The following is a 72,089-nucleotide window of genomic DNA, read 5'->3' as shown; positions in this document are numbered from 1 at the left end:
GTTCAGAAGTTACTACTTCCTAGATGGGGCCCGCTGCAGGTTACCATATTTTTCCTAAGCGTTCTCTGCCTGTACATTGCGTATTCACAGTCAAGTTTGTCTGTTTTGATTTCCCGTATGAAGCAGACATACCTTGAGTTAAAAATCTGATAAAGGCAATCCCGTCAGAGATGAGAGTGGATACCAAATCTTTCAGATGATTTTCTTTTGTATAAATAACGACTGAGGTACGGAAGCACCTAATGCAATTTTAGTTCATGAATCATGTTGGTAAGACAACTACAATGGTTTCCACAAATTAAAGAACAAACAGAAAAATCACGATGACTCAAAGGCTGTATCATGAATGATATATGATCTATGATAGTTCCTTCGAACGTAAATAAAGAACAACAACATCTGTACAATCAACTAGCTTAGCAACAATTGAAGCGATCAGCAGTGATGCATGGTATGAAGAGCACCTGTTTTGTTTCAAAAAAAAAAAAAATCCTAAAATCACCGTTCAGAAATCCTCAGGATTTGATTATGAAGATTGTGAAACCATGTATGGATATAAGCAACCACTATATAAAAAAAACAAAATTGTTCTACAAACAACTAATCAAATCATCAATATATACCCAATATATATACATATATATATTGGGTATATATTCAGGCTATTATTCATAACAAGAGCACCTTATGAGTAGAATATTTATCACCTATAGCATGCCACTCAAGATCCAAATAACGCTTACAATCTATTTTTGCTATCGGACATTAGTGGAATATCAGTGAGCTGAGTATGCTGTAATTTCTGATGCTACTGGGAGAAAGTTTATTTGCTCTTATGGGAAACTAGCATTCAAATATTAAACCTGAAACATAATTGAGAAAGTAAATTTAAAAAAGATAACAATCAATCCAGGACGAGTAAGCACTTATAAGACATGATTATACCTACATTCGAAGTCCAAAGGATAGACAGCAGAATATTACTTACATTTATTCAGAGTGCTGTATATTATAGTTATTAGTAAAATACCCAGAAGAGAATTTTTTTCGGTATTTCATAATAATTCTATATATAAAAGTTGAAGAACAAACCTATACCAACTTGTGCCATGTGTAGAAGAGATGAATGATCGAAGTGTACGTTTCTGGACAACATCACGAATTTGATGTGAAAGACTATAATGTACAATCGCAAACGTGAAAACAGTATTCCAAAGTTGAGTAGTTCTATGATTTGTGGCTGGATTCAGAAAAAAAAATTACATAAGATGTGTTTGTGTACCAGGAAGGCTAGAAGTGTCAGATCTTGTTCTCTGTCGAATTGGTTATTATCAAAAAGTTATTATCAAAAGTGGAGGATACCTAAATTGATATCTTTTTTTTAAAAAAATAGGAGAGGTCTTTGTCACGTGTTGTCATTTAAATTAAAGAAACTGTTGTCATCCTACTGCACGATGACAAAGAGACTGCTTAAATTATTGGCAAAGGAAACATGGAACGTCTGAGCACTATAAGGTTTGTCAAATGAAGAGAAAGAATCGCCTCTCCATCTACTACCTTCCATCGGATGTGCTAGCACCATCCAAGTCATGATGGGTGAGATTTGAGGTCAGTGAAAAATAAAATTACATTAGAAAGAGAAGAGATGGTATAACAAATACCTGAGTATTCAAGCTCCATCATTGCTGCAGAAATCTAATGAAATCTAGAGAAATGAAAGTAACAAAGAATACAGGTAACCTCGTATAACGCGGTACTTATACAACGCGGTTTCGATATAACGCCGTTTACAAATTGTAACCCTTTATCTTTTCAAATATTTATCACCCCGCGACTTAAAAATCAAATTTCACCTTCGTTAAATTTGCGTCTGCCCGTATCGCGTATGTAATTATAAGTAGCGAATTTATATTAGGGGAAATACCCCTTACCACGTATGCACGTCCATTATTTACCGCATAAAGTGTTTATTATTGAAAATTAACTTCGTTTTCTGCCAGGAAGGCGCATTAAAAATCATAAGTGTGTTAATCTCAAGCTGAGCACTTTATTTTCTGGTGAGTTACATACATAATTAATATGTAATGCTTGCTTTTTTGTGTAAAAAATTTATTTTTATAGTAATGGCCACTTAGAGGGCTTTTGCGATATAGTTGAAAAGGAAATTAGTGATTTAACTGATAACGAAACATATTTAAATGAGGAGGAACTGGTACGATTAATAGATGACGTAACCAAACAGCGGGGAAAGTTCTGCCGAAGATTCTGATTATGATGAATCCGCTAAAGAATTCAGTTTAAAGAAATTAGCAGAAGGATTGAACTTGGCATGAAAGTTATTTTGTGAATAATGGTCTCTCAATGGAGCGCTCCGGAAAATTCACGAGCAATTGGATATTTGTTTAGCTCCGTATTATGAACTTAGTAAAAATTTGCAGCATAGTCGTAAGCAAGGTCTTATTATTGACTTCTTGAAACTTAATCCAGCCAAAGTATGCAATGAGAATTATACAAATGATGTCCAAGAGATTTCAAGTGATGACGACGTCCGGCTACTCGTAAATAAAGAACATCTACGAAATGTTAGTTTTGAAGAGAGTGATCACGATTAAAATATGCAATTTATTTTATTTTGCCAAAAATTTATGTATCATTTGCAATGAAGTTTACGTACAATTTGTAATTTTTATAATTTTATACAATCATTTTGTTTCATAGTTTATTTGTTTTCTTAACTTACATGAATTACCTGAATTAAATAAAAATATTTTTTTGTTGGGAATATCATTGTTGTTTATATAATTAAAAAAAAAACGATTTCGGAACCTAACCCTACTTTTTCTATGTGATCTGAGTCTTGCATAACGCGATTTATATAACGCGGCATTTCTGTGGAACCAAACACCGCGTTATACGAGGGTCACCTGTATATAGAAAAGAAAAAAAAATCATTCATGGATCATATCGTATTCTAAGCCATTGAAGCCTTCAAGACGATTTATTACATTTATTAGGTTTACTCATCCGTGCGTCGTCCAGAGAACTGAAACCGGACTGGGAAGAACAAACGGGAATTGTGGCAAGCGTTGTAACTGTCAAGAGAAAACTCATTCGACAGTGACTGATAGCTAGGTGTCTTTAAAAAAAGCCTTGCTGACCAAAACATTAGTTTGGGTCGATTGAATTGGTGCAGAGAACATGCAAAATATGGACCCCTGATCAGTGGGAAAAGTGCGTTTTTCTGACGAGAAAAAGTTTCACTTGCAGAGCGCCTACAGCAGACAGACAGTTCGAAGACGACCAGGAGAAAAATTCAACCCTGACTGTCAGGTGTCAACAGTCAAATTCTCAGCCCAAATTTGGACTTCTTCATGTGTCATATCATGGTGTTGGTCGCTTGCATTTCGCAAAAGGTTCAGCTAATGCATAAGTATACCAGAAAATTTTAGAAATAGAATCGCTGTCTACTATCAGAGACCACTTTACCATAATGACGAACTGCATCTTTCACGATAACTCTACCCCTTGTCATAGAACAAAATGTATACGTAATGCTATTATAATCATAAAAAGTACTATACGAAGTGAGTTTAGCATTTTTTTAAAAAAGCGTTAATTTCTGTTGCAGATTAATAAATATAATTCAATGAACACTCGATTAAGCAACTACCGTGGCCAGGAAACAGCCCAGATCGTGAGAAATGCACTTTTTATTTTAAAAAAAATTGATTTGACTTTTTATTTTAAAAAGAATAAAACGATTTTCGTATTACAAGATAGTTTTATACCAGGAATTCCTAACAGGGTCTTTCGAGTCGATAGAGGGGCTGGCTAAGGGATCAATAGGCAGATTATATCATAATAAAATAATATATTTAAATATATAATATTTAAGAATACGAAGAATATGAATACAAGACATTAACATTAGCCTTGTAAATTTTCAATTTTAACAATTTTGTTTCGCTAGGTGGCAGAACCGCCAGCGAACGTCGATTTCTGTTATAACGTGTGTTGTACGGTGATAGTCTACTGCCACCTATCAAAGTGAGCCTCAATTCATTCAGTTACAATCTAAACTATTTAAATATTAAAAAATAATAATAAATGTGGCTTACTCGGACGATATGTATTCGGAAAAATGAAAAAAAAAATTAAATTTTGTTTGTGTTTATAAATAATGACAATGTTTACAACATTATATAAATATAATACATATTAAAAGCTACAGCTTATGTTTCTGCAGTGATTGAACAGTTAATAATTGGAATTGTTCGATTAACGCTTTAGATTACGAAACAAATGCACTGCGATCTAACGCAGTGTCGGAATTATTACGTTCTGTCAGTTCTAGCTAGACTCGCCGATATTCGTTTGCACTTGCCACTGCACGTAACAAGTTAATCTGACACTGCTCGTTGAGCAGTATCGCTACAGATAAATTGTATGCTTGCGCGCGTTTACTTATTAATAAATTAGTTACTGATTAGGAAAAAAGGAATTATTTTTCTTAGTTTGTATATGCAGCACCCCCACTTAAAATTTTCACCAGTTGCCATTGACTGTTAAGGTTGTGTACGTTATGCCAACTATTTACAATTTTGCAAGGGGAGGAATAGGGAAGATCTCCTCCAGTGGCACACCCAGAGGGGGAAGGAGTCCTGTTGCCCAAAGAAAAAGGAAAAAAATACTAGAAAAATTTCCAAAAATCTTTTCCTAATTAAAATTCATTTTTTATTTATGTTGCGTCGTGTCTTCTATTTCTATACTACTTATGAATTAGCGATCATTGCAGATGCTCCGTCATAGTCGTATGCGATGCGTAGTGTGTATTCTCAAATCGTTTACTCAATTCTCTCCCCCCCCCGCCTTCCAAGATTAAATCCTGAGTGCGCTACTGCTCGCCTCAATCTATTGTTAACGGAGGAAGTATTGGAACAAATGGGCTACTGAGTTATAGACATTTTCTAAGTGGGCCGACGACAGAAAAGTTTGGAAAACACTAATAATATGATTGTACTAGAATCAACTAGTGTTTGCTACCGTAAACCTGATAACCTGCAAATGGTGCAAAGTTATTTTATAAATTAGTTTGTAATTCAATTTTTGGTAATTTCGGTGTTACAATCATCACGAATGATTGCAACAGCTCTGTCCAACATAAACGATAAAACTGTTCAGACGTGTTGCATAATACATCCACAATTAAATTATACACAAAGCGTACAAGTAAATAATTTGATTACGAAGAGTAGTCAAAATATTCCGCAGATCATAACATAAGCGATGATACACTCCTAAAACATGTTCATATTATTGGATTCCAGATACTACCATATTTACTTGAATATAACTCGCCCTCGCGTATATCTCGCGCCCCTGATTTTACTTTATGAATAAAGAAATTAAAAAGTTTCCGCTTTGATGTAACCATCAACGATACACGACTCGATCGAGGCCAAAAAAAAAAAAAACTCAACGCCGTTATTTTGGACTTTTGGAAGCAAAATGGTAAATAGCTAAAAGAAGACGTCAGCAAATTAGCAGAAGAATGCAATTTCGATTCTAGAAATATGGTCAGGTGCTATCGTTTCGGACCCATAAATAAATGAAAGTACGGAACGAACTTTCCACGCCTAGTAAAAGTGACTTGTGACATGCCGACAAGCATATCTAAATTCATAACAGCGGTTAGCAAAAAAAATTCAAAGCCACTTGTCCCAAATCGTGCATGTGTGCTCGTCCATATCTAACATTTGCCCAGAGAGATCACAGTCGTCAACTTCGAAAATAACTAGAAGAAAAAGGCCAAAATGGAGAAAACAATTGGATCATAGACTACAAACAAATTAAATTAATGTAAAAGTCAAGTTACGCCACTAGTAGCCACCATGGAAACCAGTATGCAGGTACTGCATAGGAACTGTGCAAGACCGTCAAATATATGCCCCATAACGCCTTGCATATCGACTTCACTAACGTCTGTAGCCTCAATTCCAACCTTAACAGTGTTCACTGCCATCTTCGGTCTACCAAACCCCACCTACTATTTCTGGCAAAAACTCAAATCTCTCCTGCACCCACCACTATTCATCTCAGACTTCCAAACTACACATAATTTAACTCCTTTCGACCCAAGGGTAGCGTCTGCTCTTACATCTGCTCTGACATACCTTACCAGAGAGCACCCAACCTAGAAGCGCCCAACTTTGACCTTCTTTGGTTTAAAATATCCCTTCCCCACTCAGTCAAATTCATTTGCTGTCTCTGTCACCTCCCCAGAGCTCTTTAATTTCCTCTCCTTAAAAATTGATTTTCTACAGTTCCACTTTCCCAACAGCGAAGTCATCCTCCTAGGAGATTTTAATGTCCACAACATCAACTGACTTGTTTCCTGCAGTTGTACAGATCTTGAAGGCAGAGATACTAAAACATTTCCCATCACTAACCACTTTACACCACTCATTCATATGACAACCAAAATACCAGATAACCTGAACACCCTAGATCTCTTCCTAACCAATGACCCTTCGAAATACACAGTGAATGTAATGGGCCCTAGGTAATTCTGACCACAATCTGGTGCTCATCTCCTGTTTACTCAACCACTTCCATACAAGAATAGTTTGGCATTATAACAGTGCCAATTAGGAGCCTCTGCGACTTCTATTCCTCATTCCCATGGCTGGACTATTGATGTGCCAAGGATGCCTTGGCACATCTACTAAAGATGTGCCAAGGCTATAGAAATGAAAAACTCAAGCATACCCTGATTACGAAGTATCAAAAACTCTATCCTCCTATAATGCTTATACGCAAAACCGTCAATGCTTGCAAAACATAGTTCGAAAGAGTAAAAATCAGGAACCTAACTGACAATGGTAAATACCCTCCCCCAATCATTACAGATGCCCAATATATAATGCTTTTATATCCTCTTGCCAGAAAGAGACCAGAAAAATACTGTCAAAATTAGATACAAAAGGGTCTCCTGGCCCTGATGGCATTCCTCCAATTGTCCTGAAAGTTTGTCCCAGAACTCACTACTATCCTTGTTGCCTGTATATACTCTCTTACTCCACTGATATTTATCCCACAAACTGAAAATTGGGCTATATATTCAACCCATTCCCCAGAAGGGGAACAAGTCACTTCCGTCCAACTACCACCCTATCTCGCTCACCTCAATCCTATCTAAAGTAATGGGGAAAAATCATGAATTCCCAATTCCTGCACTAACTTGAAGACACCCACTTAATAAACGACCGTTAATATGGATTCTGTTGTAGCCGATCAGCCAGAAATCTGCTCACACATCTCTGGACAAATGCCATGGAGAAGTTTGGTTAATCTCTAGTGGTTGCACTTGATATGTCTAAAGCTTTTGACCAAGTCTAGCACAAAGGCTTACTAAGCAAACTTCCATCGTTTGGTCTGTCTCAAAACTCCTGTAGTTGGAATGGTAGCATTGTCTGAACGCACACTATGTGTGATGGCGAAGGTTCCTTATCCTCTCGCCATTCAACTAATGCTGGGTTCCACAAGGTGCTGTTCTCTCACCAACCGTAGTCCTGCTATATATCAATGACCTAATTCAGTTGGCATTCATCCTAATACACATCCCTTTCACTTTATAAACCTTACTCTACGCGATTCACCTCAACCTGCAGAACATCGACCACCACTGCCCTCAACTCTGATCTCCAAGCCATCCTCTAATGGATTTCAATGCTAGTAAAACCCAGACAAGATGGAATTACCGTGCCATCGATCCGCTCCTGGCATAAACACATCACAACCATTGTGTCATCAGCTTCTAATAAACTAGGATTTCTCTTTTGCTGAAGACGTTACTTCAACTCTGAACAGCTGCAAACCTTCATAGAAATCTCAAATCCTCCCAGCTATTAAATACTGCTCCCACATCTGGAGTAGGACCCCGTAAGAGTTCCCTCAAAATGCTTAACTCAATACAGAGGAGAGCAGTTAGACTTATTAATGACCCATCTCTTACCAACTCAGTCCTCCCACTTTCGTCCAGACATTTGGTTTCTGCGGTATGTATATTCTATAAATATTTCCATTGGAAATGTTTATCTGAAATAGCATCAATAATTCTCCAACCTAGTTCTACGCTCGTTGCTCAACTCTTCACAGCTCAATCCCCATCACAGTGCATCTTGAAACTCATGGAACAAATTTCTTTTCCTCTTCCTTCATCCCTGCTACTGCTGTGCTGTGGATCAGTCTTCTCCCTGATGTGTTTCCCACGGAATACAATATACAGTCAAATGTTAACAAGTTCCTCCTTCCCCAACCCACTATCCATATACGGTACTAATGTACTATAGATTTGTCAACCAACCAACCGTGTATGGGCTCACCTTAAAAAATAATAATTTAAAAAAAATGGCTTGTCAGGTATGTAAAAGTATTTCTAAAAATAGATACCAAATTACTTCTGCTATAATTCCATCAGACAGTTTATAACCTTACATTGGAAAGTTAAAATCCTGGGACACAATCTGCAAATGCAGTTTATATCCAAGCATAAAAATAATATCCAAGCATAAAAATAATATTTATATTGTTTTTGAGATCATAATTACCAATAGCATTTTTCAATGACAATATCATATTAAAAACAAAGATAGGAAAGAACTTGACATTGGTAGCATCCAGGAATGTATTAGCAGAGCCAGTCTCAGGTGGTATGGTCACTTAATCAGAATGGAAGAGGGAAGATTAGCAAAGCAAATGTTCGTTGCTAGGCTAGTAGGGAAAAAACCCAGAAGACGATCAAGACATAGGTGGATTGATACAGTAAAATTGCCTTAGAAGACAGAAATATAAAATCTGATAATGTTGGAGTCTTGACGGATAACAGATTGATTTGAAGTAAAATTGTTGAACAGGAAGTTAATAATGATGGAAGGTTTTCATGTAGTATTTTCATAATATCCTGTACCCCTTGAAGGTCAGGAATTTGATGACGATGATGAAAAATAGTAATAGGAACTTGCTATTAGTAGGCAGGATATTCAATGGGTGTGTGTCCTGCTTACGAAAGGTTGGTGAACCTAATATATCGTCTGCAAATTCTGCTCTCAAGACCAAACATAAAATTTATATGAGCAAATTTTTGCCATCTGGCTCTATCTCTGACCATTTCTGTCATCTCTGTCTGAAGCTTGATATCTGTGATCTTTGTTTCATCTTTGATCGTCTTCCTCCAATTTCATTTAAGGCTATAATCGGTAATCTTTGAAAGGACATTCACTGGAGGTGTCCAAACCATCTTAATTGTTGTTTAAGAATTAAAGCTGTGATATCTTCTCTATAATTTTGTTTGAATTCCTGTTTGACTTTCTCATTTGTTTTGTGTTCTGACCGGTGAGTCTTATTTGTTTTTCCTAAGTATTTCATTTCAAATGCTCTGGTTTTCAGTATTTCTTCCTCATTGAGTCTCTTTGTCTCGGCTGCATATGTTACTCTAGGTATAAAATGATTTTTATCGAGTTTTAGTTTAAGGCTTTTTGAAATGGTGTTATTTTCCCACATTTTGTTTAATTTATTCATATTAGACTATCCTTCGTTAAGTCTGTATTTTACTGTTTCTGTGTCGTTAGGTTGCGAATAATGAGACTGGCAAGATATTGCCTGTCTGTTCAAGCATTCGATTTTCTAAGTTTATAGAAATTTGTTTATTGAAACTAAAAGCTTATTGAAAAAAATGGAAGCATTTCTTTGTGTCAAGAAGAATTATTAAAAACAAAAACTATGAATTTATTAACCAGCGGTTCATTTTAGGAAGGTTTTTCTTATAATTATTTTACAAGAGCTCGATGAAGATTTATTTTTCATACGCAATGAGTTTGTGTTTCAGAACAGAAAGAACAGCTTCAAAATGTTTCATTATTTTTAGTGGACCATATTTGAAACGCAGTGCCAAACAAGAAATCATATTTAATATTGTTCAAATTAAAAAATTTGAACAATAACATACATAATTACCTAATGAAGGGGATATAAATCCTTCGATGTTTAATTGCCAGTAAGCAAAACTCTAAGAACTAGGACTAAGATCTATGAGTTTCATACCGAAAAACTATCGGCAAATCCAAGTGTAAGTAACCACTTGGTAGTACAACACAAAAAAAGGTTGAAACCGGGCTGGGTAGTGACCTCTCCTCATAATGTAATTACAGTGTTACATCCCCTAGGGGCTGTGTTTTTATATTATGAGAAAATATCAAGGATAGTGAGGGAGCTTGCTCCACCTTTGCTTCGAGTTGCCTTGGTGTTGTACTATCAAGTGGTTACTTACACTTTGATTTGCCGATAGTTTTTCGGTATGAAACTCATAGATCTTAGTCCTAGTTCTTAGCGTTTTGCTTACTGGCAATTAAACATCAAAGGATTTGTATCCCCTTCATTATTATTAAGGTTGCCAGAGAAATAGCCGTTATTGGCTTTCAATCTACCTGATCCTTCTTTGGTTAAAAAATTTGAACAATAACATACACAGATATTTAAAATGTATTGTTATTGATTTGATAAGATATTTTAATTCGTTCGATGTTTCTAAAATCCTTTAACTGTAAGTCCAATTTTGATTATACTTGGTCAGCTGAAGATGATGCAATTTCTAAGCTCGTGTAATCTATTATTATTTTAATTCTTACGCATACGTTCTTTTGTGATATTGATATCGTAAGGTAGATAGCTTAGTTCTTTTTTTCTTTACTTTTGGTTTGCACGATGTTTTTTAAATAAAAATAAATTAATAACGTACCTATATTCAAGATAACTGAAAATCTAAAATCCACTAACCACGCGTACTTTGTAGTTAGCCTCAATTAATTTTGGATGAATTCTCTATATACATAACGTCATTATGAACTTTCATAACCATATTGTACCCGTCGATGACTGCGGAACACACGGACAAAATATATTTTTGAAATCAGCACGAAAAAACACTTAAAGAGTTGTCAATGAATGTTGTAAGGAAAACAGATCATAGCCTTGCCTGGAAAGCTGGCTCTAGAGGTGATGCTCCGATTTCTTGTTTGGCACTGCGTTTCAAATATGGTCCACTAAAAATAATGAAACATTTTGAAGCTGTTCTTTTTGTGCGGAAACACAAACTCATTGCGTATGAAAAATAAATCTTCATCGAGCTCTTGTAAAATAATTATAAGAAAAACCTTCCTAAAATGAACCGCTGGTTAGTAAATTCATAGTTTTTGTTTTTAATAATTCTTCTTGACACAAAGCAATGCTTCCATTTTTTTCAATAAGCTTTTAGTTTCAATAAACAAATTTCTATAAACTTAGAAAATCGAATGCTTGAACAGACAGGCAATATCTTGCCAGTCTCATTATTCGTAACCTAACGACACAGAAACAGTAAAATACAGACTTAACGAAGGATGATCTAATATGAATAAATTAAACAAAATGTGGGAAAATATATGGTTAACCAGAGAAGGATCAGGTAATTATATATATATGTATATATATATATATATAATTAACCTTCTCTGGTTAAAAAATTTATATATATATATATATAATTATAAATTTTTTAACCAGAGGAGGATCAGGTAATTATATATAAGAGACGGATCGGGTAATTATAATTATATATATAATTACCTGATCCTTCTCTGGTTAAAAAATTTATATATATATATATATATATATATATATATATATATATATATATATATATATATATATATATATAAATTTTTTATATATTTCAGGTAATTATATATAATTATAAATTTTTTATATAATTTTTATATAATTATATATAATATAAAGTAAAAATTTATATATATATAATTACCTGATCCTTCTCTGGTTAAAAAATTTATAAATATATGTAAATTTTTTTATATATTTCAGGTAATTATATATAATTATAAATTTTTTAACCAGAGAAGGATCAGGTAATTATAATTATTTGACTTAAATACGCTTACTACAGATTACTGATAAATGTTTTAACCAGAGAAGGAAATTTTATATATAAATAAATAAATAAATATATATAAATAAATAAATAAATATATATATATATATATATATATATATATATATATATATATATATATATATATATATATATGAAACGTACTATTAACTCGGGGTTGGGATATGTTCATTTTTTTAATTAACTGACTTAAACCCGAGAATTATAACACAATGACATTTATTTGAATAAAACGCAACATGTTTCGTCAAAAATGACTTCTTCAGGCGATAAGAACATAGAAAGATAATAAAAGACACTTAAATTAACATTGACACACTCTAAAGCTATACAATTATAAAGCCATAATATTCGACTGTAAATTACAGTTATTATGAGCTTGAACTACAGTCCGAGTTAAAGTTCTGTTGTTGTACACCTGTGCGTGTGTGGAATCACGCGATCTCCAGTATCTAATAGTAGAGTTGAAAGAGTCTGCCAAATTATAGCTAAGATAATTATTCAAATGAAAAGGGTCTAAGGTGATTTCCCTTGACTCGACAATGCAGCGCTCTATTTCATCATGGCAGATGTGTAGGTTTGAAGTCAATGTCCAATTTATTTCATGTTGGTGGCCTTCGTTGTTCGTGTTTATTGAAAGCAGGACATGGCCCGACAGAGCAGTTGCTCTGGTTCTCTTATAAGCAATGTCTCTCTGATGCTCTTCGAGTCGTAGTAAGATAGATTTCTCTGTCTGCCCATAGTAAGGCTTTCCGCATTCACAAGTGACCTTGTATACACCTGGGAATTGTAGAAGGTTGTGAGGTTGTTTATAGTTGTTGAAGCGTGATATTATTTTTGGCAGAGTCGAGAAGCACGTTTTTATGTTAAACTTCTTTAGAATTCTGCTCAGCTTTTTGGATAGTGTGCTGATATATGGAAAGACGATATGACCTTTGGAATCGTCCTGTGTCTCTACGTTGTTACGTTGGCGGCGGGATAATTGGTTGTTAATACTTTTTAGAGAGTAGCCATTGTTTTTAAAGGTCCATTTAAGATGTTGTAGTTCTTTTTTCAGTTCTTCTTCATCTGACAGTACAGATCTTACACGATTCGCTAGAGTTGATATAATACCCAACTTTTGCGCTGGATGGTGATGGGAGGACGCATGCAAATATATGTCTGTGTGTGTTGGCTTTCTAAAAATAGAGACTTTAATTGATTCAGGCGTCTTGGTGAGTTTAACATCTAGGAAGCAGATGGAAATATTTTCTTCAATCTCCATAGTCAATTTTATATCTTGATGGCGGTTGTTTAAGTGGTCGAGGAACTTGTTAAGATTCTCAGTACCATGCTCCCATATGAGGAATATATCGTCCACATATCTAAGCCAAATTTTTGGTTTTAAAGTAAAAGAGGAGATCGCCTTTTCTTCAAAGTCCTCGAAAAAAATGTTGGCTGACACAGGAGAGAGAGGGCTTCCCATAGCTAATCCTTTGACCTGTTTGTATAGTTTACCTTCGAATTCAAAATAGCCAGAGTTTACACAGTGAGATAACAGAGAGAACATTTTATTTGAAATCTTGTTTTTTAAAATATGGAGAACGTCTTGTGTCGGAACGTTGGTAAAGAGTGCTACCACGTCAAAGCTCACCATGATATCAGAAGATTTTAGCTCTCCATCCGCTCTTTACACCCCCTCATTCCAAGGTTATATGGACTCCCGAAGGTACACAAAGAAAACTATCCACTGAGACCTATAGTAGACAGCATTGACTCACCCACATACAGGTTATCCAAATATTTGGCGTCATCGTTAAAAGCTTACGCGGGAAAATCTTCTTCTTATATTAAAAACTCAACAGATTTTGTCTCTAAAATAAAGGACCTAAAACTAAAATCTTCTGATATTTATATTTATATTTATATCTTATATTTATAATTGTTATTTTTTTTTCTTGTGTACGAAACGCTTTCATTTTATTTTTATATTTATTTAAAAGAAGTTCTATTATTTATTCAAAAATAGTTTCTATTTAATAAATACAAAATTAAAGTTAATATTTCATTTAAATTTGCCAAACTTTATTCCAAATAATATTCATTGATTGAACCAAAATGGTTACGTACATTTGGTAATTGAGATACCGCAAAACATTATCACATTCAGCAATTTCTAAGAACTGAATTTGATAATTAAAAAGCAGTCTGAAGGAAACTCTAAATCATTATATATATGAGAAGAGATTAAAAATAAAAGCTATCGAAATACTTAATCATGTTAATCCCCACCCCCACACCCCCACCCCTCCCCCGCCAATAAGAACTCGTTAACGACATTCTAAACGTGAAATCGAGCAATTTCTTTCTTAGTTTATGCTTTTTAATTCTTTGACCTTTTCACTAAATGTCCGTTAATAGGCCACAGCATGTCAAAGCTTTGTTTTGTTTTTCTTTATCAGCCTTGATTTTGAAAGCATATTAATCGTTTAAGTTGTCATTTGAGGTCGCGCAAAAGTCAATAATAACTTTCACTTTTATCCGATCAAGGAGAATTTATTCATTGCTTTATTTTAAGAAACGTAATGGCGAGATTTTGCAACTTGTTCTTGCGCCAAATTCGTTTCGAATTTTACTGAATATTGTGAAAATTATTTACAACCATAAATATATATATTTGTGAAATATCATTTACATGATATTAATGGTTTGAAAATGAAAAGGAATATAAATTATCATTTTAAATCGTAAACGTTCACGGGAAATGTGTTGCCAGTATAAGAGGCTCGGTACTAATATTTGAACATTCAGTCAACAAAACTTTGTTTATTCAAAACAAGTGAAAAAACATACGGTATCTACTATTTCCTTTTAAAATTTAGGAATGGAAATAAAAGTAATTAGAAAACACAGATAAGATTACTTTTATATTTGATATTTAAGTAATTAAATGGCTTATAAAGGAAATTACAAACCTAAGTTGAGTATATAAAATTTCTTCCAATGTTTATATAATTTTACTTCATCTTCATCATTATCGTCAAATTCCCGATATGTGCCCTCGGGAGGTGGGGGTGTATACAGTAAACGTATGATAGTACAACATGAAATAGTTAGACCATGACTAACTTCCTATCTACAATTTTCCTCCAAATCAGTCTGTTACCTGTCAAGACTCCAACATTAACACATCGTATATTTCTGTCTTTCAAGTGCTTTTTACTGTATCAATCCACCTATATCTTGGTCTTCCTCTGGATCCTTTTAAGGTCAGCCAGGCAAAGAACACTTGTTTTGATAATCTTTCCATTCTTGTTTCTATTTAAGTGACCACACCACCTGAGATTAGCTCTGCTAACACATTCCTGGATGCTAACAATGCCAAATTCTTTGCTAATATTCTCATTTTTAATATGATTTTGCCATTGGTGCCATCTGCTCATACCCTTAATCTTTCTCAGGACTCATATGTTTAGTCCATAGTCTTTTGTCAAGTGTTTTATTTCTAACCCAGCTCTGAGATCCATAAGTTAAAATTGGTTTGAACATCTTATATACATTTAACTTAGTGTTTTGATTAGTTTTGATTAATTTCTTTCTTTCTTATCGCATATAAATTTATTCCGTTGACTATACCATACCAGTTTTACTAATTTTGTTGTCCATTTCTATATTTAATTTATCATCTTCACTAACAAAATGTATCTAAATAGCTGACGTATTTCTTCTGTAGGTTCCCCATTTTGGATAGAGTTGATATTTTCAATGAATCTCCTTATTTTCATAGGTGTGGTCTTTTTATTCCTGATTTTAGATACCAAATTTATTACAATAGTTATTCATTTTATTCAGGATATCTTGCACTGGAGTTATTCAGAAGCATAACATCATCATAAAGTAAACAACTAAGCTTAACATCACCAATTTTGATATCAGACTTAATACCACTTTCGTTCATAATGTGATCCATATAGATAATGAAAAACAGAGAGGATAATGTGCATCCTTCTCGCACACCTGGTTTTAACTCAGACCATTTTCCTGTGGCTCCTTCAAGTCTAATTGCTGACTTACAGCTGAAATAGAGACTATGTATTGCTCGATACAATGTCCCATTTACAAAGTATAACTGTAGCGTTTTGAAGAACTTTCCGCTTCGCACACCTTTTCATATGACTTTTCCATGTTGACAAAACTTAATACAAATCCTTGTTATATTCCCAAGATTTCTCAACTCTTCAAGTAACGAGGCATTTCGAGTAACAACTGTCAGAAACGTAGTTTATTAGGAACAAAAAGAGTAATCTAGTGAAAGTCACAGTTTATATCAGTCTATTCTCTAATAAATTATGAAATATATTTATTAGAGTAATGGATCATACTGTCTCTGTCATTTTTAGCAGGACATCATAGGTATTTATGTTACCTTATGAAAAAGTTAAACTCGATATTCTAATGTTTCATAATAATTGTTAATAAACACAAATTAAAAAAAAAAATTCAGATAAGAAATTCATAAAATTTTATAGACTATCACGTTAAGTCTAGATATTGTGATCAATTTGTAGTTTTAAACTGGATACATAAAATGATTAGATTAACAAATTGTTCGGTTAACCTTGACTGATGTAGAGAAGTTTACGAAAATAGGTTGACCTCAATGAATTTACTTCGTGACGAAGTTGGAATGGTAACTGTTTAACACCTTCAAACGAAGGGCACTGTTGACCTATTAGCAAAACAGTGTTGCACCGCACTGAAAGCACGTGATCAGATCGATCTCACTCAAGGTTACCTACCATCTATATAAGCCTGAAAGTGACTGAGAGTAATCACAGTCATCAGCCTCTACAAGAATCGACATTCATTGTCTACCATGGCCCGCATCACGGTAAGTCCACAGAAATATCTTCTAAGTAGGATTAAGAAGTACTTTATTAAATATTCATTTCACAGAAGAATCTATCAAGTTTTTTTTTTCTATTTCTTAGCATATATCTTAAGACAGAAGTATTCTAAAGTTTTCAGTCTTATTCTAAAGTACATGCTTAATAATTAAAAATCAACGGACAAACTTTGATTTTGCCAATCTAATTTTATTTTGACAGATTTTCGTTGTTGCCGTACTGGTTCTGGCCAGTGTTGTTTTCGCCGATTATCGGGACTACATTCGCCACGACACCAAACATGGAAACACAGGTGACAGCGCCAGGTATAACCATCGAGCTGATGGAGGTAACGGTGGTCTGGGAGGCTTATCTGGTTTAGGAGGTGGTTATGGAGGAAAAGGAGGTGCTGGAAATCAGGGTGGACAGAGTGGATACGGTGGTCAGGGCGGACAAGGAGGTTACGGAGGTCAAGGTGGGCAAGGTGGATACAGTCACGGAGGATATTAGATGAGAAAGGCAATGTAAGTATGAATTATGCCTGAAGCGATAAAAATAAACTAAAGGAAATAAAGAGAGAAAGAAAGAAATATATTATATATACACAGTATTAATAATATGAAAGAATAGCATTTTTTTTCTTGCAGGAAACACAGGTGCCTATTTGATGCAGGAATCCAATTTTAATGTGCAATTCTGTCGGTTCTAATATTGTAGTACCCACCAAAGTTATGTCATAAATAAAGCTTTATTTTTCTAATAATTTCCTTGTTTACTGTGTGTAGTATTAGTCATGACTTGGGCTTTGCAGAAACAAACAAGATAACTGGTCTGAGCACACACAGAGAGAGAGATAGATAGAGAGAAATTGCATGCCTTGAACTATTAACAAGTAATCATTGAATGTTTGCAAAATGAAAAAAAAATAGAAATGCAAAATATAAAAATAAAATCATATTCAAACATAATTTTACACAGAAACGTGGGCATTCGACTATATTTTGTATCAAAGATTCTACGCTTTATTTTTGGGTGTAAGAACTAAATGCTAACATAACATTGCGAGATTTGGATAGGCCAAGCACAGGAGATGGATGTCATTGGCCTTGGGTAGCACTGAAATTAGGACACATTAATAGAAGCGAGAGGAAGAGAGAGATGATATTTAACTGGCAATTTGTGTAACATACAGATTTCACTTCCAATGAACGCACACATATTAAGAAATCCATATTTTTGTCGCAATACATATTATGATACATAAACGGAGAGCACTTATTTATTCTTTATGTTATGAGTATTCTAACCAACAATCGCACAAATAATTTATTTACTAAATGAGTTATTATCAATCTAGATCAGGGGTGACCAGCTACGCATCCTTTTGGAGCCAAAAAAACTCCGGTAAGACTTGAACAGCCGCGACCTTTGACTGATGCGATGGTACAAGAGTAAGTGAGTGTGCGCATGACGTGTGTTGGTGGTGGGGAGGTTGGGATGCAGAAGATATGCCTGCCTTCCACAATGCGTTAGTTATATACTTCCAGCGCATGTCTGTCAATATTATTCAACATATATTGTTGCGTGAATCCATTGATAGTGCTTGTAATCGTTCAACCCTTTTTCAAGTGCTTACCAATGTCACATAAAAAACGTAAATATGGAAAGGAATACAGACGGTGTGCTATATGCCAAATTGCACTTCTCCAGTTTAAAGCCAGCAATTTCAAGCGTCATTATAAGCATCACAGTAATTTTAGTAAAGAAATTCCTCTGATTTGCTTTCAACTTTGAAAGAACAACTCCATGGTCAAAGTGAATTGATGTCCATGTTTACTAAAGAGGCTGATGTTATAACCGAGGCTGGTTTTCTTTTATCGTTTAATATTGCGCAGGCAAAACGTCCATACATCGAAGGAGAATTTGCTAGGAAGAATATTGCACAACTAATCTCAGTTTTAGACCAAGATGATAAAAAAAAACCCTGCTCAAACTGATTGAATAGATGCCATTCTCCAGGCATACAACTGAAAGGAGAATTTCCGTTATCAGTGCTGGCATTGTAAATAACTTACTCCATAAACTTGAAAAACTCTGATGCATTTAGTCTGGCATTGGATCAATCTACAGATATTCGGGACATAACACAAGTAGCCACATTTGTCCGGTATTGAACCTGACGGCGTTGAAAGATACAACATGTGGCTCTGTCATCAAAGAAGTTCTGAATGTTCCACTTAGTGCTCCAGCTATGATGGATAAAACTAAAGGGCCCATGAGGCTCCTTGAGAATGATGAATCATATCCTTCTTTCCTACCTGTACACTGCATTATTCACAGGGAACATCTAGTTGCCAAATGTTTTAAATTTGAACATATAATGGAAGTTGTTCTAAGAATTGGCAGTTTTATTCGTTGAAGTGCTAAAACACACCGACATTTCAAAAACTTTCTCGATGAGTTGAATTATGACGCGATTCCAATGACGTGTCATTCTTTTGCTTAGTAAGGTGGCTCTCAGTTAACAATGTATTAAACAAGTTTTCTTATTTTGCTGTTAGACCCAATCACACAGTTTCTTAGAGAGAGAGAGAGAGAAGGAGAAATTTTTCTCTCATCTCGAAGACATTCAGTGGTTATTGGACATGACATTTTCCACCAATGTTTTCCAGCATTTACAGATATTAAACGTTTCGTTTCAAGGGAAAGAAAATTTAATTACCGATTTCTCACAGACCATGCTAATCTTCCGAAGCAAACTGCAACTTTCCAGAAAATTGGACAAGAGTGGAATTGGAAACGGGATCCCATGATAGCAAATTAAATGATCTGGCCGAAGAACTCAACAATCGATTGTGCGATCTTCGAGAACTTAAGCCCACGTTCGCTTTTTTTTTTTTTTTGGAAAATCCTCTCCTGGCGAACGTGCTTGAGCGCGGTTATCCTATTTCAAAACCATTTATTAATTTATTAAATCTAAATATAGATCTCTTTTAAATTGTGAACATTTGATCGAGCTTGCAAGAACTGCTTTGACCAATTATAGACTTAATTTAAGGAGCTTAATAAGAAAATGTATACATGGAAGGCCTCTACTAGTAAATAACTAAACAAAAATTTTGTTTCGACTTTAAAAGTATTCTAATTGTTCAAAGTAAACTTCATTTAATGTGGTTCGAATTAAACTTCTTTATTGCTGTGATTTTTAATAACAGTGTTTTTCTCTCTCACTTCTCTTTCTTTTTTTTTTTAATTGCTCTTTTTTGTTGTCCATTCTTCTCTTTATATTATTTCCTGGTAGAGCGTGTAGAGCCGTAAGACGTGTGGACGCGAACCGTATGCGACTTACGAGCGACGTTGTGGTCACCCCTGGATTATACAGTTAAAAGATTTTAGAAACACAAAGAAATTAACGAAAAAATCTTACCAAATCGTTAACGATAATGTTCTGCATGTTATTGTTCAATTTTGATTTGATCCAGAGAAGTATCAGGCAATTATTTGACTTAAATACGTTTACTGCGAAATACAATACTGAAATTTACAATAACAAAAAAATATCTTCTTCTCATTTGTATATTTGTTTGGTTCTTATATTTATAATTATTAATTTTTTTTCTTGTGTATACGAACGTTTTCATCTTATTTTTTATTTATTTAAAAAATCCATTGTTTATTCAAAAGTAGTTTCTATTTAATGAATACAAAACTAAATTTAATATTTTATTTAAATTTACCCAAAGTTTATTCCTAATAATATTTATTGATTGAACCAAAATGAAGTAAATTTGGTAACTGAGATATCGCAAAACATTGTCACATTCAATAACATTTAAAATTACTTTTGATAATGCAAAAGCAGTTTGAAGGACGTTTTAAATCATTATATGAGGTGAGATTAAAAATAAAAGCTATCAAAACACTCAATCATGAGAGCCCCCGCGTCTCCCATAAAGATTGGTTAACAATGTATTCTAAATATGGACTACCAGTAGTTTTTTAAGTTGTTTGTGCTTTTTTAATTCTTTGACGTTTTCACTAAATGTGAATGAATAAGCCACAGGTTGTGAAAGTTTTGTTTTGGTTTTCTTCACCAACCTTGATTTTGAAAGCATATTAATCGTTTAAGCTGTCGTTTGAGGGCGCGCAAAAGTCATTAAGAGCTTTCACTTTTATCCGATCAAGGAGAATTTATTCTTTGCTTTATTTAAATAGAAAACTAATTAGAAAACACAGACAATATTAATTATATATTTGATAATTAATAAATTATATGGTTTATAAATGAAAATAAAAACCTAAGATAGGTATATAAATTTTCTTTCAATGTTTATAAAATTTTACTTCATCATCGTCATCATTATCTTCAAATTCTTGCTATGTACCCTCTGGGGGGGTGTATAAAGTAAAATTATGATAGTACAGCATGAAATAGTTAAACCATTACTAACTTCCGATCAATAATATTCCTCCGAATTAACTTGTTATCTGTCAATACATTAACATAATCAGATCTTATTTTTCTGTATTTTAGGCGTTTTGTACTGTATTAATCCATCTACATCTTGGTCGTCCTCTGATGTAACCCCTGCCCAGTGCAATGAAAAGTATGTTTGCTAATTTTTCCTCTTCCATTCTGTTTAAACCGACCATACCACCTGAGATTATTTCTACTACATTCCTGAGTGCTAACAATCGCACGCTCTTTCCTAATATCCCCATTTCAGTGTGATACTGCCATTGATGCCATCTGTTTACTCCACTGATTTTTCTCAGAACTCTCATATCAGACGTCTCCAGTCTTTGATCAAGTGTTTTATTAACTCAACTCTGAGATCCGTAAGCTAAATTGGTTTGAACACTTCCTTTTCACAAGGCAATTTAGTGTTTTGTCTTTCTTATTTCTTATAAATTTATTCAGCTGATTTTTTACCATGCCATCTTTAATAATTATGTTTCTCGATTTCCATATTTAATTTACCATCTTGACTAAATAGTTGAGATGTTTTACTTGTTCTATAGGATACACTTGCTGTGTTCGATGTTTCGAACACAGCAAGTGTATCGTTGTTGCAAATCTCGTTGCTTTATTGTTGATTTTCATACCAAATGTATAACCGCAGTTATGCACTTACTTCAGGAAAGCATAACAAATTCATAAAATGTTTTAGACTACCTTTTAAATTCTGAATATTTTGATGAATTGGTAGTTTTCAAATCGATGCATAAAATGATTAAATTGGCAAATTGAAGCATATCCTTATCTACATGAAGTAAAGGGCTAAGATTAACATCGCCAAATTTGATCTGCGTAGATGATAAACAACAGTGCAGATAATGTTCACCCTTGTTACACACCTGATTTTAACTCAAACGATCTTCCTGTACTTCAATTCTAACTGCCGACTTGCAACTCAAATAAAGACTAAGTATTACTTGATATAATTCCCCACTAACACCATATAACTGTAGCATTTTGAATAGCCTTTCTCTTGGCACCTTTTCATATGCCTTTTACACATAAAAGAGAAAAACTTAAACACGATCTTTGCTACATTCCCAAGATTTCTCAACTCTTTGTCTTAAAGTGAAATTCTGGTCCTGGCAATCTCTATTTGGCCAGCTTGTTCTTCACTTATTTTCCCCTCCACAATTTTCATGAGCCAATTTTTAAGTAAACTTGTATAAATTTTACCAGGAACACTCAGTAGAGAAACCCCTCTGTAATTGTCTTCTTCTTTATCAAGGGTCATCCCCTCCTAGAAGGAGGGAATGACCATGTCACGGACCTTTTTCTTTCTTTTGCTGCTCTGAAATCCTCACATTCCAGTTTATTTCCATTTTATACAATTCGTATGAACTGAAGCATCGGATGAGATCATGAAACTTACGCTCCACAAAAGTCAAACATCCCATTACACTGCTATACGAAGAATGTCGAAAAATGACCACTGATCTCTATCGTATACGTTTGAGGAATGTACATCTCGTATGAATACTTCAGCTACCGTAGCGAAAGAAGGTCATACCTCTTAAATTGATCGACATGACATAAAGAAAATCAATGTAAAGAAGTCAACGAACTGGTGTCCGTTGACTTTTTTCCAAGCAGTATACTTTAATTTTATATTCTAATAGTGAATAGACTAAAGGTTATTAGTCCATATTATTTATATATTATTTGACCACAGCATCGAGAATATCACAGTCGTTGCTTTTTAGGACTGTACCGTAATGTCAATTGTTTGAATGAAAGGCATTTCAAGTATCGACTGTGGATCAGAATCGTAGTCTATGAGGAACAAAAAGAGCAATCTAGTGAAAATCATAGTTTAAATCAGTCTATTCACTAATAAATTATGAATGATATTTATTACAGTAATGAATCGTATTGGTTTTGCTATTTTAGCATATCTATGCTAAAAAAAGACACAGGCAATAAAATAAATACCATTTTAGGTATTTATGCTATCTTATGAAAACGATAAACTTGATATTCATTTTAGAAATTATGGACTTTACAACCGTGTTATTAATAATACGGTTGTAAAGTCCGTGTTATTTATAACACGTGTTATAAATAACACGGACAAGCTGAGTTACATTACATACAGTAGGCTAGAGAAACAATGAGCTCATCACAGGTTATTCTACTGGCATGACATCTAGTGAAAAAAAATTAATTATTTAGAAACTACATCAAGCTAAATTATATTTATGATAACATGAAAAAACATTCTTTCTTATAGATAGTTTGCTTACAGTAACAATGATTTCCTATTTTTAGCATTACAATTGATATTTTTTATTTAGGATCTTGGATCATCTACAATTCTGTTTATAGCTCTTAGAGAGAAAGGCTCCGAGGGTCGAATATGTGCCTTCCATATGTTTGGGATTTTTAGACCATCATTATTGTTCAGATTGGGGTGGTTGATAATAATCTCACAGGCTTCCTTAAATTTGCATTCATACCATGTTTTGGTGTGATGTAAACAACTAGTGCTTTTCCAGTCAATTCTAAGTAAGGTGTACAGGACATGATCAGAAAGGTCAGCCTCATTATAATTAATATATTTAATGTGTCGTTTATGTTCTTTTTGTCTCATAGGAATTGTGCGTCATGTTTCCCCTATATATGGTATGTTACAGGTGCAATAAATAGGGAATACTCCAGGGTGGACCAGCAGAGGGAGTGGGCCTTTTGATGAGTTGAGTAAGCTTTTTAGTTTTGTAGGAGATTTAAATGTGGCTTTGAGGTTGTATTTTTGTAGTATTCTGTTTATTTTATCTGATGTCCCTTTAATGTAAGGAACGGTTATAGTTTTATTGTAATCTGGTTTGTCTTTGATTTTTACTGAAGTCTTGTAGAGAATTTTGTTAACAGTCTTTTGTTCTATACCCATTTTTTGGAAGTATATTGCTGAGAACTTTAAATTCGTCTTTCTGTGCATGTTCACTGGAGCAGATCTTCACAGCCCTGTTTTCTAGAGTATTAATGACACCTAGTTTCTGTGTTGGGTGGTGGTAGGAGTTTATATGTATATATTGGCCAGTATGTGTTGGTTTCCGGTAAACAGTGACGGAAAGATTGCCAGAAAGAAGACGTGTGACAAATGTATCTAGAAACGGAAGGGTGTTCTATTTTTCAATCTCAATTGTGAACACTACGCGTTTGTGTTGTTTGTATAGGTGGCTAAGGAATGTGTTTGGTGTCTGGCGGCCATGGACGAGATCGCTGAAACATCGTCAACGTATCTACAGGCATTAGGTTTTAAAGAAGAGGAATCTAAAGCATTTTGCTCAAAATGTTCCATATAAAAGTTTGCAATGGGGGGGGGGTTAATGGCGAGCCCATGGCTTTGCCTTCTTTTTGTCGGTAGAAAGAGTTTTGCCATACAAAATAACCAGAACGTAATACAATTGTGTCATTGATTGGGACATTCGTAAAGAGGGCAGAAACATCAAAACTGAATAATAAATCATCTTTTTCTAATGTAATGTCTTTGATAATGTTTATGAAGTGTTAGGTGTTTCTGATATAGGAGCTGAAATGACCTACCAACTCCTTTATAAATAAGTTTTAATTTCCGGACGTTTCGATCTTCATATTAAGATCATCATCTGGAGCATATACACATATACAGGACAAGCTGAGTTACATTACATACAGTAAACTAGAGAAACAATGATTTAATCCCAGGATATTCTACTGGCATGACCTCTAGTGAAAAAAAAAATAATTATTTAGAAACTACATCAAGCTAAATTCTATTTATGATAACATGAATAAACATTCTTTCTTATAGATAGTTTGCTTTCAGTAACAACGATGTCCTATGTTTAGCATTACAATTGCTATTTTTGATTCAGGATCTTGGATCATCTACAATCCTGTTTATAGCTCTTAGAGAGGAAGGCTCCGTGGGTCGAATATAGACTATCATGTTAATGCCTTTCACATGTTTGGGATTTTTAGACACCATTATTGTTCAGATTGGGGTGGTTGATAATAATCTCACAGGCTTTCTTAAATTTGCGTTCATACCATGTTTTGGTGTGATGTAGACAACTAGTGCTTTTCTATGTAGAGTGTTCAGGGCATGATCAGAAAGACCAGCTTCACCATAGCTATTATATTTAATGTGTCGTTTATGTTCTTTCTGTCTGGAATTGGATTTGTTTGGAATGTCTGGAATAGGAATTGTGCATCCTGTTTACAACACGGTTGTAAAGTCCATAATTTCCAAAATGAATGATGATCACCGTGCAACACTAAAAGAAATGATAAACTTGATATTCTGCACTTTTACAATATCTGTTAATAAATACAAAGTAATAAACAAATTAAGATAGAAAATTCATAAATTTTTATAGACTATCATGTTAATTCTGAATATTTAGATATATTGGCAGTTTTCAACTAGATATATAAAATGATTAGATTAAGAAATTGATTGCTTAACCTTGATTGATGTAGAGAAGTTTACGAAAATAGTTTGACCTCAATGAATTCACTTCGTTACGAAGTTGGAACGGTAACAGTTTAATACCTTCAAACGAAGGGCACTGTTGACCTACTAGCAAAGCAGTATTGCACAACACTCAGAACCATGCAATCAGATCCATCCCACCTTAAGGTCACCTACCATCTATATAAGCTTGCAAGTGACTGAGAGTAATCACAGTCATCAGCCTCTACAAGAATCGACATTCATTGTCCACCATGGGCCGCATCACGGTAAGTCCACAGAAATATCTTCTAAGTAGGATTAAGAAGTACTTTAGTAAATATTCATTTCACAGAAGAAACTTTTAAGTTTTTTTTTCTATTTCTTAGCATATATCTTAAGACAGAAGTATTCTAAAGTTTTCAGTCTTATTCTGAAGTACATGCTTAATAATTCAAAATCAACGGACAAACTTTGATTTTGCCAATCTAATTTTATTTTGACAGATTTTCGTTGTAGCCGTACTGGTTCTGGCCAGTGTTGTTTTCGCTGATTATCGGGACTACATTCGCCACGACACCAAACATGGAAACACAGGTGATAGCGTCAGGTATAACCATCGAGCTGACGGAGGTAACGGTGGTCTGGGCGGCTTATCTGGTTTAGGAGGTGGTTATGGAGGAAAAGGAGGTGCTGGAAATCAGGGAGGACTGAGAGGGTACGGTGGTCAGGGCGTACAAGGAGGTTATGGAGGTCAAGGTGGGCAAGGTGGATACGGTCACGGAGGATATTAGATGAGAAAGGCAATGTAAGTATGAATTATGCCTGGAGCGATAAAAATAAATTAAAGAAAATAAAGAGAGAAAGAAAGAAATATATTATATATACACAGTATTAATAATAGGAAAGAATAACATTTTTTTTTCTTGCAGGAAACACAGGTGCCTATTTGAAGCAGGAATCCAATTTTAATGTGCAGTTCCGTCGGTTCTAATATTGTAGTACCCACCAAAGTTATGTCATAAATAAAGCTTTATTTATTTTTGTAATAATTTCCTTGTTTACTTTCTGACGTATTAGTCATGACTTGGGCTTTACAGAAACAAACAAGATAACTGGTCTGAACACACACACACACACACACACACACACACACACACACACACACACACACACACACACACACACACACACACACACACACACACACACACACACACACACACACACACACACACACACACACACAGAGAGAGAGAGAGAGAGAGAGAAATTGTATGCCTTGAACTATTAACAAGTAATCATTGAATGTCTGCAAGATGAAAAAAAAATAATAAATAGAAATGCAAAATATAAAAATAAAATCATATTCAAACATAATTTTACATAGAAACGTGGGCATTCGACTATATTTTGTATCAAAGATTCTACGCTTTATTTTTGGGTGTAAGAACTAAATGCTAACATAACATTGCGAGATTTGGATAGGCCAAGCACAGGAGATGGATGTCATTGGCCTTGGATAGTACTGAAATGATATTAGGCCACATTAGTACAAGCGAGAGGAAGAGAGAGATGATATTTAACTGGCAATTTGTGTAACATACAGATTTCACTTCCAATGAACGCACACATATTAAGAAATCCATATTTTTGTCGCAATACATATTATGATACATAAACGGAGAGCACTTATTTATTCTTTATGTTATGAGTATTCTAACCAACAATCTCACAAATAATTTATTTACTAAATGAGTTATTATCAATCTAGACCAGGGGTGGCCAGCTACGCATCCTTTTGGAGCCAAAATAACTCCGGTAAGACTTGAACAGCCGCGACCTTTGAATGATGCGATGGTACAGGAGTAAGTGAGTGTGCGTATGAGGTGTGTTGGTGGTGAGGAGGTGGGAATGCAGAAGATATGCCTGCCTCAGTAATTTTAGTAAAGAATTTCCTCTGATTTGCTTTCAACCTTGAAAGAACAACTCCATGGTCAAAGTAACTTGATGTCCATGTTTACTAAAGAGGCTGATGTTACAACCGAGGCTGGTTTTCTTTTATCGTTTAATATTGCGCAGGCAAAACGTCCATACATGGAAGGAGAATTTCTCAGGAAGATTATTGCACAAATAATTTCAGTTTTAGACCCGATGATAAAAAAAAAAAAACCCTGCTCAAACTGATTGAATAGATACCAGTCTCCAGGCATACAACTGAAAGGAGAATTTCCGTTATCAGAGCTGGCGTTGTAAATAACTTACACCATAGCTTGAAAAACTGTGCTGAATTTAGTCTGGCTTTGGATGAATGTACAGATATTCAGGACAAACCACAAGTAGCTACATTTTTCCACTATTGGACCTGGCGGCGTTGAAAGATACAACACGTGGCCGCTGACATCAAAGAAGTTCTGAAAGTTGAACTTACAAAAGCTTCGGTGTCGAGCGAAAAAATCGTCAGATTGCAACCGATAGTGCTCCAGCTATGACGGATAAAACTAAATTGCCCATGAGGCTCCTTGAGAATGATGAATCGTATCCTGCTTTCCTACCTGTACACTGCATTAATCAGAGGGAACATCTAGTTGCCAAGTGTTTTAAATTTGAACATATAATGGAAGTTGTTCTAAGAATTGGCAGTTTTATTCGTTGAAGTGCTAAAACACACTCTGACATTTCAAAAACTTTCTCGATGAGTTGAATTATGACGCGATTCCTAATGACGTGTCATTCTTTTGCTTAGTAAGGTGGCTCTCACTTAACAATGTATTAAACAAGTTTTCCTATTTTGTTGTTAGACCCAATCTCACAGTTTCTTAGAGAGAAGGAGAAATTTTTCTCTCATCTCGAAGACATTCAGTGGTTGCTGGACATGACATTTTCCACCGATGTTTTCCAGCATTTACAGATATTAAACGTTTCGTTTCAAGGGAAAGAAAATTTAATAACCGATTTTCAACAGACCATGCTTAGCTTCCAAAGCAAACTGCAACTTTCCAGAAAATTGGACAAGAGTGGAATTGGAAACGGGATCCTATGTTAGCAAATGAAATGATCTGGCCGAAGAAATCAACAATCGATTTTGCGATCTTCGAGAACTTAAGCCCACATTCGCTTTTTTTTGGAAAATCCTTTCCTGGCGAACGTGCTTGAATGCGGTTATCCTATTTCAAAACGAATTGTGAGGGATGTCGCAGCTGCAGAACTGAAGATTTTGGAACTTCAAGAGGACGAAGGACAAAAGCTAGTGAAGTAAAGTAGATGTTCCGTAATTGAGATTTGGAAGCAAGTCCCGGACCAGCGGTATTCAACGGTTAATCAATGTGCCAGAAACCTGATCTCCATTTTTGGGACCACGTAATTCCGTCAAGACCTGTGTAGCTCAGTAGAAGTAGCGCTCGTGTCCTCTGCGCTAGGCCGCACGAAGATATACTTATTATTCGAGTCTAGTCGCTGACTGCAGGAACGTTTACTAACCCTTTCTTTGACCGGTTCCTGAGTTAATCGATCTCTGACACGAGCAAGCGGGGTTTTTTTTATCTCGGAAACTCGGGTTTTTCATCTCTAAATTGAACTGAAGAAAATCGACCGTAGAACTCACATTATTTTAGACAGTAACATATCCTTTTAGGGTTAGGTACAAGAGGTGGCGGCACTTGTTTGCCGATCTCTTCGGTGGATGCTATAATTAGTGATAGACATGGACTATCTATCTCTGTTTGCTACCAGAGATTGAACTGTCATCAGTCTCTATAAGCTAGATATGCCTCTCCTAATTCCCTATAAGGGAATAAAAGGCGTCAGCTTATTATTAGCTAGCTTATCCTGTGACGCGCTATATTCGAACTCTTAAATTTATTAAATCTAAATATAGATTTAATAATTTAATAATCTTTTAAATGGTGAGCATTTGAACGAGCTTGCAAGAACTGCTTTGACCAATTATAGACTTAATTTTAGGGAGCTTAATAAGAAAATGTATACATGGAAGGCCTCTACTAGTAAATAAGTAACCAAAATTGTGTTTCGACTTTAAAAGTATTCTAATTGTTCAAAGTAAACTTCATTTAATGTGGTTCGAATTAAACTTCTTTATTGCTGTGATTTTTATTAACCCTGTTTTTCTCTATTACTTCTCTTTCTTTTTTATTTTTATTTTTCATTGCTCTTTTTTGTTGTCCATTCTTCTCTTTTTATTATTTCCTGGTAGAGCGTGTAGAGCCGTAAGACGCGTGGACGCGAACCGTATGCGACTTACGAGCGACGTTGTGGTCACCCCTGGATTATTATACAGTTAGAAGATTTTTAGAAACAAGCAGAAATTAACGAAAAGTTTAGAAACACGAAGAAATTAACGAAAATATCTTACCAAATCGTTAACGATAATGTTCTGCATGTTATTGCTAAATTTTGTTTTGACTCAGAGAAGTATCAGGCAATTATTTGACTTAAATACGCTTACTGCGAAAATACAGTACTAAAATTTACAATAACAAAAATAAAGCTTCTTCTCATTTGTATATTTTTGTTTGGTTTTTATATTTATAATTGTTAATTTTTTTTCCTGTGTATACGAACGCTTTCATCTTATTTTTTATTTATTTAAAAAAATCCATTGTTTATTCAAAAGTAGTTCCTATTTAATGCACACAAAACTAAATTTAATATTTTATTTAAATTTACCCAAAGTTTATTCCAAATAATATTTATTGATTGAACCAAAATGAAGTACATTTGGGAACTGAGAGATCGCAAAACATTGTCACATTCATTAACATTTAAAATTACTTTTGATAATTCAAAAGCAGTTTGAAGGACGTTTTAAATCATTATATGAGGTGAGATTAAAACTCGTATTGCAGAAAAAAAAAGCTATTTCCATTGGGCCGTATTGGTACGTGTACTGTACTATACTGTGCCTTCTATTCTTTTCAAACTTTTTCATTTTTTCTTGAATATCGTTTGGTATTGGAGTGTAAGTTCACCTCTGAAACCCACCCGCTGAACGTTTCTTTTTTAAAAGGCCTCTCCCATGATACCCTGCTCAAACCAATCCTATTTCAAATCCCGTTGCATGATTTTTTTGTCTTCGAATCAGCATGATGATATCCCTCTCACCAATAACACAGCACACGGTTTAGATTTCCGACAAGGACGAACTTTTCTTTTTTTTTCTGGTGTAATATATTCCATCACTACACTAAATGTTAAGTAGTTTCATCAAATGACTAAACAATATCACAAATGGGGGACTCCAGTTGTAATAATCAGGTGCTGTTTCTAAACGAAACTCGCTTTGCAGTATGATGCAAAGTGTAGCTGTTAATTGGAGTCAAGGTACGTATTTAACTGTGTTGATGAACATGCATGAATCAAACAAGAATATACGGACCCCAAAAAGCATCTCTGAAAAATGTCGATATAGCTGTTTTAATGAAAATTGACAGAACAGAAAACTGATAAGAGGTGTACTCATTTCCACACCACCTCAGGGGTAGAGCACCAGGCGCGTTTTTTTAACGTGGTATCCCCAGTAGGCCTAATCCACGAATTGATAAATTTAAAAATTTATCAGTTTACATATCAAGAAAAAAACGATAATATTAATATAAAGACTGAATAGCATTGGACTAAGTACTCATTCCTGAAGTGCACTGGTGGTCACCTTAAATCTTGGAGACTCACATTACCCCTACATCTCTTTTTAATATCTGTCACAGAGCCATCCTCTTATCCAAAATGGTAATTTGAATTCCAATTCCATATCGTCCACTTATGCAACAGCCATCAATGCTTATTCCTGGAAAAATCTATAAAAAATCAAAAATCCTCATGATGTAACAATTGACCTTCCCAAACTCAACTGCGACAATGCTATGTAATGCGAGAAAATTCCTCAAACACGACCTACCCTTAGTAAACCCAACCTGTTCATCGCAGAGCAAAAAATCTCTGTTAACCTGCTTCTGTATGTGCTTTCACGAACTTTTTCAAAATCTTCACCACCGCTCCAGAGATCCTGATATGTCATTTATTAGACACACACATCAATATTTGTACCACCCTTGTGCAATTGTTGTTGCTGTCAGCCTGTATAATCCCACTGTTGGGCAAAGGCATCCCCCATGTTATTCCATTCGGCTCCATTTTGGGCTGTTCTCAACCAGGTTAGTCCTGCTGTTAGAGTACGTTCATCTGTCCACCTGGTCTTCTGTCTACCTCTACTTCTCTTTCCCTCTCCAGGTATCCAATAATTGGTGAGTTTATCCCATGTATCATCTTGTTTTCTCATCAAGTGTCCTGCCCATTTCCATTTTAGGGATTTTATTGTTCTTATGAAGTCAGTGACTTTTGTTTTTTGTCTTATTTCTAGGGCTCTTATTATTTTTTCCTATCCTTTTGATGTTTAACATACTTCTTTTCATTGCTCTTTGGCATGTTATCAGCATGATCGCTTGTTTAGTTGTTAGTTACCATTTTTGTGATCCAGAGACATACTACCATTCAGGTTACAATGGGTAGTATGATCATATTATACTGTTTGCAATTTAGGCTCATTAGTAGTGCACCCTTCATCCACTCTTTTAAACTCCATAATTTCAATAATTTGGTTGATGATCAAGAGTTGAAACACCTTTTCTAAATCCTGCTTGTTCATGGGATTAGTTCTCATCTAGTTGGCTTGTAATTCTATTTTGGACAATCCTAATAAATATTGTATAATTATGTGAAACAAGAAAGAACTTCATAAGAAGGGTGATAGATCAAACATAAGCAACTACAGATTCATAAATAGTATTATTTCTGAATTTAACCACTGCCGTGGTACTGTCCTTGTGTAGGATGCCATTGTATCGTTTGAGAAGTTCTGGTCCACTAGTCCTAATCTGATTGAAGAATTTGGAACTTGATCACCGCCTTGTGCTTTGCCATTCTTCATTTGTTTGACTGCCTGCTCTCTTTCTCCTTCGATTATTTCCAAGATACCATCATCACACTTTCTATTTGTTTGGTTGTCTCTTAGATCATTTGTTTGATTACTTCGATATAATTCTTGATACAATTTTGTTTGCTATTTTAAGAATTTCGGATCTGTTATTTGTTTTATGACCAAATTCATCTACTAAAGAAGGGATAAAAGATTTGCCATTTTAGGCCATTTTTTGCTGTTTTTAAAGATGTTCTAGGGTTTGTTTGATTTCATTTATGCCGAAATTCCTTTAATCTTTTCTAATTTATCTTTTTATTAATTTGTTTAGTTCAACAAACTCTATTTTCCTTTGTATTGATTGGAACCTTTTTTTTCTTTACTAATTTTCTTTGTTTTATTAAGTTTTTTCGGTGTTTTCAGTTATTTTGGACTCTTTAGTTCTCTTGTTGCTACTTAGTGGGTTGGTGTGCTTGCTTCATCACTTCCTCTATATTGTCGCAAAGCTTTCGAGTACTGTTTAACCTGGTTGATTTTTGAGGTTTTAATATTTGCTTTAAGTTGTCTCTAAATTTTTTCTGATTTATTTGTAGATCTTGAACTCCTGGTTGTCAGTTTCGCAACCAATTATTCCAGTTTTTTTTTTTTTTGTAGGGGGGGGTTGGAATCAGAAGGTTCCAAAAAAGTGGTAGATATAGTTTTAGTAGAAGTTTCCGTGATGGTTTTTCCCAGTTCTTTTATCAGAAGCAAAACTCCTCCTTTCAGGGTTTGAGTTCGCATCTTCATTCGCCTGGTAAGATTCGTCAAAATCAGTAAATGTCCAGTTAGGTCTTGGACAGTGAGGCTTCTTTTTTCTCTTTGCCATGAAACATCTCTTGTGCAAATGAATTATTATTATTATTATTATTATTATGTTATTAATATTACGGGACACCTCCTAGGAGTCCAAGGACTTACGACGTGAGGTCGCTTTGCTGTGCTACACACACACACATCTCACCATCTTCCTTACTACGTAAATCTCGAACCAAACACAACGACACTCCTACTACCATCAACACTATCTACCGTCCATCACCAACAACAGTATTTTCCCCAGCAAATTGCGTGTATTCATGGTCGAATAGGCTGTACGCGCAATGATAAATCCGTGTTCGGGAACATAAACCCATGCTACCTCCTTATCCGATCGGTCAACTCATCTTCAGTTGTAAAAGTCCATATAAAGAATTCTACATTATCACACATTCTTTCAATCTACTGTCCTGGGACAATGGGAATATCATATGTTCCCTTGTGCTGAGATTCAAATGGTGCAGCCAGATGAACAACCGTGTTCATATATTCTATCAATCCCTATTGCCGAGTTCGTATTCCATTTATGGAAAAGCTTTAATACCTGCTCCTCATATATACTTGAATTACGTCCTTCAGCGTAGAGATAGCTGTGAGGTGAATGTTGCGTACACCAGATTGAAACCATGTATCAAAATGATACTGTTTAGTTGATCAATTTTTTCTGCAGCCGCCACCTGCACACCATCCGAACTGAGGGGAGTTATTCTTTCACACTAGTTTTTTGTTACTTGCAAACACCATCGTTTGGGAGTGTTTAAGCTTGCAGAGTCAGTTTTATTTCATTGCCACATTTAGTTTTTCGTACAATAGTTGTCACTCTTTAGGCTTCAGCCTTATGATTTTCATAGCTGACATCATACTTATGCCTGGGGATTATTTACACGTCTTTTTTTCCCAAGAATTTCTTCCTAAATAAGATGCCGTATCCATTTACACTTAATATATCTGCATTTGGGAACCATTTCTGATTAATGCTAACAATGTTATGCCCCACCGTATTAAGGCAGCAACTTCTACCCTATTCTTCCTGATACTCCAGGCATTTGTGCGCAGCCTTAATATGTTAAATCCATGTTTTTTTTTTGTTTTTGTGTGTGTACTTCCTTTATAACGCTTCCTTTTTCAGACATCCTTGAATATATTTATCAAGTCTGAACCTGACCAATACGCATTCATCTTTTTATCATGAAAACCTTAGTCTTGATCATATTTATATCATTAGTACAGGTGCGTATCTTAGTCGTTCTTACAACTAAGTGGAAAGAACATAGATTCTTTCCATTTCATCAGCACGTAATCTAGTTTCGTCTCACTCTCTCTTTCCGCCTCTCTCTCTCTTTGGTCTTATTGCAATAAATATTTTCCTGAAGTACCTGATACCAAATGCATATGTGCAGGCCATCCATCTTATATACCGTAAATCTCTTCCTCCTTTACACTGACTTCACACATTCAAATACTCGCAATCCTTTTTTCTACATAGATTATGCATCAAATCGTTGTTATTATTATTAAGTGACACTCCAGGGAGTCCAAAGACACATCGAGGGAGGGATTACTCTACAACTCTTTGTCTCCATCACTCAATCCACCAACTACAACAAACCGTAACTACGCCGACGCCATCTACCACCCATTATCACCACTAGTACTTTCACCGACAATCGCAAACATTCATGCCATAACTGGATTCGAACCCGCAGCCTTTTGGCTGGAGAGCGGATACGTTAACCACTCGGCCAACCAAGCCGGTAATATTTTGATATCATAACCCTTCACCTTAATTACGGGTTATCATATCTAAGCGTTATATCAAATATTTTTCCCTTTCTCGCTTCTTCGAGTAGTCAAGTGCTCATTTCATATCCCCTCTCATACTGTATTTATCATCAGACAAAGCGTTTCTTCATACCAGAAGAACTATCTCTTTTATTGTTTTTTTTTCCTGCTTTTCAGGGATATTCGTTATTAATCTTTATAAACGCACTTCATGTATATTCGAGGATATACGCACTCTCAGTTCTAATCATAAAGATGTTCACTTCCGCGTTCTGTCTGCCCTTTATTTCCTGACGGAAGCATATCTTAACCCTCTCCAAACACTACTCATCCACACATCTTTGACTCCTTTCATCTCCGAGGTGGGATCTGTGGATATATTCGCTCTATTATACCATGACAAATAGTATCCAAATGAAATCTTCCATTTTTTTTCCTTTGGATAAAATCACTTTAAGCGAGCTGTGTATGCAGTCTCTTCTCTTGGCAGCTTCAACTACAATCTAGTCCAGATTTGTTTCCTTGTTTTTATTGTTTTATCCGTATATTAGCGTTTACAGATTTTTATTCTTCGTTGTACTGGTTTTTATAATATTTTTAATGTTCTCTTATTCTATTATTGCTTACTATGGTTAATATTTACGGTATTTTCGTTTATATAACTACTTTAATAAGATAAAAATATAAATTCAATTTAAAAAGGAACTGTTTATAAAATTATTATTAAATTATATGTATAACTAAATTTTTTTTAGTTATTTAGAAATTTCTTAAAACAATTTTATAAAAAAGTAATACTTACTTCACACCAATTTTAGTTTTACCAAATCTATCTTGAAATTTATTCCTAGAAGATTCAATAATATGTTCATATCGTTATCTTCAAATCTCTCTAGTAATATTCTGGGCAGCTTTTGCTCAGATTATATTTTCAACAAGATAAGTGTTTTGCTGTTACATGTTCAGACTATTTTTTTCCCCTTATCAGGAAGAAGTTGTTTTAAATTTCTGGAGTCGACCTCACTTTGAAAGCCATAGCGACGAGGAATGGTCTGGACTTTGTGGATGTGTGGAGTGAATTTGATGGAAGGAAGGATTTCGATAAAGTGGACGGCTTGCATTTGAATGGATTTGAGGTAAATAGAGTGGGTGGAGGTTTCAGGATCATATCTCCAAAATATATATGGTATGACTGTTGTTAGAAGTTTATTTTTCACTTGGTTAGACTATATGGTATGACAGAGGCTAAATGATGAGACGACCGATTATGTATGAGGAATGGTCAGGACTTTGTGGAAAAAAAAATATTGTCTGAAAACGTATAAAAGTAAACCATTTATTTTGTTGAAAATATAATCTGAGCAAGGAGCAAGTGAATTTTTTGGAAGGATTTCGATGAGGTGGATGAACTGCATTTTCGAGTCTTTCTTTAATGCGATTGCAATCATTCAGGAAGGCGCAAAGTCAGAAGTCTGTTAAAGAATGAAATACGCTCTTAAAACAGCCATTTTGACTGAACAAAGTTGGGAAATACAATAGAGTGAAATTTTACATATAAAGAGAGAAAATATAAGTATAATTCGGAGAAAATGTACAGGATACAAAAAAAAAAAATAATACTCACATTATTAATTTCTTACTTATAATAATAATAATATAATAATAATGGAAAAACATAAGTCATTGATATATTCAGAGAAAGAAATATGGCGAAACACTATATAAGAATAACATAACACCAACGATGGCAAGCGAAGTTTTCAAGAGAATAACACTTTTAATGGCAACTATAATATCGTAATCAAAAACCTAATGCGCATGTCCAGACTGGTATATTTTAATATTGTATTCATAAGTTGACGGTATTGACTAGCAGCACTTCAAACTCCATTTTACACGAAACAAGCTTTTTTTACTGAATGAGAGTTGTTTTTGTAATTGAAAGTTATATATTTTTACCACTAAAAATGCTTGAAAGAGACTTCTTTGGAAAAGTTTGATAAAAACTGATAAAGAATAATTCAAAATGTACATTTGATTTGTTTTAATTCATGAGGAAACCATAACTATAATATACGTGTGTTTTAAATGTGTGTGTTTGAATATGTGTGTTAAAAATATTTGTTTAAAATAATTTTCAACAAATTTTAAATTAAATCGTAAATAAATTTAAAATAAGAATGTTTAAAATTTTAATAATTTTAATAATTAACTTTTTATTAAAATTTTGTCATAGTTATGACACACCAATTTAGAAATTGAATAGATATTTTATAATTTATACGAAGAACCACCATACCCTTGGAGGGTAATGGATGGCAATGCTGTAGCCAATGAAGTTCTAACTGAGGCTCGGCTATTGCTGTTACCCTCCTGCCATGATCAGAGCTTTAATAGCTCAATAACACCTTATCCCTACACTGTCCTCTACAGATAACGGGGAAGATGAAAATCATTCTTGCTTCGCCCCTTTAAGCCAGTCCTTATAACTTCCCTAAGTGGATTGCTGAAGTTTGACCGGACTTTATTATTATAGACTGTGCCTGATTGAATTTTATATAAGGTTTTTTGGGAATCTCACATTGCACTGCACACAGTTCGAAATCCACTCTCTCTCCCTCTGCATGAAATATGCACGAGCTCTGATGGCCGTGTAGGTACCACCCGCAAAGAGAACCAGTGGTGGATTAATGGTACTTTACGGAGGTAGGCTTTCGCTCTGTGGCCAAGTGAGTTCTTGACACTCCTTTTCCCTGCTATTAGGGCATCATAAACTCTAAAACATATTGTTTTGCTGGTAGACACCCGTGTGTATCTACGGGATTTGTCTTTGGGACGTCCAAAGTTTACAGGATCATCTAGAGACAGCGGAGTGTACTTTGACAGTATACGGTGTGCAATGATGGAGGACATAAAAGACATTAAGGATGCCGTTCCAAATTTAAACAAAGATCTGACACTTGATGTTCTCGAATTCATCTTAAAGAAATTTGAGACAGAATATCGTGGCTGTCTGAATCTTTTCACTCAGATTAATGACACGGAAGAAGATTATGTGAACACTGAAGGGGACTTCAGCTGTTTCACCTCCAAAGACTCCCGAGAGTACAATTGTTCGCAGGAGGAACAATCAAATAAAAGACGCAGAACATCTGAAGATGATATAGAAGCGGAAGTAGCAACACACGATACCCAAGTTACCGAAGATAGAAAAGAAAAGGTCAATCCAGTTTTCCTCCGAGATAAAGAAAAGTGGAGAACATCAACTTTTCCAGAGCAAGAAATACTGATGAGGGTGTAAAGATTCATCCTCCCACTGTTTCAGATAATCGTCAGATGACGAAAATGCTGGACAACTCCAAATTGCCCTTTCATACCTTCGCACTAGCAATCGAGAAAAACCTTAATGTGGTCCTTAGAGGAGTTGCTGAGGGAATCACAACTGATGAGATCACTGCCGACCTCATCAGCCAAGGACTGACCCCAATCAAAGTAAGTAGGATGCTGAGATATGACAAAAGGTCAATGCCGCTGTTGTTGATCGACATCAGCAATACACAGAAAAGGATATATGAAGTGATGGATATTTGCAGGCTCAAAATTACAACCGACCCTCTAGGGAAAAAGGCATCGGCAGGACAATGCCACAGATGCCAAAAATTCGGGCACGCCCAAAAGCTGTGTAGAACTGCCTACAGATGTCTGAAATGAGGAGAGGACACCTGCATAAAGCCGAGATCCACACCTGCCTGTTATGATAACTGTCGAGGACCACATCCCGCTAATTACAAGGGGTGCTTTTCCACCCAAAAAATCGTGGGTCATGCAAGAGTAAACCATGCTCCCCCCATGCAATGAGACCATAAGCAACCAAGCAGGTCGCCATCCTGATCGAAATACCTCATGTTCAGCAACACAGGAAGACACTCGACCTTCATCCATGTCCAAAACATATGCAGAGGAAGCACGAACTCAGTTTCCTTCATCTCAAGAGCAAACAAGCTCCAAGTTAACATCAGTTCTAACTGCTTCACTTGCCACAATGCTGCACGAATTCAGAAAAGCAAGCACCTCACCATCTACCAGAAAGAGATTTTGTCTAGAAACTCAATCCATATTGACAGCTATCTATAATGTTTAAAAAATTCAAACCAAACTCCCTCATGATTATAGCATGGAATGCTAACGGCCTGAGAAAAAAACATTCTTGAGCTGCAAGAATTCGCAAACAGATACAATCCGGACATAATCTAAATCAGCGAATCCCACCTCAGACCATTAAACAACCCAAGACTAAGAGGTTATATTCTATATAGGAGAGACAGACTTAATTCTAGTGGTGGCGGCACAGCCATTTTTAATTAAAAATTATTTAAGCCACAAGATATTAACCAACCCTCAAACTTTAAACCTTGAAATGACAGGTGTGGAGGTAAACACAAACAACGCAGGTAAACTTAAAAGCTATGCAGCGTACAATTCTCCCAGCTTTCCACTATTGACATCAGATTTAGATCCAGCATTCCACTATTGACAATCCTCCATCCTCGGCTCCACGGACTCCATCATTATAGCAGGAGACCTCAACTCCAAACATACATTTTGGTTCAGTTCATCAATCAACTGCAAAGGCCGTACTTTATTTAACTACACGTCACTCAACTAATCAATAGTAGCTGGACATACAGAGCCCACACACTACAGCCCATCAGGAAGTTCAGATGTAATAGACATAGTTATCCTCAGGAACCTCAGATATCAATATCAGCTGGAGATATCAGAAGAGCTTACTTCAGATCATTATCCCATCCAGCTCAAGCTAGGACTTTAGGATCAACTGTCTCCTAAACACTCTTTTTTAGCATTGGATAAGCTCTCTAAGGTTCTCCCAGACCACACCGCCTCACCTCCTGTCATTCGCAAAAAAGAAGACATAGACTCAGCTGTAAGCAACCTAACTAGACGCATCAGCACAGCAATAACATCTGTTACACAAACCACTGTCTTCTACTCGTCCAGTCGGATTCCGGAAGAGATAGTGGACCTGTTTAGGGCTAAAAACAAAGCCAGAAAGCGATACCACACGAGAGAGCACCTCAGGACAAAACAACCTTAAACAAATTGAACAGACAGGTTCGAGAAGCTCTCCGGAAACACAGAAACTCCGAATGGGAATCTAAACTTAAGGAAATCAACCCAGAAGATAACTCCATGAGGCAATTCCTAAAATCGCTTCGTACCAAAAGATAACCCCTTTCCCCTACGACGACCAAACTTGGAATTGCACACTCAGATGAAGAAAAAGTACAAGCCCTAATTGATAATATGGAAAATCAATGCAGCCCATCTTCCGAAAGCTTAAATATTATTCTCATTTATAAAGTTCACTGTCAAGACAGAAAAGCCTTAAGACAGCCTGAGGATGATTCAGAAATCATCACCCCCACTACTCCAACAGAAATAATTAATATTGTATCCCAATTGAAGAATAAAAAGGCACCTGGTCCTGACCAATAGAATAATAAAATTACTCCCAAGGAAGGCCATAATTCATCTAGTTAATATAACCAATTCCATATTAAGATTAAAGTACTTTCCCACAGCTTGGAAAACTTCTGACATCATCCCTCTGAAAAAGCCTGATAATAACCCACAACTCCCCCAAAGCTACAGGCCCATCAGTCTTCTTTCCTGCCTCGGCAAGGTAACAGAAAAGGTCATCCTATCAAGAATACAATTAGCTGTGGACAAACAGAAAATAATTCTAAATGAGCAATTTGGTTTCGCAAAGCTCACAACACTGTGCAACAAATTCACCAAATAACAGAACACATCAGCCATGGTTTTAACTGGCACCTTCACACTGCTGCTCTGTTCTTGGATGTTGCGAGATTGTAACTCATTACTTCTCGTAATGATTTACAATCTCGCCATCTGGTGACGAGAAAACACGAAAGTAGCTGCGTTATTTTGGTTGGAAATAAAAATGCAAAGTATAAGCATTATTATTATTAATGTTACATTGAATTATTACAGTATAATAATTATAAACATCCTATTATATATAATGAATTTTCTTAAATCAATTAAAATGGTGACATTATTTTTATAATGTCAACATTATTTTATAATAGATTTAAGATTAACATTTATTTTTATAGATTTAACATTATTTCAACTCTTTCAACTAAGTGATGATATGCATTATTGCAAAATGAATTGCTTATTTCTCGTAATGTCCACAGCACTCGTGCAATAAACCTTCATATTCTCTACTCTCAAATTACTAATTCAAATAAGTTCGTTATCATTAACAAAGACAAAGAAAAACTTTAAAAATAAAATATTAACGTTTAACGTACCAGTAAGTTAGCGGGAAAGATTCGTTACTGTGGTTTTTCCTTTCCATGGTCCAGATAGATATGCGTCCTGAAGTGTAAGGCATCAGTCTTTGAGTGTCGCTTGAATGTCTGCGTATTGATGGCAATGAAACAATGAAATGTGATACTATTGTTCAAATTGTAATAACAATACCAGAGCTTCATTGCACTGCAGATTGATTGATTGTTGATTGGATTGTTTATGCAGGGCTTTGTTATATTTTACGAATAACGTTTAGAAAGGACAGAATAGCCCTTAATTCTTAATAAAAACAGAATAGTTTTTATTATTATTTTTTTTTAATTTTTTTACGGAATATTAATATTATTTCTCTAAGAGAAACTAAAACTGTTTAATTTTTATTTTCTATGATCCATGTAATATATATATATTCCATGGACCATATTCAAGTTGTACAACAGATTATTGAACGGTATAATGAATATCAGTTACCATTATGCCTTGGTTTTATTGATTATGAGAAAGCCTTTGATTCAGTAAGAATTTGTGCAATGTTTAAAGCATTGCGAAACCAACAAGTGGAGGAGCCGTTCGTCAGGTCCATCAAATCAGCATACACCATTGCCACAGCAGCAGCAATTCATTTCAATGGAATCATCTATACTGTGGAAATACAGAAGGTGTGCGACAGATTGACACAATATCTCCAAAATTATTCATAGCGTTCCTAGAAGGAATATTCTAACTTCTTCGTTTGGAAAGGAAAGGTCTGGAGATAAATGGAAGATATTTAAGTCATTTACGCTTTGCAGATGACATAGTTATCTTTACTTGAACTGCGCATGAATTACAGAGTCGTATCCAAGATTTCCAAATTGCTAGCAAAACAGCAGGCCTAAAAATAAACCTGAAGAAGACCCAAGTTATGGTCAATAGCTTGGTCCAAACAGAAATAACAAAACACAATAAAGAGGAAATTAAACAAGTAGATCATTACATATACTTAGGACAACTGATATCAATGGAACAAAATATCATGGATGAAATTAAATAGACACACGATGCTTGCATGGAAAGCATTTGGAAAATTACATTCAATATTCAAAAGCCAACTACCATTATGCCTGAAGAGAAAAGTTTTTAACCAGTGTATTCTTCCTATATTGACATGTGGGCTGAAACATAAATACTAAATGCGAAGGAATTCAGAAATTAAGAACAGCACAAATTAGTATGGAAAGAAGTATGCTTGGTATCACTAGACTGGATCACAAAAGGAATACGTGGATAAAACACCAAACCAAAGTCTCTGACGTCATAGGAAGAGTGAAACATCTGAAGTGACAATGGACTGGACATATTGCTCGAAGACAAGATCGACAACAATGAACAAAAGAAGTACTGGATTGGATTCCAGAGAGGAAAAATGACCACGACGCCGACCTAAATCACTGTGAATTGATGATATCATCAAATTTGTAGGAGTGACGACATGGGAAAGGACAGCCATGGGCAAACAGCTTTGGAGTACTCTTGGAAAGGCCTTCATCCAACAGTAGATCGACAATGGATGATATATATATAGACGACGGAAACTGTCCTCAGATATTCGGGGCCATCTAGACACAATAACGTCTATCGAGCTTTAGGGAGATTATAGCGTATATTTATGTTTCTACAGTTAAGGATTAAAATTAGAGATATAAAATAAAACAAATTGTCTTATGATCATTATATGGTATAATTTTATCAAATAAAATACGAAGTATTCTCTACTGGATGTTAAAAATAAATGAACACTTGTAATAAATCTTTCACTGTACACTGTAATACCGTTTACTTTGTTGGTAATTAAATTCTAACAAAAAAAAATGAATTATAAGAATAGCTCGTTTCCAGAGAACTATCTACAGTTCTATCTACTGCAGGCAATTCAGAGGCCGAATCACAAATTCGCATAAATAAAAAATATATTTAATAAAGAAATAAATATTTTAATAAAAACCATTTTAATTAAAATGTTTTGTATAATATATGCTAATTCATAATCATTTTCAATGTATTTGCAAATAAATACTTCTTACACCCTTTTAAAATAAGAATGTAAATACTATTTATTTAAAAAACAAAGGTTCAATTTTGTATTTCAACCTTTGTTTTTTAAAATACAAAATTCAACCTTTGTTTTTTTTTTAATAAATTGAATTTTGTATTTTGTATTTGGGTGCTGAATATGCATTATATTGATATATTTGGGTGCTGAATATGCATTAGATTGAGTCATTCAATCCAATACCCTTGGAGGGTAATGGATGGCAATGCTGTAGCCAATGAAGTTTTAACTGAGGCTCGGCTATTGCTGTTACCCTCTTGCCATGATCAGAGCTTTAATTGAACGATAACACCTTATCCCGACACTGTCCTCTACAGATACAGATAACGGGAAAGATGAAAAGCATTCTTGCTTCGCCCCTTTAAGCCAGTCCTTATAAGGACTATAAGGACTAAGGAATTTTGTATTTATTTTTTAAATACATACAAAATTCAACCTTTTTTTTAATTATTTTTAAATAAATTATTTTTTAAAACTTTTATTTAAAAAATTCACCTGAATTGTCTATTTAAAAAATGCAAAAAAAAAGATTGATCGGTAGCTACACAATGATGCTATATTGAATGAACTGATTCGAGTTTTTGAGTGTTAGTGTTGCTACTGTAATGCAAGTATGATGTGAAACTCGGGTTTTGTAGTGTAGCTGCTAGATTAACTAGCAGAGACGCGATTATAGTTTTTAAATTAAATTATATACAGATGTTAACATCACTGGTAAGTGGACTGTAATTGGGAGAATCGATAGGCCTTACCGCCGTTGGAATCGCCATTGTTGCTTAATTACTAAAAGAAACTGAATCTCAGGCTTGCTGCCCCACATTGTTGAGGGGGTTTTTCGTAGCCTTACACAACCCAGGAGACTCCCGACTAGTATTGAAGGTATCAAGGAACAGATTAAGACTATAAACAAGGATGGAGTCATTAGAAGTTTTAAAACTTGTCATGGCAAAGTTTGAGACTGACTGGCCGGATTATTTAAACCTATACGCCCAAACAAATGATCCAGAAGTAGAGGATAAAGAACCCCAAGGGGAATTCATAACTGTTCCGCCATCTAAAAAACCCCGTCATAACAACTTGCAAGAAGAGCACTCCAACAAACGGAGAAGAACAGCATACGATCTTATGGAGGATGACTCACCCACACAGGACGCGCCGAAAAACTCGGAGAAGGTCCCTCCAGTTATTCTTCGGGACAAGGAAAAATGGATTTCTATCATATCAGCCCTCAGGGAGCAAAACATCACATACTCCTGGGCAAAAAAACTCAGATGAGGGAGTCAAAATCCAGCCAGCCACAGTCACTGACTACAGGCAGATGACAAGGCTACTGGACACCAAAAATCTTCCTTACCATACATTCGCTTTATCGAGTGAAAAGACCCTAAAGGTGGTAATACGTGGAATCACAAAGGAATCACTCCCGAAGAAATCTCAGCTGATCTAAGCAACCAGAGCCTGACCCCAATCAAAGTAAGCAGGATGCTCAGGTCCGATAAAAGGCCAATGGCTTTAGTACTCGTGGAGATTGATAACACCCAGAAGAAAATATATGAGCTGAATGCTGTATGTGGCCTCAGAATTACTACGGAACCTCTAAGAAAGAGAGCGTCAGTAGGACAGTGCCACAGATATCAGCAGTTTGGGCACCAACAAAAGCTATGCCCGGCCTACTTCAGGTGCATAAAATGTGGTGAAGGCCACCAGACCATCATATGCACCAAGCCAAGATCCACGCCAGCTAAGTGCGTCTTCACCCCGCCAACTATAAAGGATGCATAGCACATCCAAAGAACCTCGGTCTCCCAAAACCGTTCATTCATCACCCAGCAGTGACACCCTGGGCAACTGTGCAGATTGCCATCCATTTCAAATAACCTCCACCTTGACAGGTCAGAAAGGAAATCAACCTGAACCCAGGACTAAAACATATGCCGAGGCTGCACGAGCTAAGAATACTCCCTCTAACAAATTTACAAACTCCAACCTTACATCAGTCCTAACTGCCTCACTAGCTACCATGCTTCACGAATTCAGCAAAACAAATCCTCCACCATCCTCCACGAAGAAATTCCTTCAAGATACCCATTCCATTCTGAGAGCCCTCAATCATGAGCAGTAGGAAATATAAACCTAACTCTCTTCACTTAACTGCATGGAATGCAAATGGATTGAACAACAAAATCCTTGAACGACAAGAGTTCACTCACAGATATACTCCTGATATAATTCTAGTAAATGAAACACATCTCAGACCAGCTAATAACCATAAATTACGGAACTACGCAATGTACAAAACAGACAGACTCACTGCCAGTGGAGGAGGCACAGCCATATTCATTAAAAACTACATAAGCTACAATGTACTGACCAATCCACAAACCAAGAACCTAGAGACAACAGGCATTGAAGTCCATACAAACAATGCTAGCAGTATCAAAATCTATGCGGTATAAAACCCACCCAGCATTCCGTTACTGGTGTTTGACTTGGACTCCATTCTCAGCTCCACAGACTCCATCATCATGGCTGGAGATTTCAATGCCAAGCATATAGCTTGGTATAGCTCCACAATCAATGACAAAGGCCCCACCCTAAACCATTACTCAACGCAAAATTCTATTGTTCGGATCACAACCCAATTCTGTTCAAGCTCGGTACACAAGAACAATTCTCTCCTTCACACTCCTTTATATCATGGGAAAAGTTCTCCAAAACTCTCTTAGACCACATTGGCCCAACACCCATCATCCATAACAAAGAGGAGATAGATATAGCTGTCAACAACCTCACTTACCAAATTAAAAAAGCACTAATTTCAGTCACACAAACCACAGTTTTTTATTCTAGTGGTCGGATCCCTGAGGAAATTATGGACCTGATCAGGCTGCAAAACAGTCTAAACCCAGAGGACAACTCCATCTGGAAAGTCTAGAGAACCCTCCGCACTGAACGGCAATTGATACTCCCAATTCAGACCAAGAAAGGAGCAGCTCACACTAACCAAGAAAAAGCAGAAGCTTTGGTTGAACAATTTGGAAACCCATCTTACGAGAATTCAAACATCAGTCTAATCTACAAGATTCACCGCAGAGTCAGGCAGGTTATAACAGAACAAAAAGAGAAAGGAGAACCCATCACACCCACTTCTCCAGCAGACGTTATAAATATCCTAACCCACTTGAATAACAACAAGGCTCCAGGCTCAGACGGAATCACAGAACAATCAAATTACTCCTCAGAAAAGCCATTGTGCACCTAGTCAATATTATCAATGCAATAATCAGATTGAAATATTTAGCATGGAAAACCGGCTGACATCACACCAATCAAAAAGATTGGGAAAAAACCCTCAACTTCCCGAAAGCTACAGACCTATCAGCTTACTGTCCAGCCTAGGTAAGGTTGCAGAAAAAGTCATCCTTACAAGGCTACAATCAAAACATTGTTCAATCAGCAACAGATAAACTAGGTATTATCCCTAATGAGAAGTTCGGATTCAGAAAAAACCATAGCACCACATATCAGATACACCGACTGTTTGAATTTATCATCACTGGAACCTCCGCACTGCTGCCGTCTTTATAGACACTCAAAGGCTTTTGACAAGGTGCGGCACCATGGTCTTCTCAACAAACTCATCAAATTTAACATGCAAACTAATCTAATAAAAATCATAGATAGTTACCTTAAAGACAGATCCATGCAAGTAAAAATAAATGAACTCGTATCAACCAGACGCAAGATCCTTGCAGGTGTGCCGCAGGGTTCTCTTCTGGCTCCACCTGTTGTTTTCTATCTGCATTGCTGATATTCCACAAAATCCAAGTTCAACAATCACAGCATTATATGCAGATGATACCGCTTTATTAGCAAAATCTCTCACTCCCAAACTAGCTATCAAATGACTCCAAAACAATATTCACATATTGCAAAAATGGCTGATGGACTGGAGGATCCAAACAAACCCAATGAAGAGTTCAGCCATCCTGTTCGCCAAAAAGAAGTTTCAGATCAAGGAAGACATACACCTGCTAGGTGTCAAGATCCCATGGCAGAATGAAGTAAAATACCTTGGTGTCATACTGGACAAAAAACTCCAATTCACCAATCATATAAAACACATAAGCTCAAAGACATCCAAAGCAATCTAGCTCTACTCCATGATCAACAGAAGAAGTAAACTGGATATCCGGAACAAACTACTCATATACAAGATGGTAATACACCCAGTCATCACTTATGCATCTCCTGCATGGAGCCACACCTCGAATACAAATATTCAAAAACTGCAGAGGATAGAGAACAAATGCCTGAGAATGATTCTAGATGCCCCATGGTTTTTCAGAAACTCTCAGATTCACCGAGAAGTCAACACTCCCTACATTACATCCTTCCTCCATGATCTAGCAGCAAAGTTCTTCACCAAGACAAACAATCATCCAAACCCGCTGATCAAGCAAGCTTCAGAGTACAATGAAACAGAATTCTACAAATACAAAAGACCAATTCGATTCTATGCTCAGCTGAACACAACTAATCTCACTGCCCTTCTTGGGCGAGCTTAACGCTCAATAACTCTCCACTCAAAGAACTCCCCCCTCAGAAAAAGGGGAATATGAAAAGCATTTATGCTTCACCCATCAAGTCAGCAACGTTCTGCGTTCTGCTTATGAAATCGCAATTGATAATTGATATTTTATTCATACAAACCATGTGCATCACCAATCATCATCTCGCCCATGTGCTGTTTCATAAACTGAGGCTTTCATGGAGTCCGAGTACTCGCTGAGGAGGAAATAGTTCCACGTCACCCTCAGAATATATACGCCATCTGTCCACAATAATGACTTTTTTCTGTTAATTATGTTCATTTTTCATTCTACCTGTATGCAGGATGGAAAATCTGCGTTTCTGTCAAAATAGCCACAGCTTATCTTATATTAAGATGCAAATTATTAAGAATAAAATAAATATTAAATATTAATATAAAAATATGCAAATCACTAACTAACACTCTTTGATTATCCAAAAATAGTATGTGCAGCTTTTTAAGAAGTCTCTACCTTAACCATTACTAATAGCTTATCTCATGCAATTGGATGATGTTTGGAAATCGAAAGAGAGAGAGAGAGAGAGAGGATGCAACTCACCATGCTCTGTAGTGAATTAGAAAGTAGAAAGAATGCGATCAGATCACAATTTGCTAAGTGTCCCATAAGCGTTGACTCGAACAAATGCGCGTTTCCAGAGGGTGGATGATGCAGAAAAGATGTTGTAAATCGAGACTGGTGATATGATTAATTAGCAAACTACTTAATGAACGTGTTGACAATATTTCAACAACACCTTTCGGACTGGATTCGAATCTTATCTAGAACGAGAAGACTCATTACACTGCAGTCCGAAACCTAAGGACGAACACTATTCCTGAAGATTGCAACAGCAAATTCAGAGCAATCAGTTTGCGGCAATTTGTATAACTCACGATTTCGAGTATAAAGCGGGTACACATTCCGATTTTAGACGCTCAAAGTAGTCACGTGGTAGCACTCAACAGTATAAAAGGGTTTCCCTTGGCTACGCTAAGCGAACTGTGTTTGAAGGAAGCTCTTTTCCTGAATGAATCAAGTTGCGAACTTGGATGGCTTGAAATGATTCAAAGACATAGGTGAATAAGTGTTCCGAGAGAGGTTCTCCTGGAATTTGTCATTTTAGTTTTCTAAGCATTTTTCATGAATAAATAATTTATAGTGGAAAGATTCTGAGGAGAATAATATTCGTGAATATGTCGAAAAGCTCAGACCCAGAACGCCTAATAACATCTGTGTATCGTTCATTTTAGCACATCAAAACTTTTCAACATTTGGGAAAGGGAATACCGCTGTTTATGACCGGTCATAAAAATTGCCTGCAAGCCGATTACAACAATGGGCGGCGTGTTCTCAAAACTGAAAGAAATAACATCTGCGTTGCAAATGTTAGTGACCAATCAGCAAGGAAGTATAAAGAAAATTTTCACACTAAAATTGAAGATCAAGGTACTCTCTATCCGGTTCTCAAATCTAGTAATGCTGAATACTTTCTTCACAAGTTCGTAATGTAGGGTGAAAGTTTCGAAACCGTAGTGCCGTGATTTTTTAAAAGTAATAGGCGCCTGCTGATTTAAATTTTAATATGAATAAGAGAGAAGAGACTTTGTTTTAATTTTCGTATTAAGAAATCTCTTATTGAAAGTGTTTGTGATGCAACAGATAGTGAGTCATCTACCACCAACCTACAAAGCGATCTCCAGGATGTACAAAAGGAGAAGAAAACTACCAGCACAAAGGAGAAAAAGTCTGCATTCACTCGTAAGTACTTATAATAATATTATAAATTTTTGGTGATCAGAATGGGACATGTCAATGAAAATTAGCACAAAATAATTATTTATTAATTAATAATTAATGATCAATTATTAATTACTAATAAAAAAACTAAATTAGCAATTAATTATTAAGTAATACATAATAAAATAACCAAGGTGTTCTGTGAAAATTGCAGGATTTGTGAAGTGTTCCGTCGTCGGAAAAGTTTGGGAAACCCTGATCTAGAAGACTTCAACGATGGGAAGAATTATTGGAAAGCCTGAATAAGGCCGCAGAATTACTGATATCGCTGGAGAGTTTGGAATCTCACGCAGTGTTGTATCCAGCTCTGGGCAGCGTTTCAAACCAATGGAATGTGTTCCAGACGTATGCGAAGAGGTCGCCCTCGCTCTACCACGGAACATGAAGACAGATTTTTGGTTATAACATCAAAATGTAATCGACACACACAGGCGGCAGATTAGCTTACAAGTTCTTCGTTCTATTATCCACAGCTCATCTTAGAGCAGTGGCGTAGTATCCAAAAACGTTTGCACAAGAAACCAATGAAATACTGTACTCTTTACAGTTGAGAGTCGTTGCGAGTCTAGACGACCTTTGATCTGGCCTAAAAGTGATGCTGCTTACCATCGCCAGAATTTTCTTGAAAGGGATAGATACGGTGGTACTGGGGTCATGGTGTGGGGGAGGCATTATGCTTAATGGACGCACCGAGTTACAAGTGCTGGACAAGTGGGGGCTGTGAGTGGTGAACGACATTGCAATCAAGTTCTCCAACGTCATGTTCGAGTGTTCTGTGGTGCTGTATGGATGACAATGCCACACCACATCGTATAGGAACAGTGGGCGGAGAATACTTCTAGGGACTGAGGATAATACGAGAATCGAGTTCCAGCACGCTCCCCAGATCTGAGCCCCATAGAACACATTTGGGATGCAATAGTGAGACGGTGCTGCTCGAAATTCCCCTCCAGAAAAACAAACAAAGTCTTATACTTGCTCTGAAGTTTCGTGTGAAGAACTCTTTAATCACTTGGTGCTGAGTGTGGTATGACATTTTGAGAGCTGCATCGCAGTTCGAGGTGAACATATTCCACAGTGGAATGTCTCTCCCCATAGTTTTCTGTAAGGACTGTACATTAATTCCTTAACTAGGCCTTAGAAAATTTGTAATTTTTTTCAAAAATGCATTGTAATTTAATTTGAAAAAAAAAAAATTATAACACATTTTTGTGTAATATAATTTGTTAGTATGCCGACAATCAATTTAAGTCAACATTTGGCTGTTGTCACGAAAAAATTTTGATATACAGCTAAAATGTAATTCGTCCTTAGCTTTTGGACACTAGTGTATATTAGCTGAGTTAATTCGTTATTCGCATGAAATTCGTCTTTTTTTAGATTTATTTTTCTATTTTTATATACCCCTGGTCAAGGACATAGATACAGAGAACATCCCAAATATTGTTGTTTGAGCGAAACTTCGATTTCTTCAGGATCAATTCTGCCATAATAAATTCAGTTTAATCCTTTATCCAAGTGTGAGCAAACAAAGTTTGCGCCTGAAAGTATCTTCAGGACAGGGGTAAGGTGGTACACAACACCGGGCAACTCGTTGCAAAGGTGGATGGAGAAAAAACATCACTCCTATCTCAGTATCTCCCATAATGCAAAACACATCTCCTTGCGGATATGTCTAATGTTATGCATTAAGGGAAGGGCAACTATCCAGACTAGTCTCGACCTTATGAATAAGTAAAGCCGTCTCTAAAAATTCGGACGATCCCTAGGCCACCCAATCGTGGGCGAAAGACCGTCCATCTCAGCGTTGGCTCCACTCAGTGATGGCCTTCCACCCACACGCCACCACCGAGCAGAACCGCTCAAATTCCGAAGAAAAGCATTCACCGACAAAACCACTCAGCGGGCCGTGCCGGAGAACACTCTCCCCGGAGACTCAAATTGCTCCCTTAAGGCAAAAACCTTAAGAGAGCGAACTCATAATGGCCCTCACCAGTTTCGACCTTTATTGAGGTCTCTTCAGTGGGAGCCAGGCCCAAGTGGAGATACCAGGCAGAAGCATTAGCAAGGTCATATCTACCTATAGGAGTTGCCAAAAGGTGTGCCACCTTTTTATTAAATTACTCTGGATTTAGAGAAAGATGTTGAAAATTTATTTTTCACTTGGTTAGACTATAATAAGTTTAGTTTAATCCTTTATCCAACTGCACACGTGGATAAAGGATTAAACTAAATTTATTATAGTCTAACCAAGTGAAAAATAAACTTTCAACATCAATTCTGCCATATTGAACACAAATATTTTGTCAGTAATTTGAACCAATTGATCATGCAACAAATTTGGTCTTCATTCACCAAACATCTCACATTCACCGACCATGGCTATGATATGCATCACGTTGTAGTATCATCAGCTAATACACGCTTTCACATGTTCATTGTTTATTTTAATTTTCACGCATTCATACTATTGTTTTTATTGCATACCATGATACGTTTTAGATAAGTGATTATTTACTCTTGTAAATAATCTGCCCACGAGCCCGTATGTTTGCTTTAGTGCTTATATTAGGTTTCACCAACCTGACAGCTGTTTTAAACTGTTGATTCTCATCAGAGACCAAACAGGGTAACTCCGATGCAATGATTATATTCTCATAGTTCTGTTAAATTTCTTCTTTGAAGTTTCTTTCTATATTTGGCTATAAAATATGGATGGATCAATAATATCCTTTATTTTAATATTTTACTCACACCAATTTAAGACATAGTGGCTTTATACTTTTAAAATATTTATGGAATATTATTAGAAAATACTTTTACATCTTTCATGTAAATCGATCCTACTATAGTACGATAGGTTTACTTACGATAGGTACACTTGCTTACTGCTCAAGTGTGTTTTTTCCCACTGTTTATATGCCGAACTTCAATGAAATTCATTTATCCCTTTAATGTATCATGTGCGGTTTTCTTGCACAAATAGAACTTAAATCATTCTTTATCCCTTTCTCAGTTCCTAGACGTTGAAATAAGAAATAAATACGAAGGAAGTCCAGAAAGTAAGTTCCGATTTTAAATATTTTTACTGCAGCGCTGCGATCGCAATGGTGCGCATGCGTGCTGAGTTTGTTGATTCGTTAGCAAGGCGTTGGTGCCATTTTCAGACATTCTCGCAGTGCGTACGCTTCTTGGTGTGTGTGTGTGTGTGTGTGTGTGTGTGTGTGTGTGTGTGTGTGTGTGTGTGTGTGTGTGTGTGTGTGTGTGTGTGTGTGTGTGTGTGTGTGTGTGTGTGTGTGTGTGTGTGTGTGTGTGATAAATGACAACTCTACTTCACATATTAGAATATACTTAATCGCTCTTATGTATAATAATTTTTAATCGATAGCATACAATTTAGTGAACTCAGTCATCGATCCTTGTAATGGAAGATCTAGTAACATAAACTAAACAAATTACTTAAATATAAATAAATATGGAAATAATTGAATCCCAACAAAATATGTACTAGTATATTGATACATATATAAAAACTAAAACGTTTAAATGATTTTGAGAAAATCAATTATGGGTTCTTATAGTTCTTATAAGAACTGGGCGATGGGACTGAGTCCTTGACTCTTTATCCCGTCATCTGAATGAAGTAAATCTGTGTGGATGGAGTGTTATTGAGCTAAAAAGCTCTAGTCATGGCTGGGTAACGGCAATAGCCGAGCCTCAGTTAAAACTTTATTGGCTACAGCATTACCATTTGTTACCCTGGAAGTCCTCGGTCCGTAACTGAATTTCCATTCTCATTGGGCAATTAAAGCTCCGATCATGGCAGGAGAGTAACAGCAATAGCCGAGTCTCAGTTAGAACTTCATTGGCTACAGTATTGCCATCCATTACTCTCCAAGGGTATTGCCTACCAATAATAACAATAATAACAATAAGCCATTTCCATTCTCCATTATGGCTGGAAATATTTATACAATTTGTATCGAAATCATTTATTGGTGTTTGCTGTAAGCAGTGACTGGAGTAGTCTGCTGATAGTAGACTATTTTCAAGAACTGGAAAATTGTGCATCCAAACAATCGCAGATCGATTAAAAATGCAAAGATCACGGTGAAAATAAATTTCTAATAATAACTCTATCAAACCTGATTTAAGTTAGAAATCAATACAATCGCCATATGACGAATTTATATTATTGTTATGTTCCTACAAGAAATGGTGCCACGTGCACACGAAATTACTAATTTGATCATTATTATTATGTTAATCCACTTTCAGTAGTCAAACTATGATTAGGAAGATCAAAATTTGCATTTGCATATTTTTCTCTCTTCCCATATTCGTTCCTCATTAAACATAAGATAAGACTAAAATTATTACGGGATCTGAAGAACCGTTCATAAGCCTTATTTAAAGGTAAAGCCGTCTCTAAAAATTTGGACGATCCCTAGGCCACACATTCGTGGGCGAAAGACCGTCCATCTCAGCGTTGGCTCCACTCAGTGATGGCCCTCCACCCACACACCACCACCGAGCAGAACCGCTCAAATTCCGAAGAAAGGCATTCACCGACAAAACCCCTCAGCGGGTCGTGCCGGAGAACACTTTCTCCGGAGACTCAAATTGCTCCCTTAAGGCAAAAACCTTAAGAGAGCGAACTCAAAAACTCTCGAATCTCAGCGCTCCTGGGGGGTAACAGCAACAGCCGAACTTCAGTTGAACTTCATTGGAACAGCATTGCCATTTGTTACCCTGGAAGTCCTAAAAAGGACTTCAACGCTCATAAGCCTTACACAAAAGTTTTTAGGAAAACCTTTGTTGATAAAGAAAGCAACAACAACAACAACGTTACTGGCTTGCTGGGTGAAGCATAAAATGCTTTTTATTTTCCCCTTTATCTGTGTGGAGAAGCTTCATGGGGGGGGGGAGGTTGCGAGTCTTATGCTCGCACTTTGTGAACTATGGAGTTAGCTCTGTTCAGCTGAAAGCAGGATTGCCTTGGGTCTTTTGTGTTTTTGATAGTCGTGTTCACTATAACTGGAAGCTTGTCTGATTAGTGGATTGGGATGAGAATGTGCCTTGCTGAAGAACTTTTCCGCATAGTCATGAAGGAGAGAACGGATGACAGGGGTTCCGGTTTTTTCTGTGGATCTGCGTGTTTCTGACGAACCATGGGGCGTCCAAGATCATCCGCAGGCATTTGTTTTGTATCCTCTGTAGTTTCTGGATGTTAGATTTGGATGTGTGACTCCATGCTGGGGATGCATATGTGATTACTGGTCGAATTACCAACTTATATAATAACAGCTTGTTGCGTTTATCCAATTTGCTGTTGCGATTGATCAGGGGATAGAGTTGGGCTATGGTTCTGGATGTCTTTGTGCCTATGAGCTTGATATGGCTGTTGAAATTTAGCTTTTTGTCTAGCTGTACTCCAAGGTATTTGGCTTCTGTCTGCCATGGTATCTTTTTTCCGAGAAGTTCAATATCATCTTGGATGAAGGCTTTGCGTCTGGTGAACAGTATAGCTGAGCTTTTGACGGGGTTTACTTGTATCCTCCAGTCGGAGAACCATTTCTCTAGCTTTGTGATAGTATCCCGGAGACGACTGATCGTCAGGCGTGGGCGGAGAGATCTTGTCATTATGGCTGTGTCGTCAGCATATAGGGCTGTGATGGTAGTCCTCAGGTTCTGTGGAATGTCAGCCACGTAGATTGTGAAAAGTAAAGGAGCCAATAGAGATCCCTGTGGTACTCCTGCCAGGATTTTGCGCCTAGTTGAGATGGTGCCATTTATTTTTATCTGCATGGATCTGTCAGTGAGGTATGATTTTATTAGACGGGTAAGGTTTGTTGGAATGTTGGCCTGAATGAGTTTATAGAGTAATCCTTGATGCCATACCTTATCAAAGGCCTTAGCAATATCCAGAAAAACTGCAGCTGTGTGAAGGTTCCAGTTGTATCCTTGAGTGATATGCTCCACTAGTCGGTGTATTTGTTGCACTGTGCTGTGCATACGATGGAAGCCGAATTGTTCGTTTGGAATTATTCCTATTTGGTCTGATTTTTCTTGTAGTCTTGAAAGGATAATTTTTTCAGCAATCTTTCCCAGGTTGGAAAGCAGGCTTATTGGACGGTAGCTTTGTGGGAGTTGCGGATTGTTTCCTGGCTTTTTTATTGGTATGATGTCTGCTGTTTTCCATGCAGAGGGGAAGTGTTGTATCCTCAATATTGCATTGGTTATGTTAACCAGGTGCATAATAGCCTTTCTAGGAAGTAATTTGATGATTCTGTTAGCAATACCATCTGGCCCTGGAGCTTTTTTGTTGTTTAGATATTTTATGATGTTGGTTATTTCAACTGGAGTAGTGGGGGTGATGCTGGCTGGTTTGTCTTCGGACTGAATCAAGGTACGCTTGACCTGCTGGTGGACTTTATATATGTGGGTGATGTTTATATTATCATATGGCGGGCTGCATTGTTTTTCTAGGTTTTCTGCTATTGCTTCTGCTTTTTCTTTATCAGTGTGCGCCGTTCCATGAGCAGTTTGCATGGGCGGTAGGGGATTGTGTTTAGTGCGCAGAATCTTCAGAAATTTCCATATTGTGTGATCTTCTGGGTTGAGTGATGATAGTTTATTGTCATAATCCTGGTTCCTGTGGATTTTAAGTGCTTTTCTGACTTGGTTGTTCAACTTGTTCAGAGTTTTCTTGTCCTGTGGGGCTCTTGTGTTGTGGTATCTTTTCCTGGCTTTGTTTTTTGTTCTGATGAGGTCCATTATGTTTTCTGGGAGCCGCCCGGATGGGTGGTTGGTTGCGGTTTTGGTGACTGTTTCTAGTGCTTTTTTAATTTGGTTTGTTAAATTGCTTATTGCTTCATCTATTTCTTCTTTTTTGTGGATGATTGATACAGGACCAATGTATTCTGGTAGGATTTTAGCTAGCCTATCCCACGATATGAAGGTGTGCTGGTGGGCCAGTTGGTCTTGCGTGCCAAGTTTGATCAGGATTGGGTTGTGGTCGGATGATAGTTCACTGAGCGTCTCTAGTTTGTATTGATAACTGATGTTTCTAAGGATAGCTATGTCAAGTACATCTGATCTGCCATGAGGGTTGTAATGAGTGTGCTCAGTGGGTCCTGCTACCACAACTGAGTTAAGTGTTGAATAGTTGTGTAGTATGCGACCACTTCTGTTGTTGATAGTGCTGAACCATGCTGTGTGTTTGGCGTTCAAGTCACCTACTATGATGGTGGGGTCTGTGGTGCCGAGGACTGCATCCAGGTCTGTTGTCAGTAGAGGATTGCTTGGTGAGTTGTAGGCAGCAAATATCTTGAGGCTTCCAGCATTGTTTGTGTGGACTTGTATTCCTGTGGTTTCCAGGTTTGTAGTCTGTGGGTTGGATATGGCATTGTGGTGGAGGTATGGTTTGATGTAGATGGCAGTGCCTCCCCCTCTGGAGCTGAGTCTATCCGTTCGGTATATTGTGTATCCTCTCACTTTTGGGTTGTTGGCAGGTCTTAGGTGGGTCTCGTTGATCAGCATTATGTCCGGGTTGTGTCTTTGTGCGAATTCCTGTAGTTCTAATGTTTTGTTGGTGAGGCCATTGGCATTCCAGGCTGCAATTAGAAGCGAGTTAGGTTTTACTTTTGTTTTATTCATAGTTGAGTGCTGTGAGTATGGAATGGGTTCCTTGCAGGAATCTCTTTGTGGAGGATGGAGTTGGGTTTGTTCTGCTGAATTCCTGCAGCATAGTGGCTAGCGAAGCAGTCAGTATTGCTGTGATGTTGGAGCCTATTTGATTGCTTTGTATTGTGTCCTTTGAGCGGGCTGCTTCTGCATAGGTCTTGGTGGAAGGTTGAGCACTTTCCTGACTTTTATGGATTGGGTTTTGGTGGTTTGATGACTGTGCAGCAGAGATGCTTTGAGTGGTGGTGGTCCAGATTGGGGGAGGTTGGACGGGTCTTGTAGTTCCGTGATTTCTGGGATGGTGGCTGCATCCTTTGTAGTTTGCTGGGTGGGGACCTCCACAGTTGGCACATTTGGCTGGTGTGGTTCTTGCTTTTGTGCATGTAATGGTTTGATGCTTCTCGCCACACTTCAGGCATCTGAACTCGGCTTTACAGAGTCTTTGGGCATGGCCAAACCTTTGGCAACGATGGCATTGCCCTGCTGATGCCCTTTTCCTGAGTGGCTCTGTTGATATTTTAAGTCCACAGACCGCAGTTATATCATAAATTTGTCTTTGTGTGTTCTGTATCTCAATCAATACTAATGACATCGGTTGTTTATCGGATCTGTACATCCGGCTGACTTTGATAGGTGTTAGGCCCTGTTGGGTAAGGTCAGCCGCGATCTCCTCGGAGATAATGCCTTCGGTGACACCTCGCAGTACAACCTTTAGATTTCTTTCGCTGCTTAGTGCGAAGGTGTGGTACTGTAGTTTGTTGTTATCCATCATTTTTGTTATTCCTCTGTAGTCTGTGACTGTTGTTGGTTGAATTTTTACACCTTCGTCGGTGTTTCTGGCCCAGGAGTATCCAATTTGATGTTCTCTTAGGTTTCTTGCAACTGTGGTCCATTTTTCCTTTTCACGGAGAATTACCGGGGGGAACCTTTTCCCTTTTTTCAGGGACTATTTGTGAGGGTGTTTCGTTTTCCACATGATCATCCTCGATTCTACGTCTCTTGCCCGTCTGTTCTCCTGTGAAGACCGTCTGACTGAGGCTCTCGGGCAGGGATATGGATGTGTCATTGATCTCTTCCACTTCGCCCTCCATGTCATCGGATTCTTCCGGCTGTGTGTACAGGTTTAGGAAACCTGGCCATTCAGTATCAAATTTTTTAAGCAGTAATTTAAACAATTTTAATGCTTGCTCTTTGTTTAGATGCTCTAGCAGATCAGTAATATTATCCATGTCTGTTTTATTTGTTGTTATATCTAGTAGGTAATGATTGGAAAATTGCTTATGATCGCAATTAGAAATCCCGCAGGTCTTGAGACCTGCCAGCAGAAATTTTGTAGAGGATATTGCAGATGAAAAGGATTGCCAGGAATATCGAGCGATTAGCTAGATGCGCAAATCAATAGCATATGAAATTTCAGAAAATGAAGAACGCTTACCTCTATATATATATATCATTTATCATTCAAAACTATCGCACTGAACTAATACGAGAGCCGCCATTTGCATTCCAACATTCGAAGTGTTGGAAATGTATATTTTTCGTAAGCGAACACTCGGTCGGTGTGTAATATATTTACTAGAATAAAGAGCCAAAAGGCTTCACTTCGGCGATGCAAAATTATTTAAATTAAATAGATATTAAATCCCACATTATTTCAAAGCCGAATACAATAGCCGAATACCGAAGACTTTACGCACCGACCGAGTGTTTGCTTACGAAAAACATACATCTCCAACGCTTCGATTTCATTAGCACAGAGAGTTTTTGCTCTTTGGGTTTCTGCCTAGTCTCTGACGAAAACCAATGAGTTTGAAACAGCTGTCAGACTTGTGAAACCTTATAATGAACCAATAGAAGGCAATATACGGACGCTTTTAGCAGCCGTGCTTTCCTATTAGGTTCGGTGAGGGTAACTCGTAGTATGGCGACTGTGTATTCCCGTTAGCTCTCCAGTCAATATCCGCACGAAACTTTTATAGTTTCCGTATTCGGCTTTGAAATGATGTTGGATTTAATATCCACTTAATTTTGATAACTTTGCAGCGCCGAAGTGAAGTCTTTTGGCCCTTTATTCTAGTAAATTATTCTAATTGTTCAAAGGAAACTTCGTTTAATATGTTTCGAATTAAGACTATTTTATTTCAGTAATTTTTATTAACTCTGTTTTTCTCTTCCCTTCTTTCTTTCTTTTTTTTTTATTTTTTATTTTGTTCCTCTTTTTTGTTGACATCGAAAAAATGAACGAAAATATCTTACCAAATCGGTAACGATAATATTTACGTATCTGTACATTATTGTTCAACAATTTTGACCAGAGAAGTATCAGTCAATTACAGTATTTGACTTAAATACGCTTACTACCAATTACTTAAATTACAATGACAAATATAACGCTTCTCCATATTGGTATATTTTTTGGTTCTGATATTTATAATTGTTATTTTTTTTCCTCTGTACGAAACTCTTTCATTTTATTTTTTTATTTAATTACTCAAAAGTAGTTTCTCTTTAATGAATACAAAACTAAAATTAATACTTTATTCCAAATAATATTCATTGATTGAATCGCAATGCTGAAGTACATTTGGCAACTGAGATATCGCCAAACATTATCACATTCAGCAATTTTTAAGATCAGAGTTTGATAATTCAAAAGCAGAGTGAAGAAAAAGTTAAATTATTATGTGAGGAAAAATTAAAAATAAAAGCTATAGAAACACTCAATCAGGTTTGGTTTCCTCACCACCAATAAGTACTTGTTAACGACACATTCTATACGTGAAATGCGAACAGTATCCTTAGTTGTTTTGTGATTTTTAATTTTTTGACCTTTTCACTAAATGTCAGTGAATAAGCCACAGATTGTGAAAGTTTTGTTTTGTTTTTCTTTACCAGCCTTGATTTTGAAAGCATATTCATCGTTTAAGTTGTCATTTGAGGTCGCGCAAAAGTCATTAAGTGCTTTCCCTTTTATCCGATCAAGGAGAATTTATTCTTTCGCTTTATTATAAACAGACGACTAATGGCGACATTTTGCAAACTTGTGTTGCGCAAAAAATTCGTTTCGAGTTTTACTGAATATTGTGGAAATTAGTTACAACCATAAATATATATTTGTATGAAATATCACTTAAATACTTAACCATATGATATTAATTGTTTCAAAAAGAAAAGGAATATAAATTATAATTTTAAATCGTAAACGTTCACGGGAAATGTGTTGCCAGTATAAGAGGCTCGGTACTAATATTTGACCATTCAGTCAACAAAACTTTCTTTATTCCTTTTAAAATTTAGGAATGGAAATAAAACTAATTAGAAATCACAGACAAGATTAATTTTATATTTGATATTTAAGTAATTAAATGGCTTATAACGGAAATTATAAACCAACCCAAGTTGGGTCTATAAAATTTCTTCCAATATTTATAAAATATACCTAATCATCATCATTATCATCGAATTCCCGATATGTACCCTCGATGGGGGTACACAACAAAATTATGATACTACAACATGAATTAGTTGCACCATTACTAACTTCTAAAATATCAGAGGTCTCTAGTCTTTGGTCAAGTATTTAATTTCTAACCCAGCTCTCAGATCCATAAGTTAAATTGGTTTGAACACTGTCTTGTAGCTAATTTAGTGTTTTCACTAATGTCTTTCTTATTTCATATACATTTATCCAGCTGACTTCCTACCATGCCAACTTTACTAATTCTCTTGTCCGTTTCCATATTTAATTTACCATCTTCACTAAATACTTTGCCTAAAGAGTTGAAATGTTTTGCTTGTTCTATAGATTCAGCATTAACGATACACTTGATGTTTTCAATGCTTCTGCCTATTTTCATTGTCTTTGTGGCGGATTTTGTTTCTGTATTGCTTATTTTCATACCAAAGTTATTACAACAGTTATTCAATTTAGTCAGAGAATCTTGCAGTCTTACACTGGAGTTACTCAGAAGCATTACATCATCTGAATAAAGTAAAGACCTAAGATAACATCACCAATTTAATTTTATATCAGATTTAAAAGCATTTTCGTTCATAATGTGATCCACATAGAAGATAATTAACAGTGGAAGTAATGTCCAACTCTGTTGCATCTCTCATTTTAACTCAAACCATCTTCCTCTACCTCCTTCAAGTCTAATTGTTGACTTACATCTTGATTAGAGATCATGTATTGCTCACTTAGCTTCCTTCCACAATTTTCTTTAGCCGTTTTTCCAAGTATACTTGCACAAATCTTACGAGGAACACTTAGCAGGGAAATTCCCTTTGTAATTTTCACATTCAGTTTTATTTCCCGTTTTATGGAATCAGTATGAACTGGAGCAGCGGGTGAGATCACGACACGTCCATCCCATAACAATCCAGGACCTCATTACGAGACTATAAGAAGAATGGTGAGAAATGAAATGATCGCTATCGTACGCTTTAAGAAAATATGTACCGTAGCAATACTGGGCCATCACACTGAAAATAGGTCCCACATCTTATTAAAGTGGGCGACAAGGCATAAAGTGAAGAGCTTGGAAAGAAGTCAACGCAGACTATGGTGTCCGATGGCTTCTTTCCAAGCAATGTACATTCACTTTATATTCTAATAGTCAATAGATTAAAGCAGTGGTTCTCAAACTTTTTTGTCTGGCGGCACACTAAAATCAAAAAATAAATTTCACGGCACCGTTAGTATTATTTGCTTTTTATAGAGAGTAAAGTGCCGATTAATTGATTCTGAAAGACTCGCATATATAACCCATAAATAAATTGATATTACAGATACTAAAGATATGAAGGAAAGCGTATTTAAAAGAAAACAGATTTTATTTGAATTAAATTGGTTTATTTTCAAACAACCCAAAAACATACAAAACAAAAGCTATTTTAAAGGTTCAGATAATAAAATATGAACTTAATGGGAAATATGTGCTTGGTGTTGTTTGCATATTTCTTTGATATTAGGCCTTGTTTTTGAGAGACATATTCTCATCTCATTTTCAAGGGCCTTTAGTTTTTCTCTCCTCTTTGTTTTAATATTTAAGAGGGCAGAAAAACACAGTTCACACAAATAAGATCTAGAAAATTGCAATAAGATGTTAAGTGCTTTGAATCCTATAATGGGGTACTCCTTCATAATTGTTAAACAAAATGAATTCAGACACATTTCTGAATGCTTCAATCTCAACGTACGATCGTCACTTATATCACTTAATTCTTCGGCTTCTTATAAGACTTAACTCACTCATATTGTAATCTTATTAACTCTTTGAAATATTCAGGATTTTTATTCGACACGTTGTCATGTTTTGTGGAGAAATGTCGCAATAATTTGCTAGGAACCATAGCCTCATTTGATACAACCAAACCACACAAAATACACTTCGGTCTGGGAATTAATTTATCACCACACCACGTAAATCCCATTTTTAGATAGCTCTCTTGATATAAACGAGTTTTTACATTCTTTTTCATTGTTCGCTTTTTACATGAACATTCTTTCTGTTTCTGTCGTTTCATTAGTGCTTTTTTATTGCTGAACGTTAAAAATAGTCAAATCTTCATTAATGCAAGTATCAGTTTTTGATAATTTATTAATGTGAATTGGTTCGTTAGCTTTGCTACAAGTAGACATTTCTTGATCGTCAGAATCTTCAATTCTTCTTTTTTTAAGGAAAAAATTATTCATGATTTTGAAGGGCATATGTAACTTTAATATTTTATTTTAAAATTTATTTCAAGTAAATAATTTTTTTTCCGGATTGAAAAAGGAAAAACATTTGTTTGCGATGTCTCTCGTTATAGTTGGAATATATAACAATAAGAAAAACCTTTACTCACTGAATTTAACGACTTTAATATCGTACTTCGTTTATTCTCACCGATGACAAAAACACTCATGATTTTTGTTTAGGGGAAATGATCATGCATAATACTTGTCACACTGAACAGAGAAATACTAAAACAGACAGCAGGACAACTAACCATTCATTAGTTCATTTTCCCCAGTATTTATGTGCCGGCACATATCTAGTTACTACGACACGCGGTGATCTAATGAAATCCCAGGATATAATATAAGAGTGATACAAAGAATGATAATTTTTATATACGCTTCATTCATTAAAATCAAAATATATAATTTTTCTGTTTTTGATTTAGTTATTTGTGGCAATTGAATATTTTGCTTTTTTCAAATAAACGATTCAAAATTTCCCGGCACCCTTGTGGCATACTTGCGGCACGCAGTTTGAAAACCACTGGACTAAAGGTTAGTAGTCCAGGTTATTGATATATTTTTTGACCACAGTATCACCAATTTTACAGTCGTTGCTTTTTAAGACGTTTTTTAAGTGATGTCAATTTTTCGAACAGAAAGACATTTCTAGTATGGACTGTATCAGAAACGTAGTGAGTGACGAATAAAAGCAGTAAGCTAGTGAAAACAATTATTACGATCAGTCTATTCACTAATAAATTATGAACAATATTTACTAGAGTGATGGATCATATTTTCTCTGTCGTTTTTAGCAAGATATCATAGGTATTAATGCTACCTCATGAAAAAGATAACTCGATGTTCTAATATTTTACAATATCTATTAATAAACATAAATTAATTGAAAATTAAGATAAGAAATAAAGAAAATTTCATATACTATCGCGTTAATTCTAGATATTGTGATGAATTTTTAGTTTTCAACTGGATACATAAAATGATTAAATTAACAAACTGATTGGTTAACCTTGATTGATGTTGAGAAGTTTAAGAAAATAGTTTGACCTCAATAAATTTACTTCGTGGCGAAGTTGGAATGGTAACTGTTTAACACCTTCAAATGAAGGGCACTGTTGACCTACTAGCAAAACAGTGTTGCACCGCACTGAAAGCACGTGATCAGATCCATCTCACTTAAGGTCACCTACCATCTATATAAGTCTGCAAGTGACTGAGAGTAATCACAATCATTAGCCTGCACAAGAATCGACATTCATTGTCCACCATGGCCCGCATCACGGTAAGTCCACAGAAATATCTTGTGAGTAGGATTAAGAAGTACTTTACTAAATATTCATGTCACAGAAGAATCTATTAAGTTTTTGTTTTCTATTTCTTAGCATATACCTTAAGACAGAAGTATTCTAAAGTTTTCAGTCTTATTCTGAAGTACATGCTTAATAATTCAAAATCAACGGACAAACTTTGATTTTGCCAATCTAATTTTATTTTGACACATTTTCGTTGTAGCCGTACTGGTTCTGGCCAGTGTTGTTTTCGCTGATTATCGGGACTACATTCGCCACGACACCAAGCATGGAAACACAGGTGACAGCGTCCGGTATAACCATCGAGCAGACGGAGGTAACGGTGGTTTGGGAAGATTATCTGGTTTAGGAGGTGGTTATGGAGGAAAAGGAGGCGCTGGAAATCAGGGTGGACAGAGTGGATACGGTGGTCAGGGCGGACAAGGAGGCTACGGAAATCAAGGTGGGCAAGGTGGATACGGTCACGGAGGATATTAGATGAGAAAGGCAATGTAAGTATGAATTATGCATGCAGCGATAAAAATAAACTAAAGAAAATAATGAACGAGAGAGAGAGAGAGAGAGAGTGAGAGAGACATATTATATATGTATACACTCGGGTCTCTTTTTATGCGGATTTGAAGTTATGCGGGATAGTACGCCCGAGAAGGGTCTTGAACTGTGCAATAAATTGGAAAATCATTTTCTTGTTAATGACACAAATTCTGAACGAGCCTTTAAATTCCAACATGAGCTGTAGAACTGTATGTCTGGATATCGCGAGCTGTATAAAAAAATAGTAAAATCATCATCGCAAAGTTTAATCACTGATTACATTGTCAGAAGAAGAAAATCAGCACAGAAGGAGGGTGAAGCTAATTCTGTTTGTGAAGAACCATCTCCTTTACCATACAGATCTGATGCGCGCTGACTATCTCTTCTGGTGATGAAAGTGATTTTGCACCAGTTCGCAAACGTTGCCGAAGATTGTCTAATAGCGATGATAATTCTGATGACAAAATGTAAAAAAAAAAAATGTTATATTTTAATAAAATTAAATGAATAAAGCTTTAAAACAAACTTAGGCATTCTTATTTTCCCGAATTTTCATAAACTGTTTTATGCGATTTTAGTTATTTTAATTCTTTGCTTCGGTTTTATGCGGTTTTAGAAAATTATGGAAAGTATCCTTAATTTTTCAACGTAAGTCAGGCCTTTTTTTGTGCGATTGTTTATATGCGGTTTTCTGTGAAACGTATCTACCGCATAAAAAGAGACCCGACTGCATATACAGTATTAATAACAGGAAAAAATAGCATTATATTTTTTTTTTCTTGCAGGAAACACAGGTGCCTATTTGAAGCAGGAATCCAATTTTAATGCGCAATTCTGTCGGTTCTAATATTGTAGTACCCACCAAAGTTATGTCATAAATAAAGCTTTATTTATTTTTGTAATAATTTCCTTGTTTACTTTCTGAAGTATTAGTCATGACTTGGGCTTTGCAGAAGCAAACAAGATAACTGGTCAGAACACGCACACACACGCACGCATGCGCACACACACGCACGCATGCACACACACACACACACACACGCACACATACATACACACACAGAGAGAGAGGGAGAGAGAAATTGCATGCTTGGAACTGTTAACAAGTAATCGCTGTATTTTTGCAATTCTAACACACGGGAAATGATTTATTTACTTAATGAGTTATTATCAATGTAGAGAAGTACATTTCTTCTTCAAACATGGTTCGGTGTTAGAAAAGTCGACAATAAATAGTAGGTGAGCGTACATTTCGCATTTTTCGCATTGAATACTTAAATAAACGACTAAGATTATCAAAGCAGATTCTGAAATATGAAATCGTCTTTGCGTTTATTGTTTGTTAGAAATGATGAAGAAAAAAATATTTGTTGACGCACCAAACTTTGCTCTGCTTCTTTGATGTTGTGTGAAATTGTTCAGAAGCAGAATATAGTTCTCTGAAGTGTCTTTTTGAATAGGAATGTCAATTGCATTAAAATATTTCAGCTCTAGAAACATCTAATCCATCGAATGGATTAAAGAAAATAAACGAATATTAATTTAGGATAAATAAATATTTTCCTCATCTCTATGTACAAGTTCAGTTTTTTTTTTCCATTATAGTAAATAGATTCAAGATGAAACAAAGCAGGTGAATACAAATTAATGATATATAATAATAGTAATTGATAAAAATGCAAGTATTTTTATTCATAAATTAAGCATCATAAGATTTAGTTATGAAAGAGGACATGCACATTGACATCCGTAACTCAGGTAGTATAGACGAAGCAATTTGGTAGGAAAGACCTGGGATCGATTCCGGTCAGTGAGTGAGGAAACTCTAGCTGGTCTTTTTCGACTAAACGTGTCTTAGCCGGTCTCATACAGAGTAAAGAGATTTTTTTCACCCGAAAACTCGGGTTTTTCGTTCCCCCAGAACAGGCAAACCGCCCTGTGAATACACGTCTACAGATATAAAACCAACTTCCTTATCCTCCATACGGTAGTGGTTAAGTGTCGAAAAGTCCTCGACACCTCAAGATAAAAGAGAAGGGAATGAATAATAAGAAGAAATGCACTAAAGATTTTTTTTTCTCAAAAAAGTATATTAAAAAATGACTTTACAGGCGGCTTGTAGTATACAATGTCAATACTGACGTTATTATAACTGGTACGTTGAAAACGAACCCATGTTCCTATGAAAATAGCATTTGCACCTAAATTCATTATCAACCGGAAGAAATACAGTTATACTATCGATTCTAGTAGCCAACTAGAGGAACTTCTAGATTTAATCAATCTTTGGCACACGCAAGTAATGTTTTTTCTCCCAGGATCTCGCATTTTAATGCCACAACACAGGAAAATCGACCGGAGAACTCACACTACTTCAGATAGTAATATGTAGTGTTAGCGTTTGGGGACCGAGAGAAGGCGGCAATCGCCTGCCGTAATGTGGAAAGTTAAGGAAAGTTAGTTTTGTTGTTGTTGTTGTTGTTGTTTGTTTGTTTGTTTGTTGCTACCCAAGACAAAAAAAAAAAAAAAAAAAAACGGACAAAGCATCCTAACAGCTGCATTCACATTTTGGCCATTGACATCTTTTTTTTTTCTACATGGAAATTTACCTAAACATAAGTGTTTAAAGAAGAAATACTGTTTTAAATATTTACTTAAATTATAAAAAGCGAAGGATAATTCATTATTACGTATGCATTGGAATAATAACCTTTCTGTCAACAAATGTTAAAAAAGTAATAAAACCAACTCTCCTAATTACTGTTCTATTCCATTTCCATAGAGTTCTCAGTATAATTTAGGAAACATCTATCAAACCTCTATCAAGTAGAGAAAAATTACCCTTGCATCGTAGATTAATTTATTGTTAATTCAATATCGATGAAGAATTCACTTATTTACAGAAAACTTATGAAACAATGAATGTAAATAGAATAAATAAAGCAACCAAATAAGCATTTTTATGCTGAGTAAGATTTTTATACGGAGTAAGACTGAGTAAGAATCCTTGAGTTATTGTATAAAGTTTCTTGTGAAGCTTTGCCTGTTGTAGTACATTGCTGGTAAGAGTATAAGAGAAATTGATATATTTTATTGTCATATAATACAATAAAATGTCAATATACCCTATTGAATAATAGGGCTAATGTTAAACTGTGTTTTCTGTATTTAATTTCTTTAAGGAGTTAATTACTGGAAATTCTTAATTCAGAATCAGACTACAATTTCTGGATGAAATAAATGATTTTTAGTTTCAAGTATTATACATAGGTTTCTGCATAAGAATACTGGAATTTTATATAATGAAACAAAAAAAAAAATAAGCTATAGCGATAAAATTGTTGTCACTATGTTGTAAGAGAATACATCTAGAGTCACTCTAAGTTTATTAGTATATAATATTTTATACTTTATTATATAATATTCTTTAAAATTAAATTATTTATCTAAGAACAATTATTTATTATTTATTCGATTAAAAATATAATGAATAAAACATGGTTTTGTAGTTTACACCATTTCACTTTTCATATACATTTCCCCTAATAACTAATTTTAAATACGTTTCATTGCATGACTATTGAAAAGGTTGATTACCGTAATGCATCTGGTTTATTATTGCTCACACAAGAACGTAATTGTAAAACCTACTTTAGCAATGAAATATTTTGTGTTTCTGATAAACGCTTACTTAGATAAGAATAAATTTATAATAGCAATGAAATATTTTGTGTTTCTGATAAACACTTACTTAGATAAGAATAAATTTATAACAGGCATGTTTGATACCTATTGTACCACGGTAATAAATTATCTTGACGGTATTGATTAATCATTATTCTTTTCAGCCCAACAGAAAACTACTGCCATATTGGCAGTAGTTTTCTGTTTATTCATTTTTGCCTATAATCGTTATCAACTTTCAAGAAAACTAGAACATCATTCAAATGAGCAAACAACTTAAAATAAAATATGAAATGCTAGTATCGAGAAAATGTAAAACCAATAATTATTGTGTTTAAATCTATAGTGCGGAATAGGTCACATTATCTTATAATTATACCCACAACCAGAGGGCAGCAGTTTTGTTTTCATTCGAACGAAGCCTACTTTTGTTGAGCGATGTTATCAGTTGGCAATATGCCAATATTTTATTCTTGTGTTATGTATTTTTAATTCGTTCTTGCATAAGTTATTTCAACGCTGCTTAGAAGTAAGTTATTTCTTATTTTAACATCTTTGTTTGAATTCCCATTAAAAGACTCCTTAAAAGAAATCTTATTTTCCACTAATAAATTAAATGATGCATGAAATTTTACACATGAAAAGTAAAACGTTTCATGTGTAAAAGAAACTCCTTAAAATGTTAAAAATAATGATAATCCTTTAAGGATTATTACATTTTATTTCTGTTCTGTTGCTTTTCAACTTGTATTGAAAAATCTGTAAACAACAAAATTCGAATTTCTCATTGGTTAGCAATGAACACGTGACTGAAAATCCTCTTGCTTTTGATAATTGGAGCGTAAAAAGATTCTCTGTAGATAATGAAATAGCCCAAACCTCTTATCTATTTATCCATAATTTCTGCTGTAATTTAGTAGTAATGCATTTAGTTTCTGCTCAGAAACACGAGATGGCGGTGTGATAAGAGAATTAAAAATGATTGTCAGGCATAACTGGAATTCTGTCATGCAATTTGTGGTCTATTTTCATGCATGAAATTAGCAAAATCAATTAGACTATAATAAGCCATCCGCTACAGTTTGCTGTCGTACTGTGTACATTAAAGGTACTTAAACTAGTACATAATTTTTTTTCTCCATGAGTTGCAACGATTCTTCTGTTAATGAATCAACGTCGTCTGTTACTAGTTTTTTCTAATGTTATGAACATTTGCTACAAATATATATATAATGATACCATATACTACGAAATTTATCACTTTACATTTATATATTTGTAACAATTAAAGTTACTAAAAATTCAGCAATATTTTAAAATGTCATATAAAATAAATTATCCCGAAAAAACTTTTAATAATACATTGTTTAATACAATAGTTGGTGTCTGTTCCTGTTCATAAATAATTTTATGCCATTTTACCTATACGTAAATACAGCAAAGCTATTATTTGGATAATAAATTAATGCTGCTAACATAAATTTTAACAGCAGCTGCTATTTAGTTAAGATAAGTGAAACGTTTGATTTTATTTGCGACAAAAACAGCTGATAAAATACATGCCATATTCGATATTTAAATCATTTATGAACAATTCATTTATGAACAATTCACAAAATCATTTATGAACAATTCAAATGATGGGTCATTTGAATTGTTCATAAATGATTTTGTATCGACTTACAGCACAAATGATTTCTAGCTGTAAATTTTATAAATTATGTGCAAGTGAATAAGCTACAAAGGAAAACAAACAAGTTATAAAAAAATATAATTTAATTTATCAAGTGTTTCGATTTTGCATTTGCTACAACACTATTAACAAAACATAACAAATTTGATCGATAGTTAAGGATCTTTCGTTTAACTTCTAGTAATCCCCATGATCTTCATATCCACCTTGACCTCCCTGACCGCCTCCTTGACCACCTCCGTAGCCGCCTTGACCTCCATAGCCGCCTCCCTGCCCACCTCCTTGACCACCTCCATAGCCACCTCCTTGTCCGCCACCTTGACCACCTCCCTGTCCGCCTCCTTGACCACCTCCATAGCCACCGCCTTGTCCGCCTCCATGGCCACCTCCATAGCCGCCTCCTAAACCTCCAAGATTACCTCCATCTGCTCTGTGGTCGTACCTGACACTATCTCCTGTATCGCCATGCTTACTTTCATGTCGAATATAGTCTTTGTAGTCGGCAAATACTACACTCACGAGGACCAACGCAGCCAAGATGATCAACTGTGGGAACAGTGTCTGATTAGTGCATATTCATAATTTTCTAAGCAACTCACTTAATACCAAAGTTAAATTACAGAAAATTACAGATTTAGATTTTACAAAATTACAAATGAAGATTTTGTAATGCTTTCTGTAAATAATTAAAAACATGTATAGTTGATTAGAGTAAAAATACCAACAAATATAATCTATTATATGTCTAGTGAAATAACATAGCATATTACTACTTACTGTGCAACGAGCCATGTTCTCTAGAAGGTGGTGGTTCTCTTGCAAGTCAGAATCTGTGACAATTGTCGGCCACCTACAGCTTTATATAGTTAGTAGATGACCTGAAGGGGTAGGTGGACCTGTTCATGTTTTGTCACCCTCTTATCGCAAGAATCAATGCGATGACCTCCTTATTAGGTTGTGCACTGTCCGCTCTGTCCTTCACCTTATAAGAGGACACTTTTTTAGTTAAGCTGACCCGAACAATAGCGTGTATTGAAAGGATTAAGGTTATGCTAAACATGTTACGCTTTTTTGTGACTTTATTATTGTAAGAGACTGGACCAAATCAAACATTTCTCTTAACATAATGAGCAATAATAATCATAATAATCAGTAATACTTGGAGGCCCAATATCTGCTAAGTTCCTTGGTTTTTGTAACC

This window comes from Typopeltis vanoorti, chromosome 18 (genome assembly GCF_054136105.1).
Source record: "Typopeltis vanoorti isolate ZY-2024b chromosome 18, IOZ_Tvanoo_1.0, whole genome shotgun sequence".
In the NCBI taxonomy this organism is placed as follows: Eukaryota; Metazoa; Arthropoda; class Arachnida; order Uropygi; family Thelyphonidae; genus Typopeltis; species Typopeltis vanoorti.
Note: the sequence above shows the minus strand (reverse complement) of the source record.